This window comes from Xyrauchen texanus, chromosome 5 (assembly GCF_025860055.1).
Source record: "Xyrauchen texanus isolate HMW12.3.18 chromosome 5, RBS_HiC_50CHRs, whole genome shotgun sequence".
Taxonomy (NCBI): Eukaryota; Metazoa; Chordata; class Actinopteri; order Cypriniformes; family Catostomidae; genus Xyrauchen; species Xyrauchen texanus.
Window position 1 is genome coordinate 26,549,305 of NC_068280.1, and position 72,089 is coordinate 26,621,393.

General features: G+C 43.2%; 1 protein-coding gene across 1 annotated transcript; it reads left to right on the top strand.

Moving 5' to 3' along the window:
- Positions 1 to 3,906: 3,906 nt before the first annotated feature.
- On the top strand, positions 3,907 to 57,116 carry LOC127643518 (probable ribonuclease ZC3H12C). Its single transcript, XM_052126316.1, has 6 exons — positions 3,907 to 7,911; positions 52,688 to 53,487; positions 54,133 to 54,272; positions 54,799 to 55,033; positions 55,157 to 55,263; positions 55,618 to 57,116. Exons 2-6 carry the CDS (start codon positions 52,784 to 52,786, stop codon positions 56,979 to 56,981), a joined length of 2,550 nt encoding a protein of 849 aa, XP_051982276.1. The 5' UTR covers positions 3,907 to 7,911; positions 52,688 to 52,783; the 3' UTR covers positions 56,982 to 57,116.
- Positions 57,117 to 72,089: the final 14,973 nt, after the last annotated feature.

Here is a 72,089-nt window from a genome sequence, read left to right on the forward strand (position 1 = left end):
CCATGAAGGGCAGGGTAATCCTCGAACGAACAAGGGGGACAGAGAGAGAACATCGGCATGAACATGAAACATCAATGAACGACAAAGGAAAGGGAAAACAAGCGGGTTTAAATAGACAGACACAGTAATAACAAAATCACAAACAAGTGCAGACAATAACGCTGTGACAGTGGTGATGAGGGCCGGGAAACATGGGAAATGTAGTTTTATACACAGAAAGTGAAACATGGGGCGGACAACAAGGAAAACATGACATGGAACATGATAAGTGACATGTGAAACAGAAAACACGGGAACGTAACATAATCCCCCCTCAAAAGGACCGGATTCCAGATGGTCCTAGAAAACAAAAAAAGCAAAAACAAAGAAATGTTCAAGGAGAGAGGGGCTAGAAGAGGGGGAGAACAGACAGACCAAAGGGGGCACAAGGGACACAGAGACAGACCAAGGAGGCACAAGGGGCAATCAGGCAGTCCACGGAGGCACAAGGGACGGACAGGCAGACCAGGGAGACCGAGAGGGCCGACAGGCAGTCCATGGGGAGATGAGACGGGGACCGGGTCAGGTGGCCTGGGGGGCGTCCACCGGGTAGGGACAGCTTTAGGTGGTCTGGGAGGCGTCAACCGGGCAGGGACAGGTTTAGGTGGTCTGGGAGGCGGCCACAATATGGGGACAGGTTTGGGTGGCCCGGGGGCTGAGCCCTGGAAGGCTCGAGAGACTTGAGAGGCGGAGCCCTGGGAGGCTCGGGAGGCGGAGCCCTGGAAGGCTAGGGAGGCTCGAGAGGCGGAGCCCTGGGAGGCTCGAGAGGAGGAGCCCTGGAAGGCTCGGGAGGCTTGAGAGATGGAGCCCTGGGAGGCTTGAGAGATGGAGCCCTGGGAGGCTCGGGAGGAGGAGCCCTGGAAGGCTCGGGAGGCTCGAGAGGTGGAACCCTGGAAGGCTCGAGAGACTTGAGGGGCGGAGCCCTGGAAGGATCGAGAGGCGGAGCCCTGGGAGGCTCAGGAGGAGGAGCCCTGGAAGACTGGAGTGACTTGGGGGCAGAGCCCTGGGAGGCTCGGGAGACGGAGCCTTAGAAGGCTTGGGTGGCGCTGGCTCTTGGATGGTCCTGGCTACTGGCGCTGGCTCATGGACGGTCATGGCTACTGGCGCTGGCTCTTGGATGGTCGAGGCCACTGGCACTGGCTCAGGGACGGTCGAGGCTACAGGCGCTGGCTGTCTGACGTTAGAGGCTTCTGGCACTGGCTCACTGACATTTGAGGTTACAGGCACCGGCTCGCTGACGTCTGAGGCTTCAGGCTCTGGCTGGTTAGCCATGGTATGCGTGAGCTTGGGTCTGCTGGACACTGTGCGCAGAGCCACGGGGGGTTCTGGGGACTGCGCTGTGAGAGGCGGAGGCTGGAGAGCAGAGGACTTTCCTCCTCTCCTCTTCCTCCAGACAGATGAGACTGGTGACGCTGGAACGCTGTGCGTGGTTGGCGTGGCGTCAGGCTCGCTGACCATAGCTGACGTGGGCTCAGGCTCGCTGACCGTGGCTGACGTGGGCTCAGGCTCGCTGACCGTGGCTGACGAGGGCTCAGGCTCACTGACCGTGGCTGACGTGGGCTCAGGCTCGCTGACCGTGGCTGACGTGGGCTCAGGCTCACAGACCGGGGCAGGCGTGGGCTCTGGCTCGCAGACCGGGGCAGGCGTGGGCCGGGAGGCAGAAGCCCATCTTCTCTTCCTCCTCTGGGCAGACGAAGTGGACCGCGCTGGCTCGTGGAAAGCGACTGGCGTGGGGGTGAGTTCGCTGACAGATGGGGCTGGCGTGACAGGAAGCACCATGGGCGCCTGGAGAGTCACCACTGAGGGAGGAGAGGTAGGGTCCTCCTCAGGAACGCCCACGGTTAACGGCGAGCCGCAGACTAGCAAAGTCACCTCCATGAAGCCACAGAGAGTCCATTCACGCATTGCCGGTAGCAACCGCTCCCTCAGTGCGGCGTTAAGATTGCCCCAGAAGAAGGATACCAGGACTGAGTCCGGGAAGTCAGAGACCTTCGCCAGCTCGAGGAAGTCGCTGATATGATCCTCCACCGGTCGGTCCTCTTGTCGCAGGCAGAGCAGGTGATAGATGGCTTGTTGCACCGCTGGATCCATTTTGGTCGTTCGTTCTGTTATGGTTGTGGGAAGCAGGAGAAGGCAGACGGATGGTTTGGATCCAAATGTGGTTTATTAAGGAACAATAAAAGAACACAAACACTGGAACAAAGGAAAAGTCCACAATGGGAAAAGTAAACTAAAACACGAGATAAAACACCAGAGTGAACAGACAGCGAACATCCACGAAGGGCAGGGTAATCCTCGAACGAACAAGGGGAACAGAGAGAGAACATCGGCAAGAACATGAAACGTCAACGAACGACAAAGGAAAGGGAAAACAAGCGGGTTTAAATAGACAGACACGGTAATAACAAAATCACAAACAGGTGCGGACAATAACGCTGTGACAGTGGTGATGAGGGCTGGGAAACATGGGAAATGTAGTTTTATACACAGACAGTGAAACACGGGGCGGACAACAAGGAAAACGTGACATGGAACGTGATAAGTGACATGTGAAACAGAAAACACGGGGCAGACAAGACGGGAACGTAACAATTACGTTGTGACAACCGGAAAAGTAAAGTAAATTCCTGTATTCATTGAAACAATGTAAATTTGGAGCGGTGCTAGTCCGTCATAATGCCGTTGTGGCAACATTGAAGAAAAATAGTTGGTTACCAGTAAAAAAAAAGTTGGTTACCAGTTGGTAATCTTTGCTTTTTATGATTATTCTATAGGTTGACATGCAGAAGTCTATCCTAATTTATGTCCTTTTTTTCCCAACATAATTTAAAGGTATATCATTTAAAGATGGGAAAGGAGGAAGCTGGGACCGGCATGACAACAAATAGAAATTTAATAACACTTTTCAATATCCCAAGATACAAAAAAACATACTCCTTTTCAGCCAGCTGTGTCAAATCATAACGACATTCAGACACGCGGACAAGCTTCATACATCTCTCTCCCGTCTGCCACTGTCTCTTCTCCTTAAATACTCCCGCCTCCCCTCGCTGGAATGCAGGGTGGGTGTAGCACACAGGTGGAATTCATTAGCCACTTATCTTCCTGGCCTCGCTCTGCCCAGATGCTGCTCGGCTCCGCCCTGCTCATCACAAAAGGCTATTTAAACAGTTGCTTATGAATAATGAATGCAGGATAAAAGGTAATGTATATCATTTATTTTGAAAGAGAACAGAGAAAACTAGAGAAAAAAGTTAGTCAAGACAAACTTTGATGTTGGCTTGCGAAAGCTTAGCATGTGTAGTGTTATTACATATATAATTTAGAGATGTGGAATTAATCAGTTAAAATGAGTATTTTGCACGCATTTTACCATCATAACATGAAGGGTAATTTGCACGCATGCTAAATTTAGTAGGGAATTTAGGGTCTTGAAATATGTGAGCTATGAACTAAATTAAACTGTCTTTATTAGGTAAGGAAATGTATAACGGAATTTGTCGTGTTCGACAACCATTATAAATTAGATAAATGACAAATAACTTGATTATTTGTCTTAATAGATTCTCCACCATTGAAAACATAATACAACGTCTAATTCTATTAGCTCACAATTTCTACTGTAAGGAATTAGCTTTAATAAGTGAATTATGATTAATTCACTTATTGGAGTGATGTTATTCTCGTGGCTTATTGAAATTAATATCACATGTATTTAGGTACAGCTTTGAAGCTAAATATTTCAGAAACAGGGATGAGATTATTTATCAAATATTCCACAGTCAAGTCATCTTTAAACACAGACAAACTTTATTACTATTCTAAACATAAATCTAATCTAACACATATATACATGAAACAGGTTGGTGAGTAGTGACAGAATGTGAAATAACTGATCAGTACATTGAAGATGAACTCTATGGAGTCTATCGACAATGCCTTAAGAACCATTTCATCCTTCTTCGAGTCTACATCGATTTGCTATCAGATTAACCAAAATATTTAATCAATTCACCAGCAATTTGAGCACAATATTGGAGGTGTTAATTGCGTGTCCTGGCGTCATTTATGTTGCTCGGTTCTTGGTTGAAAGTTCGTTCCGTCAATGATTTGATCTCTTTGTATGATCTAATTTATTGTCTGTATGAGATGATGATTTTAGCTGTGAAGTGAGGCCTTCTCAATGCTTCTCGGGACGTCGAGTCATGAGTTCCCTTGGATATCACATGTGAGGAAGAGTGTTCAGAGAGCAAGTGAAGAGCAAGATGAAGAGAGGGCAAGAGAGACAAGAAGACGAAGAGTCAAGAGGAAGAGAGACAAGAGTTATTCCTGTTTGGTACTATTTGAACTGAGATTGGCCACATCCCCAAAGGTGTCCTGCGCCAGTCACATGGTCAACTGGTCTATTTTCCGACAGTTGAGTTATGGTCCATTGTTTCAGACTCTTAAAAATGTCCTGCTCAAAAATAGTACATATTTAACCATGAGCTTCTCTATCTTGAGAATGGACCATGATACATGATATTCATTGTCATCGGATCTTTCTTCATACACAAACAAATGTTTATATACTAAACATGACATGTTTTTATGGATGTTAGGTAATAAAACATGAAAATCTCTGGTTACAAAATTATATTGGTTTTACACATCATTGCATTTTATCGAGTTAAACCTTATAGTTACCATTCTTAGTAAAATTAAATAAATCATAATAAATTAAAGATTATATTTATCAAGTATAGGTGATTGCACATCGCTACCTTCATTTTAAAGAGTTCCATCGGTCTATAATCCTTAATTTGTTAGGTACAAACTTTACCACAGTTCAAAGTGATTTTCAGCATTATCTAGCAAGGCTAGATTAAGATGAAATGTCTTCGTATTCTTAATGGTCCTTGTAACCTTACAAAAGAGAAGTCTGCTTTAACTGTGTTTGGAAGATCAGGTTGCAGATGGGCCTTTCTGGCCAGTTAGGACGCTTGGGCCATTTGATTTATGATGGTGAAACATTCCAAAATGAAAAGCTGGATTGTTCCTAGATCCAGATATACGTTGTTTCAATTCTTCTGCATATATAATCTTACACCTGAAAGTTTGAAGTAGCTGTAAAAGCTTAAAGTTTGAAGGTTTTAAGTTTGAAGTAGTTACAAGTTTAATAGTAGTTTTGAAAGTTTAAAGATTATAAGACCATTCAGTCTATCAGAAGATAGATACATAGATAGCAGGGCTGGACTGGTAATCTGGCATACTGGACATTTTACATGGAATGGAGCTGGCTGAGGCATTGCTGTGACATGGCCTTGAGCTGACTCTGGTGTGGCTCTGTCATGGGCTGGAGCTGACTCTGGCTTGGCTGTGACATGGCCTAGAGCTGACTTTGGCGTGGCTGTGACATGGCCTGGAGCTGACTCTGGTGTGGCTGTGACATGGCCTGGAGCTGACTCTGGCTTGGTGGCCATGTCGTGGAACTCTGGCTTGGCGGCCATGGCGTGGGGCAAAGTCGGGGAAGGCTGAGCCGTGGATAACTTGGAAATGACCTCCGTGGTCGTAAACATGGACAGAGACTTGGGAACAACCTCTATGGTTGTGGGCATGGGCAGAGACGAAGTGTAGAACCCAGGTGCAGTTTATTTACAGGAGTGAAGACCGAAAACCATAAATCCAACTGTGAACAAAATTCTTGACTTGACTTGACATAAAACTAGACTTGACATGAAACTAGACTTGACTTGAACAAACAACAAAGTTACACTCACAATATCTGACACTAGACAATGGCAAACATGAGGGCTAAAATACACAGACATGAGTAAAAAGACAACCAATGAACAGGCAGAAATAAAAACAAGACCACAAGACTAATAAACTAAAACCAATGATAAACTAGAACTGATAACAAAGTAATAAACCAATGAAAACAAGACACATGAACAGGGAAAACACATGACAAGATCACATGAGGGAACAGGAAATCACATGACATGACAGGAACAGGAACTAAACTTGAAAATAAAAGACATAAAAACAAGAACAAAACAGAATAAACATGACAGTTCCCTTCAAGCTGAAAATCAGAATTATAATTATTAACTCATCAAAATTAAGTCATCCATTTTAGATTTTTTTGAATATGGCATTCTCTGAACTTTTGAATACTCCTCTAAGGGGATTCATGAGACTGTCACCACATTTAGACAAAATTATGCCAAGATATTGAAGATGCTAAATTGCAAACAGATTTTGAAATATTGAACTGTGTTACCATAGCGAAGCATTAAATTAATGGCAAAAAATGGGAAACAGCAGTGTCTCACATTTACATTTACATTTACATTTATTCATTTGGCAGACGCTTGTATCCAAAGCGACTTACAAAAGAGGTCTCACATCATGTGCAATGTGTGATTTAGTTCAAAACTGAGATGTATGTTGAGGGCTAATCACATGGATTTGATTATTTTGGGTTATGGACATAGCGCCACCACTGGGCAGTAGGAAGCGTGGCTCTTACAAGAGATTTGAAAATAGTTCTCTTATATTTACCCAAGTTGCTTCAAAATTATTTAGAATAATGTAAAATACCAAATGCATGTGTCCACCTTGCATTGTTTTCCGAAAGCCAATGGGTGGAAATGGACCCATGGTGCTTGGGATGTCATCGCAGCTTACAGCTATATTATCATCTTGAAATGCATGCCACACAGTTGAATCCCTCTATGTCTAGATTTTGTTCCTGTAGCGATGAGTGGGTAACAATTGTGGTTATAAATGTTTAATTCCTCAAGTTTCAGAGTCAAGCAAAGTTAAGTGGTGCTGCTTATTTACATAGATTGTATTGCATCACATGGTTTCCTGTGCTTCCTCTTTTTTTCAAGAATTTCACAACCTAACATTAAAGCAACCTTGAGCTTAAGATTTGACATATTGGTCTTCTGTCTTCTCTAGCCATTTTGTGGAAGTGTGGCACTACAATGAAGATGTCTTTTTTCTCTATGTATTGAGACCTTTGGATTTGACCCCCCCTTCGTACACTCAGTGACCCCTCTAGCCCCTTCCCCGCATTCACTCCCTCATTGTCCCTTTCATCCAGCTCCCTTTTTTAAGAAACACGCAATGCTTTTAACCTAATTCAGCCCATTGTTTGTCCCTGACCCGAACCCCCATCCCCCAGTCAAATAAACAAAGGGGGGAGAGCCGCTGTAGTCCCTGAGCAAGCCAGGTGTTTTCCACTGCCCGCCTGCTCCCTAATGGCAGAGGCCTCGTGCTGCAGCTGCTTGATAAGGCCTCTTTTATGTGGCTCCATTGTTGACCACACACTCCTTGTTTATTCATGGACTATGTGGGGGAAGACCTTTTGGAATGACAGCCACTACTTTATCTCCACCCTCCCTTAGTGTGTAAACTGTGGGTGTCAGTGAGTGTGCGTGTGTGTGTGTGTGTGTGTGTGTGTGTGTGTGAGAGAGAGAGAGAGAGAGAGAGAGAGAGTTTACACTCCATTGTAAGCTCCCTGCTCTCTCATTGGTTTGCAGACAGCTACTGACTAATGGGCAAATGGTAGACATTGTAGCCCCATCTGCTCAAGCTCTCATTGTTCAAACTGTCTTTTGAGGGAAAAAAGATCTACAGCACAGTGTTCCACTTCTTCAGACTTGCTAGGGTTTGAAGGCACTTTATCTGCTTGACTGGATTTGTGTGTCCCTCAGTGTGACATGGTTTCTGCTTCTTGGTTTTGAGTTGGAGAGCAACAAGGGGAAACTGTATTTTCTACAAGACAATCTGATGACTCAGTATAGCTGAGCAGAAATATATTAATTGACCAGGAGCAGCAGCATTTTTTCAAGGTTTGGGTCTGGACTCCCTTCACTTACGGTACGTCTGGTCATTTATCTGTCAAGTTTTGTCAACTATGAGCTGTCTGTTATGCATTTAGCATTTATGTACTGTAATATCCATACTTTTTATACAAAAAAAAAGTAATGTCTAATGTGTATAATTTTTTCTCATTGAATAAATATTTGATGTGTTTGTTGCACTAGTTGTTAACAGTAACTAAGTACTTCACTTGATTTCACTTGGTTTCGCTTGGCAAGGAGGCTCTAGGAAGTTCAGGTGTCAATGTCTTAAGGACTTCTATCATAGAGATGCTGCAGCATGATGTCTTCATGCTGATTATTACTTTTTTTTCACTCATTAAAAACGTTTTGCACTGCAAAGGTGCTGGAGAAAATCTCCCCTTCCTCTTTATTATCATAAATTAATACATTAATGAAAAGAGTGCCTCGCACACTCTCCTAGATCACATATTTTTTTACAATAAATATACTTCAATTTGGATCAGTTTGGATCAATAAACTCTATTCACCTTCCCTCCTTGAGCATGAACAATTTATTGTTGTACACTTGAGGGATCCAACAGTTTCAGTTAGGGTTCAAACTACTGAGGTGAAATAATCAAAAGATTTAGAACTTGGCTGGTTGATGTTTGATGTGCTTTAGGTTGTAAGCTTCAGCCTTTTCAGTAAGTGCATATAGGAGTTTGAGATTGAGGTGGTTATCTAGAATCCTAGGGCCTCAGAAGTAGGATGTTTGCACTTCAATATTAAGACAAGCTTTCTCAGTCAGTAGAGAAATTGTAACAACCTGCTCATTATTGTGCTGGAAGAGGATATCAGTTGCTGTTCCCTAGTGGCCTCAGTAGACATCTGTTGCCCTGCTGGCAACGTCCCCCTGTCCTCATTCTCCAATGGCCCTCCCTTTTGTCGTTGCATAGAGAGCTGGGTAGACGACACAGAAGGCCCTCTTCACAACCACAAAAACTTCCAAGGCCCTCCAACACACACACACATTCCCAGAGGGACTCTATTTTCTCTCTCTCACCACACACACACACACACACACACACACACACACACACACACACACACACACATTTTGGAATGTCCTTATGAGGACTCTCCATAGACATATTGATTTTTTATACTGTACATACTGTAGACTCTATCCCCTAACCCTACCCCTAAACCTAACCCTCACAAAGAACTTTCTGCATTTTTACATTTTACGTTTTTTTAATCTGTTTTAATTATGGGGACACTAAAAATGTCCTCATAAACCACATTTATAGCATAATATCCTTGTAATTACCATTTTGTAACCTACAAAAAAAGTCCTTGTAAACCACACACACGCACGCACACACACACAAACATGTCTAAACAAACAACATGTGTTACATATTCATTACAGCTCAGCTAGCATGCTGGCGGCATTTGAAAAATGCCAACAAATCAAACTGACGTGATGCTAGTCAGACTCCTGGCTGGACGGATAATTGCTCTATGCTAAAGCGCAAAGCATTTTTGGAATGAACCAAATCCTAGCATTGGTCAGTTTTGTTTAGGGATGCACCGAAATTTCGGCCACCGAAAATGATTTTTTTTTGTTTTGGCCGAAAGAGAAAAAAGGCCGAAAATATATGCCTCCCCGCCCGTCATTGCTCAGATTTCACTCTCGATCGATCTAGCAATTATCACGGCGCTACCAAGCAAAGGCCGATGTCAGCGGTGTGAAAATACTTCAAAGCAGTACCACCGCTCCCTATACGCATACCCCCCAGAAAGTCCACCGGCTGCCCTTACTCGCACGTTATATGTTATCCAAGAACCCGAAAGCAGTTGCTGAACACAGACGATCGCTTCACGCTCATATCACGCGAACGCGACAATCCTCTTGACTACTGATACATGAATAATGTTCGCGGACTGCACGCAGGTATTTATCTGCCCCGAGCACCAGCACAGAGAGAGACTATTCAGTGCAGCATCTCATGTTCTTGATGAGAAGTGGAACGGTCTCTCCTGCCAGAAAGCTGAGCAACTTTTCTTCTTGAAGAAGAAACCTGCCACTTTTACTTACATAGAAAGCAGTCCAATTTGCTATGTGTATAGCAATTACATTAAAATAGGTTTAGCCCTGCAAAACTTTGTTCTTCACTTGAGGCTACATCTGTCATTTACAGTTTTAGGTTGGTTTTAGTTCTATTTCTATTACTGCTGTTGTTTTGCACAATTATTTTATATTAAAGTGGAAATACGTTTATATAAACAGAATAGAGGCCCTCTGCCGTTCTGTATTTTGCCTGTTGTTTTCATTAAAATGACTGTGTAGCATATTTAAACTTTTTGAATTTGCAAGATACTATACTAAAGCTGCTAAGTTAATTACTTGACTGCTGTTTTGCATATCATTTTAGTTTTCTAGAACATTACATTATTGGATAATTGTTAAAAAAATATCTGTTAAATTTGAATGTTAAAGAACTGAATAAAGAATAATATATTTAATAGTGTTTTAATATATTTTCTGTCCAATTTGGTGTGTTACTTTCAATAAAAGTGTGATCATTTTATTGGTTTGTAGTTTTTCAATTCAGATTAATTCAATTCATGACATTAATTAAAAAGTATAATATTAATACAATTATTTAAAAAATAATAACTATTCTAAAATTTTCAGTTTTCGGCCAAGTGCATCCTGAATTTTCGGTTTCGGTCCAGAATTTTCATTTCGGTGCATCACTAGTTTTGTTTTTTTATGACACAGCTGCTGCTAGTTGTCATGGAATAATTCTCCATGTGTCTTTGTCACCAAAAAAATAGGACTCACTAAAATGGATGATTTGAAAACATCACTAATTGATTTTAATGGAAAGTTGTTGCATGTAGATGTACAAGTCATGTGCACTTTTAAAACATATGGCCTGCTAATGCTCTCATTTGGGCAACAATGTGTGTAACCAGTAGATCTGGAAGGTTTCATTTGCAGAAGTCTGTGGCTAACATTTACCTGCTTTTTACTATGCTGTGTGCCTTGGAGAGTACATCTGTAAATTTTTTTTAACAGGTTCACTTCTCTCTGTTGCATGTCTATCTGTTGTGTTACTGGAGGAACTTTATTCTCTCAATGTCAAACTTCCCCTAATGATGTTATAAAAGAAAATGGTTTAAACATCAGTGTACAAACACTTTTATTTTTGCTTCTGTCTCTGATTCTCTGATGCCCAGATTGGTCTAGCAAACTCTTTTGTTGTAGAATGGTGTGTCAGACACACTTGAGCCACCTCCGCCTTCCCCTATCCCCCGCCCTCTTTTGTTAAACCAGACTAAATTATTCCGACTCTGTTGTGGCATGTTGATGGGGCATTGTAAAGCAGCTGCACCCTAGCAACAGTTGGATTGTTGCCAGCAACCCCTTTTGTATGACCCCCCATGCCCACACCCATTAAAGACAAGCTTTCTGTGATTCCATCTGTTTCCATCTCTCCTAAGTTATCACAAACCTTGCAAGCATTTCGCCTTCCTAAAACCATCATGCTGAAATGTTTCAGTCTGGTTTACTTGGTATGATCAAATTCAACAGGACCAAGGGCTTTTAAATCTGCAAGATCTTTGATTTAATTATTTGGAAATGATGTTGCAACCCTTTAAAGTTAACAAATACCATCCATATTATACAAACTGCACAGATTGTAGTGCTTTGCTTTATTTAGCTTTTAACCCTGAAATGCTTATGTGCATTGAAATATGAAATTTGGCCATGATCCAATTCCATTATTTTAGAACAATTCATAATTATTTTCAAAAATATGCAGAAAAAAAGACTCAGAAAAAGTTTTTACTGAACGTTCTTAATTTAGACAGCACAGGCATGCACCAGACTTGAGCACTAGAGTCAGATGCATTTTGGACAGACGCTTTAAAGAGGTTTGGCATATGTATAGCTATAAACAGAAATACAATACTAAGAATGTCTGAATGTCTGCAAGAGTCTATCAACAATTTTAGATGGAATCACTTTAATCCCCACAAACTGCTAACAAGAACTGGTCAGATAACTTGTAATATTGATATTCTCTCTTAGGTAAAATTCCCATCTAAAGCATAAAACTGATCAAAACCCAAAGAGTTAAGTATTAAGGCAACGCAAAGGTAATGGCCTCAAGCACAAACGAGATCTTCATCACTATCCTGACTATGGAGCTTGAGAAACAACGCAAATATCTTCCAGGCTAACCATCATGTGAAAATGTGCTGTATAATGCAGGCAGGCTTCTTAGAATTAAAATACATCTGGTGCACTTCTCACAATATCCACCAGGTGGGGCATGAGTACAGTAAGAGCTTACTCTGCCAGTTGCTGCCTTGATTACACACAAATATCACGCACATATCTATTTGATGTGTTTGTTTACATCTGCAATATGTCTATAATACATTTCAATAAGAATGTCTCTGATGTCAGTAGGACATTCAACTGTTGTCTTTGAGATGTTTATGATTTAGAATGTTTGTAAATCTGATCTATAGCAGATGTTTAGCAGATGTAAATTAGATTGTTATGCTTTCCAGATGAAACTATCTAAAACAGACATATAGGAGATGTACATCTGGATGGGGAATAATTATCAAATTAATTACTGTAAAATATTTTAATTCGAATCACAATTTTCCATTATATGAATTAGGTTGGAAATTAGTATTGTGACCATATTATTTGTATAATATTTGTCTCATAACATGTGTTTGAGTTTTAGGCTACATGTTATTACCAGAAACACTACACAGTTCAAAACTGGTGGCAACAAGCCTTGTTATTTGTTATCCGTCGTAGAATTTTATTAGTAGTTAATATTTTCTATTAATCAATGTTGCTCCAATGCGATAACACTGATTATGTTTTCCTATTCTTTTTTATGCTTATAGAAATAATAATAATATATTTGCAATTTTGTTTTGTTTAATGTCAGTATAGTTTTGGCCATTAAGAAACATAGGGTATCACAAAAATTGTCTGAGAGAAAATATATTTTATTTGATCTCTGTAGAGGATGTCAGGACAGGAGAGTGATCCGTGTTCTAATAGTTTTTTCTCGATCTCAATCTGTCATTCCCTTTTCATGTTGAAGACATGAAGACATCGAAAACATAGCCTACATAAATACTTTATTTTAATTAAACGTTAACGAAGTATTTTATATGTGAAAATAAAACGTGTAAGCTATAACTGAAAGTAAACATTGTTCTCACAGTAATTGGAGGGGCTCAGTAAAGATCGGCTGGCAGAGTGGCAGCCGCTTTCTCTAGAGAGGCAGCGCGGCATCCTGGGCAGCATTTCACAAAAGCATTGCAAGCTTAAGTTGATCTACTTAGGCATACAATTCTTTTGGGAAATGCTTCCTAGGTCACTTGGTCACTTGTGCTTCCTGACCAACAAATCAGTTGGGGATCTCGTTCTGTTGACTATTGATGGAGATGTTCCCTTCATGGACCTGCAAGGATACCTTTGCATAAGCCACGCTTAGCTTATGAATATAATATTAATTAAGTGTATTTACAGTCAGGTCCATAAATATTGGGACATCGACACAATTCTAATCTTTTTGGTTCTATACACCACCACAATGGATTTGAAATGAAACGAACAAGATGTGCTTAAACTGCAGACTTTCAGCTTTAATTTGAGGGTATTTACATCCAAATCATGTGAACGGTGTAGGAATTACAACAGTTTGTATATGTGCCTCCCACAAAATACACACAAAGGGATTAATCCACACGGGGACCCATCCTGTGGAGCAGCTCCGAACTCCAGGCAGGTGTCGCTGACAGAGAACACTTGCAGGTCCCCAACCTTCTTGATAGATGCGAGCACGATCAGGAGGGCCGTCTTCAAGGAGAGGGCCTCAAGGTCAACTGAGTAAAGCGGGGTCTCTGAAGGCCCGAGAGGACCACTGAGAGATCCCAGGAGGGGAACAGGCTTGGCCAGGGAGGATTCAACCTCCGGGCGCCTTTAAGGAACCTGATAATCAAGTCGTGCTTATCCGTGTCTTTGTGGGCCGTGATAGCGGCTACATATACCTTCAAGGTGGAGGGGACAGCCTCCCCTCCAACCTCTCTTACAGGGATGAGAGCACCGACCGAACCGCGCATTTCTGCGGGTCTTCGAATGGGGAAGAACACCAATTCACGAACAAGTGCCACTTCATGGTGTAAAATTGCCCGGTAAAGGGAGCTCTGGCAGAAAACAGAGGTTTGTACAGGGTTTGAAAGTCTGGTGGCAGGCGGGGGTGATGAACACACGGTGCGTGCCGCAGCAACATGCCCATCTCGGGACTCGAGTCTGGAGCCAGAGCTGAAGCGGTCTCATATGCATCAACCCCAGCGGTGCGACCGCCGCAGAGGACGCCATATGCCCCAGGTGCCTCTGGAAATGTTTTAGAGGAACCGCCGTGCCTGTCTTGAATAAGGCTCATTGGTGAGGCACGCTATCATTGAGACGGAGTCAAACTTAATGCCGAGAAAAGAGATGCTCTGAACCGGGGCGAGCTTGCTCTATTCCCAGTTGACCTGAAGCCCTAGTCGGCTGAGGTGCCTGAGCATCTGGTCCCTGTGGGCGCATAGTAACTCTATGAGCCAGGATGAGCCAGTCGTTGAGGTAGTTGAGTATGCGGATGCCCACTTCCAATAGCGGGGCAAGGGCTGCCTCTGCGACCTTCGTGAAGACCGTTTCAAGATCGGTTGTAAGCTGCTGCCTTTCTTGGGAATGATGAATTAAAGGCTGTAGAAACCCTTCTTCATCTCGGCTGGAGGGACAGGCTCTATCGCGTCTTTGAGTAGAAGGGTCGCGATCTCAGCACGCAGGGTGTTGGTGTCTTCGCCTTGCACCAGGGTGGAGCGAATACCACCAAAACGAGGCAAACTGAATCGCGTAGCCGAGTCGGATGGTCCTGGCCAACCAGCGCGAATGGCTCTGGTGCTGAGAGAAGACTCGAAGCACTTACCTTGCTGAGGGAGAAAACAGACTGGCCGTGAGGCGAGCTGCTCTCACCTCGAGCCCGAACAGAAGCAAACGAGTGTGCTGGGGAGCGGGTGGTTCATGGGAATTTATCCAACGAAACCGAGCTCCCAATTCGCCTTCATCTCCTGCCGTGCCAGCCCGGGGGATGTCTGAAGTGGCTTTCTCTCGTGAGGAAAGAAAGCCACGACCGCAACATTGCCATGTCTATGTTCTTGCACTGAGAACATAAAACGCTGCCCGCGTGTGATCACAGCCCAGGCACTCGAGGCAGCTCTTATGACCGCGTGAAGTGGAGAGAAATTCGACCGCAACCAGGAACTACACAGGGGTGGAAAGACATCTTTAAAAAGAAGCGTCCTGAAAAGGATGTTCAACGGCAGCTGTGTATTGCTCTTTTAGAGGTCATAATCTGTTTTTAGGGAAAGACAGCTTTGTAGATCCAACAGCATATGGTCTGTAGAGATGAAGTTAACAGTCAGTGAATACAGCTGATCGCACAACCTCTCGGCTCCGAAGGTAAATTCTGAACAGATAGACTAATTTCCCTCTCTTTATACCCGTATGTCCGGGGGCGGGACATGCAAATTCTGTCTGCCAATTTCTCATTGGCCTTTTCTCAAGTTCAGAGATGCGCAAGGCTCTCAAGACAGACCCCTAGTGACGCTTTTTCGACACAACGTTGAAGTGAGTGACAGATGGGGAACGCATTTCTCTACAAGCTGCAGCAGCGCTGACGAGTGTGTTGTTGATTTGCTGAACGAGGAAGAAAATATTCGAGACACTTTGAGAGACAATTCACCTGTTGGAGAAGCTGACTGACAGAAATATCATATGCATAATGCACACACACATAATGACTGTTAAAACAAATGTCAATTGAAATAACTGATTGTATCTTATTTATGTGTATATCTACTTGTTGTACATTTGCTCAAAACCCTGCATTTTACGAATTAAACGCAACAACGTCTACACACTCCAAGAGCCTGTATAATGGAAGCAATAAAACACAAATCCCAACCAACAAAATACATCTTACTATACTGTTAAAAGTACAGCTGTTAACGGTAGAACAGCATTAAGAATTACTTAATTTTGAGGAGAAACCAAAATAAAAACCTTTTATTGGTATATAAAGGCAATAGAATTTATATTATTATATTTACATTTATTCAGTTGTAATAATTTAAATTCTAGGGGTAACCATTGATGATGAGCTAAATTTCACAGACCACATCTCAAAGACTGTAAGATCATGTAGATTTACACTCTACAATATCAGGAAGATAAGACCTTTCCTCTCTGTACATGCCACACAACTGCTCGTTCAGTCACTTGTCATAAATAGACTGGACTACTGTAACGCTCTCATTGCAGGCCTCCTGCATGTGCTATTAGACCTCTGCAAATGATCCATAATGCAGCAGCACATCTGGTCTTTAATGAACCAAAGAGAGCACATGTTACACCACTCTTTGTCTCTCTCCACTGGCTGCCGGTTCATGCACATACTGAATTCAAGGCCCTGATGCTGGCATACAAAACAGTCACTGGGTCTGCTCCAGCATACCTAAAAACATTTATGCAGAGCTACGTTCCCACCAGAAGCCTGCGGTCAGCTAAGGAACGTCGCCTTGTTGTACCAAAACAAAGACGCACCACAACACTTTCCCGGACTTTCAGTTTCATCATACCACGTTGGTGGAATGACCTTCCCAACACAATCCTTGAAGCTGACTCACTCTATCTTCAAAAAACATCTAAAAACACATCTATTCCAAGAGCACTTAACCAGTCACAAAAAAATATATATATATATATATTTACAATTCTTGTTGCACTTAAATCTGTTTTGTATACTATTCTGATGGTAGTGAAACTTTGTAGTATGGCACTTTTCGTACCACTGTCTCCTTAAGATGATTCGCTTGATGTTTTCCTCTTTTGTAAGTCGCTTTGGATAAAAGCGTCTGCCAAATGAATAAATGTAATGTAAATGTAAATTATTAATATTTGGCAAAGAAATGCAGTTTTAAAAAAGTGATACAAATGCAAAGATTATACAATATATATTATAGAAGAGATACAGAAAATGCAAAAGCAAAAATGCAGCCACATAATTTACATGTTAAGAGAACACATATGAGTTTCAGTTTTTCCAGCATTTGATGCAAATGAAATATACATCCTTACAGCTGGTTCAGGATTTCTTCCTTGAGTTACTTCAGCATTTATTGTCAGTGCTCAAACACCTTTCTGTGTTTTAACAGCACCAGTTCCACTAGTTTTGGTAACGGCAGTGGCTCCTGAAATGCATGCGTATAACACTCCCATAGCATGCGTGTGACAACCCCAGCAGATATGTTCATTATTTTAATATGTATAATTCATTAAAACAATTTTTTATTTGTTGTTATTTATTTTTAAACCTGAATAGAACACTTTATGACTATCTAATAAAATATCAGCAAGTGATGGAAGACCAGATGGATAAATTAAATGAATGGAAATAAAAGTCATTTGCTGTCATATTTTAATTGAATTAATTTAATATTACATATTGAAGCTCAATATGTAATATTATGAGCAAGACAAAATACAAGCAAAAACTGCATTATACAGATACAGTGTATGTAAGGTAGGAGTTGTTATCTGCAACTATGTCATATTTCCATGGTCTTGCTTGCATTCGTGTTTAGATACAGTGAGAAATATAAAAAATATTGTTTTAAATAAAAACTGAATGTTGAGTTGTAAAAAATCGATTGATGTAAAAGAAATCACTGTTCAGACATGCACATGTGAAAAAATCAGATACACATCCAATTTATTTCCAAATATGAAAGTGGCCCATATCGGATATGAAAATGTCAGATTCAAAGCGCTATTGGCTGTTCATATGGTCATCTAATTAACAGATCTGTGTCACATATGAGTGAAAAAAATCAGATTTGTGCCACATTCAGCTGCAGTGTGAACGTAGCCTCCTGATTTCCAAAAGCCTATAGGAGCAAATAATATTAATAATAAAACAGTAACAAATAACAATAAAAATAGAATAAAAAAGGTGCCAAGTGGTCTCATATGCATCAACCCAAGTGGCTGGACCGTCGCTGAGGATGCCATATTCCCCAGGAGCCTCGTTGGTGAGGCACGCTGTCATCGAGACCGTCTCTAACTCCATACCGAGAAAAGAGATGCTCTGAACCAGACCGAGCTTGCTCTTTTACCAGTTGACCCGAAGTCCCAAACGGCTGAGGTGCTTGAGCACCAAGTCCCTGTGTGCACACAACATGTCACGCGAACGAGCTAGGATTAGCCAGTCATCGAGATTGTTGAGGATGTAGACGCCCACTTCCCTTAGCGGGGCAAGGGCTGCCTCTGCGACTTTCGTGAAGGTGGGAGGAGACAAGGACAGGCCGAAAGGGAGGACTTTGTACTTGTATGCCCAACCCTCGAAGGCAAACCAGAGAAAGGGTCTGTACCAAGGAAGAATCGAGACATGGAAGTACGCGTCCTGATGCCGGACATTCGCTAAAATGCGTCTCTGTGTGAGCATCTTGAACAGGAGTCTATGCAGGGCCAGGTTAAGAACTCGCAGGCCCAAGATTGGCCACAACCCACCGCCTTTTTTGGGTATAATTAAGTAGGGGCTGTAAAACCCCTTCCTCATCTTGGCTGGAGGGACAGGGTCTATCGCGTCCTTACGTAGAAGGGAGGCAATCTCCGTGCACAAGGCAGCGGTGTTCTCACCTCTCACCGCAGTGAAGCGGACGCTGTTGAACCTGGGCGGGCGCCTGGTGAACTGAATCTCATAGCCGAGTCGGACGGTCCTGATCAACCAGTGTGACGGGTTGGGGAGCGTGAGCCCCAAGCTCCGTGCGAGAGAGACCAAAGGAACTACCGCGTCGGACGTACCAGCGGGGGGGGGGCCTCGCAACGGGGTGAAGCCCGAGGTGCTGAGACATCAAAGCACTAACCTGGCTTCTTGTGACCACTCCCGGAACAGCCTGGGATGGGGAGGAAGATGTTCGTCCTCGTAGCTCTTGGAGACCATCACATCGGGGGTGGGTTTGTGCCATGGCTAGGTACCCGGAAACGGAAAGCCCGGTTCCAGGGCGCCATACCTGCCAAAGGGAACCGGTGGCCGGCGGTCATGATAACGAGAAATAGGGCCAAGGGAATGAGGAAACTGCTCTTTTATTGAGAATGTGGGTACCGCAGCCTGTTGGGCGTGCGGCAAAGCAAAAGTCAAATGAAACCAAGGATTCTCCATCAGACCCTTCGGCAGGGGAGGGAGTGGTCTGCTTACCAGCTCACATAGTGCAGTTTCCTGAGTCCCAGGGCTGCTCGTCTCAGGGGCGCTTTGAAGCCTTCTTGGGGTTCTTGGTGGCCGGCCGTGAGGCGGTTGGCGTCAGGGCCTGCGGGTAGCTCCGAGGGGCGGGCTGTGGTGGAGCTGGTATTGCCACCTCAAGGGGATGCCCAGGGCGATGAGCAGATGGAGTGCGGAGTCTATGGCTCTGCCGGGGCAGGATATGTTGTATGGCATCTGTCTCCTTTCTTACTGTTGAAAACTGCCTGGCAAACTCTCCGTGTCGCCAAAGTGAGCCAAAGATGGCATTCCTGGACCACCAGGAATGCCAGCGCAGCTCCTGCACTAGTCCCGTGTCAGGACCACCCTTGTGCTGGTGCCTTGGCTTGGGGCACCTGCAGGAGTGCCATGGCGTGCAAGGCGGAAGCGGCATGTCCAGCAGTGCTGTAGGCTGATGACGTCTCCGCCAAGTGGCAGTACTTTGCAGGCACATGCGCAACTGATTGGTCAACTTAGGAAATCGCCCGAATAGCCCCTTACAACCCCGCCATCGAGGGTAATGAGAGCGGAGGAGCTCATGGATCATGTGCGGGCAGTAAAAGGTGCCTGCCACGAACACATGAGCTCATCGTGCACCTCGGGCGGAACATGGCCATGCCACTATTTTATATATGGAGTGGTGGTGGCGTAGTGGCTAAAGCACACGGCTGTTAATCATAAGGTCGCTGGTGGCCGTGGGGTTCGATATATATATATATATATATATATATATATATATATATATATATATATATACATATATATATATATATATATATATATATACAGTTTTGGGGGTAATGCGATAAAAGTAACTCACGTTACGTTATCAGATTACTTTCCCGAGAAGCAAGAGTAAAGTAGCACAATATTTTTTATTTTAGAACATAATATCAGAGTTGCTTTTTAAATAAAGTAATGCGTTGCTTTTGTACACCTCTAATGTCCCTGTATTGCGAGAAATCAGTAGTAAAATTTTGCAAACTTCGGGGAGAAGACGTAGTGCATGATGGGCACAGTAGTTCTATAGAGTGTGAGGCCAGAGACTATTTAGCAGAGACAGACGAGTCACTTCTATTTAAATGAATTGGAGAAATTGGAACGCCCAACCAAGAAGCTCTAGCACCCAAAAGTCAACGAATGTAGAAAGAAAGTTCCATCTTGCAGGTAAAAGAGCAATCAACTTTTAGATACAGACATTGCCTGTCAATCAACTTGCTAATGTGCATGCACATTTCGTGCTTTTATCATAATAATGAGGTCAACATTCGGTTTTGTGAAACGTGATTGATTCATTTGTTAAGACACACTGCATTAAAAAAAAAAAATCAATAAGCACGTTTAGGCAGAGGGATTATAAGACTAGTCTTCCAGTGGACATAACATGATAAACAGGGTGAAATACTCACTCAATTCACTAACTTATGCAGCCAATCTGCTCCATGTTACAGCTCCTTGTAACTAGGAGAATGGGATAAGAATAGACTCTGGATCAATGACTGCAAGCAACATTTTACATTGATTGTGTATGCAGAGAAAATGTCTTAGTTTTTAAAAATATTCTACATTTTTGTTTTATAATTAACAAGTAGTTTGATTAATGAAATGTTTTATTACATTTTGGGAGCATTACAAATTATTCCATTCAAGTTGTATCAACATGCCCCTTTGAAGTTGTGGAGTCTGTATGCATGGATCAACTCAAAATAAGCCTGCACTGAGATTACTTAAGTGAAAAATATTAATTTATTCATCAGACTTATTCCTTAAACATGTTAGGCTGGCATTTCCCTCTGAATTTTATCCTGACTTTTCAAAAACATCTCAAGTTGACTCTGGCATTGTCGATAGGCACAGCATATGATGACATACGTATATGAAGCAGGTTCAAGTGTTGGACTTTGCTGCTTTAGGTTAGACAGTGACTATTCTTCATTATTCATATTGGCTGCTATGTTTATGGAAAAACAAATCATGCATATTCATGTTATTGATACTTTATTATAAATATGATGTGAAGACCTATTTTCTAAATATATGTTTGTTTACTATGTTGTTTTAACATGAGTGTTGTACAGTAGCAAGCATGACCTGTAATGTCTCTTGTATGCAATGCATGGCTTCTTTGTATGGAATGCATAGCATAGCAGAAGAGAAAGTGTCTGTGAGAAAAAAGTGACCCAAAATTAACCCAAAAGTAATGTAATGCTTTACTTTCCATAAAAATAACTTTTTAATTAAGTAAGTTACTTTTTTAAGGAGTATAATATATATATTAAGGCTATGAATCGATATTTTTTTTTAATCACGATTAATTACATGGTGTCCCGATCTTAATCACACATACAAATATTTGCTGAGAAAGCCCCTCGTATAAACAATAATTCAATATATAAAGATGAAATAATTATACATGGTCATCTTTAAATATAAAAAATTATAGAATGTAATGAATCTTAACTTTTTTTATTTTATATATATATATATATATATATATATATATATATATATATATATATATATATATATATAAAAATAAAAAAATATTCAGATATTTAAAATGCATTACATTCTTGTGGCAGAAGAGTTCATCATTGATAAGACCATTCAAAAAGCGCCTTTAGAATGCAATGTATAGTTTACTACCATATTATTGATCATAAGTCAATTGATCATTAGTATTGGCATACAATTCACAGCAATCCATATCACAAATGTCTATCAGTTGGAGATTAATTATGAGGACTTGTTTAAGAACCCATCAATTTACACCTGTGTCAGACCTTTTTTTTTTTCTTTCTTTTAAACAAATCAGGGGTATACAAGTACACAATACTACAGATATATTTTACAATAATGCAATGGTTTTCAATGCTTTGGAGTTGTTGAAGGTACAAAGAGTATTTAAATAATATTTTAAGTCTTTACAAAAAAGTGCAAATAGGGGCTTTATAGACATAAATTTACACTTATGTATAAAAAAAATTAAAAATAAACAGATTAATCTGAAAATATTAACTTAAGTTATCAAAACTGTGAAAACCAAATAAAACGTCTTTATAAAAGCAAATAAAAACTAATTAAAATAGAGGTATGTACAGACAAACAAAATGTTCTCCAAAATACTACAGCATGGACACATTCCCAAAAAATGTGAGGGGCAGATTAATCTACATTACTGAAGGAACAAAGTGGATCAATTTCAGAGAGCATGTTTCTTAAATAAAGATTGACTGGGTAAAAATGGTGTAACAGTTTAAAGGACACCTCCTTAACCATGTTGGTAATTAAATATTTGTGAGGTAAAGACCGTATGGTCCGTATGACCTGCGTCAGACATGCTTGTGTCACGTCTCGGGTGTGTTGCATCATAAAAATACAATGTTTAGTTCACTGTGTCATGTTAAATATAGTTTAATACTCAATTTTTAAACACATCTTGAGATCCCTTGGTTCGCACGTTTATGTTGTGTGTCCGCTGAAGGGTTGTTAATGTTTTGTTCACTGTAATAAACTGCGCGTTGCTCACACAGCTGAAATTTCACTTACTGCCCTCTGGAGTAAACAGGTGTTACTACAAGCTTGAATCTCTCAGAAAAGCATTGCGATTAAATGCGTTAATTTTGTTAACGAGTTATTTTTTGTAAAATTAATTGCACGTTATTAACGTGTTAAATCGACAGCTCTAATATATATATATATATATATATATATATATATATATATATATATATATATATATATATATACAGTGAGGAAAATAAGTATTTGAACACCCTGCTATTTTGCAAGTTCTCCCACTTAGAAATCATGGAGGGTCTGAAATTGTCATCGTAGGTGCATGTCCACTGTGAGAGACATAATCTAAAAAAAAATCCAGAAATCACAATGTATGATTTTTTAACTATGTATTTGTATGATACAGCTGCAAATAAGTATTTGAACACCTGAGAAAATCAATGTTAATATTTGGTACAGTAGCCTTTGTTTGCAATTACAGAGGTCAAATGTTTCCTGTAGTTTTTCACCAGGTTTGCACACACTGCAGGAGGGATTTTGGCCCACTCCTCCACACAGATCTTCTCTAGATCAGTCAGGTTTCTGGGCTGTCGCTGAGAAACACGGAGTTTGAGCTCCCTCCAAAGATTCTCTATTGGGTTTAGGTCTGGAGACTGGCTAGGCCCCGCCAGAACCTTGATATGCTTCTTACAGAGCCACTCCTTGGTTATCCTGGCTGTGTGCTTCGGGTCATTGTCATGTTGGAAGACCAAGCCTCGACCCATCTTCAATGCTCTAACTGAGGGAAGGAGGTTGTTCCCCAAAATCTCGCAATACATGGCCCCGGTCATCCTCTCCTTAATACAGTGCAGTCGCCCTGTCCCATGTGCAGAAAAACACCCCCAAAGCATGATGCTACCACCCCTATGCTTCACAGTAGGGATGGTGTTCTTGGGATGTACTCATCATTCCTCTACCTCCAAACACGGTTAGTGGAATTATGACCAAAAAGTTCTATTTTGGTCTCATCTGACCACATGACTTTCTCCCATGACTCCTCTGGATCATCCAAATGGTCATTGGCAAACTTAAGACGGGCCTTGACATGTGCTGGTTTAAGCAGGGGAACCTTCCGTGCCATGCATGATTTCAAACCATGACGTCTTAGTGTATTACCAACAGTAACCTTGGAAACGGTGGTCCCAGCTCTTTTCAGGTCATAGACCAGCTCCTCCCGTGTAGTTCTGGGCTGATTTCTCACCTCTCTTAGGATCATTGAGACCCCACGAGGTGAGATCTTGCATGGAGCCCCAGTCCGAGGGAGATTGACAGTCATGTTTAGCTTCTTCCATTTTCTAATGATTGCTCCAACAGTGGACCTTTTTTCACCAAGCTGCTTGGCAATTTCCCCGTAGCCCTTTCCAGCCTTGTGGAGGTGTGCAATTTTGTCTCTAGTGTCTTTGGACAGCTCTTTGGTCTTGGCCATGTTAGTAGTTGGATTCTTACTGATTGTATGGGGTGGACAGGTGTCTTTATGCAGCTAACGACCTCAAACAGGTGCATCTAATTTAGGATAATAAATGGAGTGGAGGTGGACATTTTAAAGGTCTTTGAGGGTCAGAATTCTAGCTGATAGACAGGTGTTCAAATACTTATTTGCAGCTGTATCATACAAATAAATAGTTTGAAAATTAAACATTGTGATTTCTGGATTTTTTTTTTTAGATTATGTCTCTCACAGTGGACATGCACCTACGATGACAATTTCAGACCCCTCCATGATTTCTAAGTGGGAGAACTTGCAAAATAGCAGGGTGTTCAAATACTTATTTTCCTCACTGTATATATATATATACTGTATATTTAATAAATGTATAATGCATATTATATATATATATTCTGTCTCCAAGTTACCTGGCTTTCTGACATGTGTCAGGAGTCTAAGGATACCAGACGAACAGAATGCCAATGTTTAACCTGCCAGAAAGTTTTATTTTCGACCTCCTACAGATTGGCCAACATAATGCCAGCATTTTGCATGCTACAAGACTGCCAGAACGCTATGAGTATAATGAAGAAGTGAAAGTTAGCACACTAATAAACACAATGTGCAATGAAACGTAGAACATTTTCAAGTTGTTCATGATCAACGCAGACAAAGATGCCGACGAATACAATACAGATTTTAACAAAATGCAATTCATAATTAATGCCAAAACAGAACATGATACACAAGTGGGTGTGCTTCCATCAGAGAGCACAGAGACCAGGGGAAAAGGTGGAATCCTATGTCAAAGCCCTCTACGAACTTAGTGAAAATTTTGATTTTGGTGCAAATTGAAACAAACACATAAGAGACAGGTTCATGTTCAGAATTCGAGAAAAAGTGTTCTTCAGGAAAATGCAGCTAATGACTATATTCACTCTAGAGATGGAAGTGCGGACAGTGCGGTTAAACAGAACATAAGAACCCAAATAAATGCCCAGCAATGGACTCAGTAGAAAGTACAGAAAAAGAGGATACTTGTCGAGAATGTGTACAGACAAGTTATGGCAAAAAAGTGAGCAAATAGAGCTTCTACCTAGGTGCTGTGAGTCCTAAAAAGGGTCAGAGGAAGAAAAATGGACCGTGTCATTTAAGATCCCATTAGCTTTAAAATATTCACAGGAGCTGACATTACTCCTCACCATAGAAGAGACAGAAGAGAGCCAAACTAGCAGGGGAAATGGTTTTTCACAATTGATGCAACTTCAGGGTTTTGGTAGATCATGTTATGTCACGACAGCAGCCTACTGACAACATTTATCACTCCTGTGGGTCGGTATTATTTTAAAAGTCTCCCATTTGGAATTAGTATAGCCCCAGAGATTTTTCAAAGGAAAATTAATGGACTCTTAGCTGACTTAGGAGGCACTGTCTTCATACACTGTCTAGTATATGATAGAAACAGAGAAGCACACTGCATTCACCTACACAATGTGCTGAAGAAGAAGGAAAACGCTGGCCTTAAAATTAATAAAGACAAATGCATCTTCAGACAGTCAGACGCATCATACGCATCCTTGGCCACATAGTAGATGCCCACAGACCCAGTCAAGGTACACACAATCAGTGACCTGCAGGGACCCAACAATGTCAATGAGTTGAGGTGAGCGTTATGCCTAATAAACTATAAGGGTAAATACATACCCAACCTGGCGACAGAATAAAGTCTGTATATGAACTGCTTAAAAAGGAAAATGGGATGCCATTTGAGGTGTAAACAATAAGCTCTTTGCACTTTGCTAGTTTTTAATTATTTTTGTGTTATAATTCAGTGAGATTCGATACACCCTGCTACATATTTGTTCTTTGTTGTCAACATGGCAAAGAATTCAAAATCCTCAGGCTCTGGAGATATTAAAAGACTCTTAAGTGCTCAAGCTGAAACCTCTGACAGGTCCGCAGACCATGGACTCGGTTTGGAACGTTTGGATCAATTGGCCAAATTTCTAAGATCATCCAATAAAGATCTTTCTTGGAAGAATCACAACATTTTCTTGTTCCCGGACTTTGTGAATTGGATGAGAGAAACATGATAAATTCAAGGTATTCAAGAAACTCTTACATCAACGGAAGATCACTTTTGCACTGATGTTTCCGGCCAAACTGAGAATAGAGACTAAGGATGGCCACGAAGTATGTATATGTCCCAAGCAAGCACTGTCCTTCATTGAAACACTGGAGTGAGTAAGCCTTTTGGTGTTTCTCATGTGGCCCAAGAGTAGATTAACTTGCTGTACTTAGGCTGTCTGAGGAAGCTGGGCACTATTTTTGTTTCTTTTTGTGCTGGTTCTGCCTAGCGGCTTGAGTTTGTTTTGTGGAGTATTTTTGCAGGACATTGTGAGGATTAAGTCTTCTGCTGCACTCGTGAACAGCCAGCTCACTGAACAATCGTCTGAGGCCATCAGACGAAATTCAGCACTTCAGCTCTGCCTCTGCAGTTTTAATATTCCCTTCCAACTCCATGAGTTCTTGTGCTTTGGATTTTTGATGAATGAGGCATACTGTATGATCCGACGCCTAAGAACTGCCTTAAGTGCCACCCAAGCCATGCCCACAGAAGATACTGAGGACCATTTGGTCTCCATATAGACATTGATTTCATTCTTTAACATTTGTTGCAAATTATTTTGCAAAAGGGATACATTAAAGTTGTATGATTTCTTTTTCTCCATATGTGGCAACAGCTCTAAACTCACCAGGGTGTGACCTGAGACTAAGATGTTTCCAATTGAGCAATCCAAAAACAGATGAAATGAGGGACTTAGAAATAGATAAATCTTATGGACTGATGAAAAGAATGTATAGTCCCTACCAGATGGGTTCAAATGTCACCAAATATCTGCAAGACCAAGATTTGTAGACATCCTGTGTTTTGCTACACTATGATCAAGAACAGAGTCCATCAAAAGATTAAAGTCTCCTCCCAATATCATATCATGAGTGGTGCCAGCGGCCAGTGGTTTTGCCATGGAATTTTTGAGATCTTATGGTACGGAACTGGTTCCATGAGTTTATATGGAATCATTAAAAATGGAAAGCTTTTGCCAACCATGACACAAGCCCGGATCAGTCTGATTCTTAAAAAGGACAAAGATCCAAGAGAGTGTAAGAGTTCTGTCCAATTTCCCCGACCCAGCTAGATGTACAAATTGTATAAATAATTCTGGCTAACCGATTAAGTAAATTTATGACATCTCTTATACATATAGATCAGGTGGGGTTTATTTGGGGCCGCAGCTCTTCTGATAACATTAGACGTTTCATATATATCATGTGGTCAGTGGCGAATGATCAGACTCCAGTCGCTGCCATCTCGCTTGATGCCAAAAAGGTGTTTGATATGGTTGAATGGGATTATCTTTTTAAAATTTTGGAAATGTATGGGTTCGGGAGTATGTTTATTGGTTGGATTAAGTTACTTTGTAGACAATCTGTAGCAGCGGTACAAACAAATTTATAAATTTCAGATTATTTTACTCTGGATAGGGGCACCCGGCAGGGTTGTCCTCTTTCCCCAATTTTGTTCTGTCTTGCCCTGGAACTATTAGCAGCCGCGATAAGAAAGGAGGATGATTTTCCAGGAGAGGTGGTGGGAGTTGTGGCGCATAAGCTTCTGATTTACACAGATTATATTTTATTATTCGTCTCTGACCCTACTAGATCAGTGCCTTGCCTCAATATAATTATTACTTCCTTTTCCAAGGTCTCAGAATACAAAGTCAGTTGGTCTAAATCTGAAGCTTTGACTCTGACAGCATACTGTTCAGTAACGGCTTTCCAGCCGGGTGCCTTCCAGTGGCCCAAGCAGGGCATTAAGTATTTGGGTATTTTATTGGGTATTTGTCTGACATCCCTATAAATTTGAGAGCATAGCAAATTCCTTCATTTATAATGGTGAGCACCCAGATTAAATTTTTGTAAGCTGCATAGGCCAATTGATAATGGTGGGCTAGATTTTATTTTATTATTATGCGTTCGGTCTCAGACATTTGGCTCATTGGTCATTTCCACATGAAAGAGCCCCTCCCTGGTTCTGTATTGAACAGGAAGTTCATGCCCCTATTTTGCCACTGCAAAGCCTATCTATCTAACCAGAGAAGTTAAATCACACCCTGTTATTTTGCATTTGCACTCAGTATGGACAAAAGTGTACAGGGTGTTTAATTTGGATATTTATAAAAATTTGAGTTTATGGCTAAACCCCAAACTATGCATTAATAAGTCCCCTTTCTACTGGTCACAGTGGGTTGTGAGGGGGATTAATACACTTGGTGACCTATATGAGAGCAGTGTGTTGAGACCTTTTGAAAATTTGGTTAAACATTTTGGGATCCCCAGATCTTTTTTTAGGTATCTTCAGCAGCGCCACTTGCTCTGTACTATTTTTGTGAATAGCATACACCCCCCTAAAGCAGCAGATACAATGACAGTGGTCATTACTGCATTTGGAAAAGGTCATGAGGCATCAGTGTATTACTCCTTGTTAATTCAGAGTCTGGGGGACGTTGCCTCAACCACTCTCAAGAGATTATGGGAGAAAGATTTAAACTTTTGGATTGGAGGAGGGAGAGTGGGCTAGGATTCTATAAACATCAAAACTGCATCTAGAGATGCAAGGGTGCGCCTTATACAATTAAACATTTTACATAGGTTCTATTGGACCTCCTCTAAATTGTATAGGCTTGGTCTTAAAGACACACCCACCTGCTGGTGATGCCAATCAGAGGACGCAGACATAACCCATGTTTTTGGGGGTGTGTTGAGATACAGACGTTTTGGTTAAAGGTTGAGTCTGGTGTGTGATGTATTAGGCACTCTGGTATCATTTTGCCCCAGACTCTGTATCTTGGGTGATGGGATGATCATCAACATTGAAAGTAGACACATACAGAGTTGGGTCTTAACCAGTGTCATGATCACCAGGCAGATAATTTTAAGGGGGTGGAGGTCGGCTGGAGCAACCTCTTTTCAGGAGTGATGCTCGCAGATGGGAAGGGTGGTGGCCTTTGAGGAAGAGGCATTTAGAAGAATGGGGAGGTACAACATGTTTGTGGAGAAATGGGTTGGGTATATGCCATTTACAGATATGTGATTATTATTATTATAAATATATTTATTTTGTATCTATTTATTTTGTATTTTATTTATTCATTCATTTAAATGTTTTGTGCTTGTGTGTGTGTGTTTATGTCATTTGAGACCACTGTGATGTTGTTGGGGTCAGGGTGAGATTGGGGATTGGGAGGTGTAATAGTGGGGGTTAAGATTGATTCTGTGTATATATGTTTTTTTATGTGTTAATTTATTTATATCAATAAAATATTTTAATCTGTAAAAAAAAAAAAAAAAATGTGTGGACATTGGACCAGCCAAAGAAACACGTGTTCAGTAAACTCTTAAGACATACACACCAACGCTCCGGTCCTCGTACACTTCAATCCAGAGAAGGAAACCGTTGTATTAGTGGACAGCAGTATGCCATTGCTGGTGTCCTGTTATGACTTTATGGCAAAAGTTGTAAACCTGAATACTGCTCTAGGAGACTGACGAACAGGGAAAGCATGTATGCACAAATTGAGAAGGAATACTTAGCAAGCAGATGGGACTACAAAAGACTCCAAAAGTACTTAGTGGGCATGGACAAATTAAGACTGATCATGGATCATAAGCCCCTTGTTCCACTGATTAATAGCAAAGACCTGGATACAGTTTCTGTAAGCTGTCAGAGACTTTTGATGAGACTTATGCGGTTCAATGCAAAAGCCAAACACACACCTTATGAAAGTTTATCAGTTGCTGATGCACTGTTGTGGAACCCTCTAAATACCAAAGAGAACTTTTTGATGAGTTGTCACTGGCTAAAAAGTGCTCTTCACTGACGAGTTGCGGTTTTGTCTCACCAGGGGTGATGGTCGGACTCGCGTTTATCATTGAAGGAATGAGCATTACACTGAGGCCTGTACTCTGGAGCAGAATCGATTTGGAGATGGAGGGTCCGTCATGGTCTGGGGCGGTGTGTCACAGCATCATCGGACTGAGCTTGTTGTCATTGCAGGCAATCACAATGCTGTGCGCTACAGGAAATACATCCTCCTCCCTCATGTGGTACCCTTCATGCAGGCTCATCCTGACATGACAATGCCAACAGCTATACTGCTTGTACTGTGCATGATTTCCTGCAAGACAAGAATGTCAGTGTTCAGCCAAGGCCAGCAAAGAGCCTGGATCTCAGTCCCATTGAGCACATCTGGGACCTGTTGGATCAGAGGTTGAGGGCTAGGGCCATTCCCCCAGAAATGTCCGGGAACTTGCAAGTGCCTTACTGCAAGAACTGGCAAAATTAATTTTAAATCAAATTATATCAGTCAACTTCTCTGTGAATACAAACAAAAATGTATTGACTAATCTACAAAATTTTAATTAAACTAATACACATAGACAAACATAAACACAGGTTAATGTATGGGTTTTGACAGCAATTTAATGGAAATTATCTGCAACAGAAGAAATGAATATTTATTGAGTCTATAGACCTTGCCTCAAACAAACCAGAAATACTTCGTTTAACACACCTCAATTTGAGAAGGGGTTACTCAAATCATATATAAAAGCACCAGATTTCAGCGAAAGTCTGGAGGTAATTGTACTGGTGTTATGTTGTTTGTGTTGAAGTCCTTTGCATTGCCTCAGTGTCTTTGTGCAAGTTCGATAGACTTGAAGTTCCGAGGAAGCTGGAGCGTTGGCAGAAATTGATTAAGCACGCTGGATGGATAATGGAAAAACCAGCCGAAACTTGGAGGTGGCAAAAGAAAGCTTGTACTTCTACACTTTAAAGACTTTGTGGACTTAAAAGACAAGGTTAAAAGACCCTTCTGCGAGGGTAGGCCTTGGGTCTTTGAGAGTTTCTGGAACTTACAGGCTGGAAGGTGATGTGAACTCGAGAACTCTTGAACTCTACATTGTATTAAATATGGAGAACTTGTCTTGATGAAACAGGAGAACGTCTAGGTTACGTATGTAACCTCCATTCCCCGATGGAGGGAACGAGACGTTGTGTCGGAGAAGCGACACTAGGGGTCTCTCTTGAGCGCCGATATATGCCTCTGATCTATGAAAAAAGGTCAATGAGAAGTTGGCAGACGGTATTTGCATACCCCGTCCCCCGGACATACAGGTATTTAAGTGGGCAAATACAGGAGTCCATTCAGGATTTTTCTGAGGAGCCGGAAATGGTCCGGCCACAACAGTAGCTCGGCTCAGCGACATGGCGGGGAAGACATCGGGGAACGGAGGTTACATATGTAACCTAGACGTTCCCCTTCTGTCACTCTCTCCATGTTGTGCCGAAGAAGCAACACTAGGGGTCCCACTTAAATCATGCCATGCACTGAGCCGTGTACGTGAACTGCTGATACAGAAGCGGGCAGGTATTTTTACGTGCAAAACGCGACCAACTGTATCAGGCTGCACGTACCCTTCCCCAATGCCCCATTAAAGTCATCAGAATCCTTCTGGTTACCCTAGTGAGGGGAACAAGGTGATGCTTGCCAACCTGGGAACGGGCCAAGCCTGAATGGGCCTCTTTTCTCTCTATGTTTCTCGCATAGAGCAATTACGGCCGGGGCCCTTACATGCATTAAGTGAAGGGGGTCTTACCCAGTTTCCTATTCTTTCAGGGGGAGAAGACCCTGCGGAGACCACACCTACCCTGCAGGGGAGGAAAATGTGGAGAATACATCACATGGCCGTTTAGGACCTTTGTGGGAAAGTTGGCGCGGTGGTAGATCCAGCCTCGTAGAGGGGGAGATGTTACAGCACGGCGACCGAGGCAGCTGGAACTGCCTAATGGAGACACGGGAGTCCGCTCGTGAGGGGACAGTACCGCGGAGATTACACACAGGGGGATTCCGTGTAGGAGGCCTTAAACCTGTGGAGCACCTATTCCAGTACAGGGTAGATTAAGTACCTGTAGTGGCTTGAGTCGGCGAGTTTCTCCGCTACCCATGAGGGGACGATACTGACTCAACTCGGAGATTGTAAAATCTCGCGAAGGTATTAGGTGTTGCCCACTACAGATGTCTGCTAGGGAGGTGCCCCTGGCCAGTGCCCACGAGGACGCAACACTTCTGGTTGTGTGCCCTCGAACCTGCAAGGGGGGGCATGGCCTGGGTGTGATAAGCCAATGAAATGGCATCGACATACCAGTGGGCGAGCCTCTGTTTTGAGACAGTGTTCCCTTTCTGCTGTCCCCCGAAGCAGACAAAGAGCTGCTCAGAACGTCTAGAGCTCTACGTGCGGTCCAAATAGATACGCAAAGCACGTACCGGACACAGCAATGAAAGGGCTGGGTCTGCCTCCTCCAGGGGCAGTGCTTGCAGGTTCACTACCTGATCTCTGAAGGATGTGGTAGGAACCTTGGGCACGTAGCCCGGTCGCGGTCTTAGGATCACGTATGTGTCTGCCAGACCGAACTCCAGGCAAGTGTCGCTGACAGAGAACGCTTGCAGGTCCCCGACCCTCTTGATGGAGGCGAGCACGATCAGCAGGGCCGTTTTGAGAGAGAGGGCCCTGAGTCCAGCTGAATCTAGCAGCTTGAAGGGGGGTCTCTGGAGGGCCGTGAGGACCACTGAGAGATCCCAGGATGGGAACAGGCTTGGCCGGGAGGGATTTAGCCTCCGGGCGCCTCTTAGGATCCTGATAATTAAGTCGTGCTTACCCAGAGACTTGCTGTCTACTGTGTCGTGGTGAGCCGCGATGGCGGCGACATACACCTTGAGGGTGGAGGTCTGCCTCCTCCAGGGGCAGTGCTTTCAGGTTCACTACCTGATCTCTGAAGGACGTTGTAGGAACCTTGGGCACATAGCCTGGTCGCAGTCTTAGGATCACGTATGTGTCTGCCGGACCGAACTCCAGGCAAGTGTCGCTGACAGAGAACGCTTGCAGGTCCCCGACCCTCTTGATGGAGGTGAGCGCGATCAGCAGGGCCGTTTTGAGAGAGAGGGCCTTGAATCCGGGTGCCTCTTAGGATCCTGATAATTAAGTCGTGCTTACCCAGAGACTTGCTGTCTACTGTGTCGTGGTGTGCCACAATGGCGGCGACATACACCTTGAGGGTGGAGGGGGACAGCCTCCCCTCCAGCCTCTCCTGTAGGAACACAAGCACTGAACTAACTGCGCACCTCTGTGGGTCTTCGGCTCGGGAAGAACCCCAATTTGCGAACAGGCGCCACTTTAGGGCGTAAAGATACCTGGAAGAAGGGGCTCTGGCTTGATTGATTGTGTTTATGACGGTCGATGGTAGACCGGCTAGCTCTTCCGCAACCCGTCCAAGGGCCAGATGTGGAGGTTCCAGAGGTCTGGGTGTGGATGCCAGAGCGTGCCCCATCCCTGAGAAAGAAGGTCCTTCCTTCTTTCAGCACCTGTGCAAGAAGGCTCACTGGGGGAAATGCATACTTGTGCAGCCCAATGGGCCAGCTCTGTGCCAATGCGTCTGCACCGAGGGGCACCTCTGTTCGGGTGTACCAGAGCGGGCAGTGAGAGGTTTCTTGGGAGGCAAAAAGGTCTACCTGGGCCTTGCCTTGCCAGATCAGCTGAACCAACTCGGGGTGGAGCCTCCACTCCCCACTGGGCAAGCAGTGAGTCGACTTGAGTCGCTGCTGGCTCCAAAAGAGGAGACGACGGGAGAATTGTGACATGTGGTGGAGCGTACTCCGCCTTGGTGATTTATGTACACCACCACTGTGGTGCTGTCTGACCTGAGTAGGACATGTTTGTCTCGAACTAATGTGAGAAACTTCCTCAGGGCAAAGAAAACAGCCAGCAACTCTAGGCGGTTGATGTGCCAACGCAGCGGGGCCCCGTTCCAATGGCCCACGGCTGCGTGCCTGTTGCACACAGCGCCCCAACCCGATCTGGAGGCGTCGGCCGTGACCAGGACGCATCGGGACACCTGCTGCAAGGGTACTCCTGCCCGTAGAAAGCAGAGGTCTGTCCAGGGTCTGAAGGTTTGGCGGCAGGCAGTGGTGATCATCACACGGTTCATGCCTCGGCGCCATGCTCGTCTCGGGACTCAAGTCTGAAGCCAGTGCTGAAGTGGTCAAATATGCATCAACCCCAGCGGCGTGACCACTGCGGAGGATGCCATATAACCCAGGAGCCTTTGGAAATGTTCTAAAGGGACCATAGTACCTGGCTTGAAGGAAGCAAGGCATTTCAGCACCGACTGTGCACGCTCGTTGGAGAGACGTGCTGACATTGAGACTGGGTCTAACTCCATGCTGAGAAAAGAGATGCTCTGAACCGGGGCCAGCTTGCTCTTTTCCCAGTTGACCTGAAGTCCCAAACAGCTGAGGTGCCTGAGTCTCTGGTCTCTGTGCGCGCATAGTAACTCTCGCTAGGGGGCCAGGATGAGCCAGTCGTTGAGGTAGTTGAGTATGCGGATGCCGGCTTCTCAGAGCGGGGCAAGGGCTGCCTCTGCAACTTTCGTGAAGACGCGAGGGGACAGAGACAGGCTGAAGGGGAGGACTTTGTACTGATATGCCTGGCCGTCGAATGCGAACCGTAGGAAGGGTTAGTGTCGTGGCAGAATCGAGACGTGAAAGTACGCGTCCTTCAGGTCTACCGTTGCGAACCAATCTAGATGCCAGACACCAGTCAGAATCTGTTTCTGGGTGAGCATTTTGAATGGGAGTTTGAACAGAGCCAGGTTGAAAACTCGCAAGTCCAAGATCGGTCGTAAGCCGCCGCCTTTCTTAGGTACAAAGTAAGGGCTGTAGAAACCCTTCTTCATCTCGGTTGGAGGGACAGGCTCTATCGCATCTTTGAGTAAAAGAGAAGCGATTTCCGTGCACAGGGATTTGGCATGTTCGCCGTATACTGCGGGAAAACGGAGGGCGGAGGCCTGGCAAACTGAATTACGTAACCGAGTTGAATGGTCCGGTGCAGCCAGCGTGACGGGTTGGGCATTGAAAGCCACGCCTCTAAACTCCATGCTAGGGGCACCAAGGGGACGAGTATTTTGGACGTACCCGGCGGGGCTCTGCAGCGGGGCGGAACAGGTAGTATGGCGTCGGGAGGCAGTGGTGCGTCCCGAGGCTTTGGTGCTGAGAACAAACTCGAAGCACTTACCTTGCTCTGCGCACCCGGCAGGGGGTGGGTTTGTGACTGAGGAGGAGGTCTGATGTTGGCGTCCTCTAGACTAGTCTGAACCGGCCGGCCGGGGAACAGTGGTGGGGCTGAGGGCAGAGGTACCGCGTTCAGGGAGACTGTTGAGATCTGGAAGCAAAGTGCCGTAAGAACGGCAATTGCGGGCCAGGTGACCCAGAGACAAAGGAAATAGCTCTTTTATTGAGAATGTGGGTAAAAACACAAGAAAAACACAAGATTCTCCTCCCGGCCCTCCAGCGGGGGACAGAGCGTTCTTACCACCTCCGGAGCTAACATCTTGGACTCTGGATCGGCTGTCTCAGGAGTGTCTGGGAGCCTTCCGGGTCCTCGAGGCGGCGTGCGCCTCCTGCGGAGTGCTCGACGCTGAGGCTGAGAGCTGGGCCCGGGTTGAGGCGGAGCAGAGTGTTTCTTAGCCGCAGGAGGACGCACTCGGCGAGCAGACAGGCATGGCCCGGGGCGGCAGGGCATGATGTCAGAGATGGTCTCCGTCTGCTTCTTCACCGCAGAGAATTGCTGGGCGAAGTCCTCGACGGTGTCACTGAAGAGGCCGAACTGGGAGACAGGAGCGTTTAGGAAGCGAGTCTTGTCGGCTTCACGCATCTCGACCATGTTCAGCCACAGATGACGTTCCTGGACCACGAGTGTGACCATCGCCTGCCCGAGTGACTGCGCTGTGACCTTCGTCCCTCTCAGGGCGTTCCTGCAGGATGTCGGGATCAGGGCCACCCCGTGCATGTTTCTGAGTGCCTTGGCCTGGTGGACTTGCAGGAGGGCCATGGCATGCAGAGCGGAAGTGGCGTATCCAGCGGCGCTGTAGGCCTTCGCGGTCAGCGAAGATGTTTTCCTACAGGGCCTGGAGGGGAGTACAGGGCGGCCCCGCCAGGTGGTAGGGATTCCGGGGCATAGGTGGAGCGCAACCGCCCGAGAGCGAATGAGCAAGTGGCGCTGTGACGAGTGGAGAGGGGTGCTCTCCACGATGACGTCAGCTCATCGTGCACTTCCGGGAAAAACGGAACCGGGGGGGGGCGAGGCCCGGGAAAGCATGTCGATCATCTGAGGCCTCAGCCTGAGCGTGCTGGCATGAAAGCGGCAGCCCAGGGGAGTCCTCAGCGTCAGATACTGCGCTCTCCGATGCAGCGGCAAGCTCATCTGCTTCGAGCTCGAGAGGATAGGCAGACTGGCTGTGAGGCGAGGCGCTGTTTCCTCGAGCACGGACGGGAGTCAACGAGCATGCCGGGGGGGTCTGAGGGGGCGTACCCGGCAGAGCTGCACCCGCTGCCATCCCCAGATCGCTTCCATCGCCAACCGCACCATCCTCAATCCCGTGGGAAGGAGCAATGTGGGGGGCAGCTGGAGTGGCTTGCTTTCTGTTGAAAGCAAGCCGCGACCGCAACGTTGTCATGGTCATGTTCTCGCAGTGATAACATGAACCATCCACAAACGCAGCCTACACACGAGACAACGCCTGTGGCCGTCTGAAGCAGAGAGCACTCTACCACATCCAGAAACAACCAGGGGCGGAAAGGCATCTTGAGAAAGACACATCCTGAAAAGGACGTTCAACGCTGCTGTGTTTTTGCTCTTTTAGAGGAAATTACTCTTTTAATAAAATCACTCTTTGTATGGAACTCTTTCGAGTTTGTTGGCGCTGTCGAAGCGCCCAGGGGCAACAATGCACAGCCGTGCAAGAAGGAGAAAGCAGCTGTTGTGCACCGTCGAATCCAACAGCATGCAGAGCGTCAGAGGAATAGCAGGAACTGGTGTGTGACTCGCAGCAAACTGCATACACGACCATCTGCTCCGAAGAAATTTTCTGAATGAACTCCCGTATTTGCCCGCTTAAATACCCATATGTCCGGGGGCGGGGTATACCATCTGCCAACTTCTCATTGGCCTTTTTTCATAGATCAGAGGTATATATCAGTGCTCAAGAGAGACCCCTAGTGTTGTTTCTCCAACACAACGTGGAGAGAGCGACAGAAGGGGAACTTGAGTTTGGTGGTCAGGCATGGCCTTTTTCCCCTTTACATTTGGTCCAAACCTAACTGAATTCTACCCAGTCAGAAGTGTCTTTTGCTATGGAATGTGACTCCCACTTTTCCCTCATTCTCAAAGTGATTTATAAGTCTTTGTTTCAAGATCTCTCAGTTTTCCACAAAAAAAGGTATTTTCATCATGCATTCCTATAATAATAACCATAGGAGATGTCAGAGGTTACTTATCATAAAAATTATGGACATGAATTATTGATATCATAGACACCAAATATTATATATTTTGTAACTGACAAGTTACAAAATACAGGTAATAAATGATTACAGATCAAAATGTTCAACTTTGTCAGTTATAAAAGTGATAAGTCATTATAAGTGATTATAAGTCAGTACATTGTTCTAATCATTTGTGTAAGAAGAATTTGTCCATAATTAGCATCAAAATATAGACTGCATTGTGCAGTGTAAAATGATGGCAAAATCATGTGACTGCATCAAATGTTCATGAGTTGAGCTATTCATATCTGTGTAGAGGCATTATAAGAAAATAAAGAGAGTTAAGTCTGTGAGTTTTGGATGTATGAATAGAGCCGTTTTGGTTTGTTCCCTGATAAGAATTTGTTTGTTTAAATCAGTGGCGGTTCTACATTGAATTGCACCCTGGGCGAGACCACCTTTGAGCCCCAAAAAAACACACATACACAAAATTATCCACAAACAGTCATATTTTATTATAACAACATTTCTCTTAAAGAGAAATTTATATTTCTCAATTGCAAAAATCCTTCCTAACATCCGACATTGTGCAGAATTGTGTTCCTTGTCTTTTGGCAAACTATGACAGTTATCAGAACTTAAATTTACACTATATACATAAATGTGCCAAACATACACTCAAATAAAGGATTATTAGGAACACCTGTTCAATTTCTCATTAATGCAATTATCTAATCAACCAATCACATAGCAGTCGCTTCAATGCATTTAGGGGTGTGGTCCTGGTCAAGACAATCTCCTGAACTCCAAACTGAATGTCAGAATGGGAAAGAAATGTGATAAGCAATTTTGAGCGTGGCATGGTTGTTGGTGCCAGACGGGCCGGTCTGAGTATTTCACAATCTGCTCAGTTACTGGGATTTTCACGCACAACCATTTCTAGGGTTTACAAAGAATGGTGTGAAAAGGGAAAAACATCCAGTATGCGGCAGTCCTGTGGGCGAAAATGCCTTGTTGATGCTAGAGGTCAGAGGAGAATGGGCCGACTAATTCAAGCTGATAGAAGAGCAACTTTGCCTGAAATAACCACTCGTTACAACCGAGGTATGCAGCAAAGCATTTGTGAAGCCACAACACGCACAACCTTGAGGCAGATGGGCTATAACAGCAGAAGACCCCACCGGGTACCAGTCATCTCCACTACAAATAGGAAAAAGAGGCTACAATTTGCAAGAGCTCACCAAAATTGGACAGTTGAAGACTGGAAAAATGTTGCCTGGTCTGATGAGTCTCGATTTCTGTTGAGACATTCAGATGGTAGAGTCAGAATTTGGCGTAAACAGAATGAGAACATGGATCTATCATGCCTTGTTACCACTGTGCAGGCTGGTGGTGGTGGTGTAATGGTGTGGGGGATGTTTTCTTGGCACACTTTAGGCCCCTTAGTGCCAATTGGGCATCGTTTAAATGCCACAGCCTACCTCAGCATTGTTTCTGACCATGTCCATCCCTTTATGGCCACCATGTACCCATCCTCTGATGGCTACTTCCAGCAGGATAATGCACCATGTCACAAAGCTCGAATCATTTCAAATTGGTTTCTTGAACATGACAATGAGTTCACTGTACTAAAATGGCCCCCACAGTCACCAGACCTCAACCCAATAGAGCATCTTTGGGATGTGGTGGAACGGGAGCTTCGTGCCCTGGATGTGCATCCCACAAATCTCCATCAACTGCAAGATGCTATCCTATCAATATGGGCCAACATTTCTAAAGAATGCTTTCAGCACCTTGTTGAATCAATGCCACATAGAATTAAGGCAGTTCTGAAGGCGAAAGGGGGTCAAACACAGTATTAGTATGGTGTTCCTAATAATCCTTTAGGTGAGTGTATATACAATCAGATATATAAAAAATGTAACAAGTGCAGAGAGCAACAATAATATAACACATTAAGAATAATATACAAATAAAATATAGAATAGAATATATATATTATATATTAAACACAAATGTGAAAACACACTAAAGAGAATCTAATTATTACACTATTGCACTAAGAACAGAAAACACAAACTAAAACCTGACTTTTCTGGCTTTCTTTGATGCAAAATCATCAATGATGTCATCGTATGAAATCTGCTCCCCTATTGAGTGATTGATACTGATGACGGCAAGGCCAGTGAGCTGTTCCTGGGACATGGTTGATCTCAGGTATGACTTGATCAACTTTAGTTTTGAAAAGCTCCTCTCTGCTTGAGCCACAGTGACTGGCAGAGTAAGTGCAATCCTGATAGCAGTCCAAAAATTGGGGTAGATCTCCGATAGATCCTTATCATGCATAATAAGTGATAAGCTCAAGGAGGCTCATGGTCTTTGATGGCAGTTCAGGGAAGTTCTTAATTTCCTGCACAAGCTCTCTACTGTCCACATCAGAGTGCCCCTTAAAGTGCAGTGTGCTGCCTAGTGCCTCGCATTGCCAGCTCCTCACCTGCAACACTTGGGAAATTTGTCAAAACCCCGAATTTCTTTCCCACATTTTCCAATGTGGAAAATCTCTCCTTGATGGCTGACGTGGCTGCATCAACGACAACGTTGAAGAATCCAACCTCCAACTTCCTAAGTGCATCACTGAAAGGCTCATCATGTGATTCATACGAGAAGTGCCACTTTGTGGACCTCAGCCTTTTTTGTTTTAAAACAGCCTCCACATGTCTTTGGCCACCATCTGTGCAGTCACAAAGCCACTTGCCCTGTTGCTCTGGAGATCTCGCTCAGTCTTCTTCAAAAGACTCACAGCTAGGTCCACATCCATACTAGGAGACTGCATGAGTTTGCTGGCATGCTGTATTGCAGATAGCATGTCATACCAAACAACCGTGCAGATGCTGAAGCGGTATGACCCCACCTCCTCAGACAAAGACTGGACCTCAGCCTTTATAGCAGGGTCTTTGGTGTGGTCTCTCACCTCAATTAAAGCCTCTCTCTCATGGCAACTCCCTGGTACCTCATGGGCTCGACGCTCTTAACCTTGCTCTCCCACCTTGTTTCTGCCCACATCTTTAAGGTGATGCTCACATGGTTCTTCAGTATGGCCCATCTTTGGGTGGAGGCTGAAAATAATGTGTAGAGCTTTTGCAGGACACCAAAGTAACTTATAGCATCAACAGATCCCTTAGCAGCATCACACACAACTAAATTCAATGTATGCGCTCCACATGGCCCAAACAGAGCGCATACATTAGAAAAGAAAGAGGGATTCTTTTCTAAGAGCCTGGCTTGAACTCCCTTATTTTTGCCTTTCATGTTTGCACCGTTGTCATACGACTGTCCTCTGCAGTCTTCAAAAGGAATTCCCAACTCCTCAAGTCTCGTCAGGATCATGGATTCCAAGTGCTGGCCTGTGGACTCCTCTGCCTCCAAAAGTCCCATAAAATGTTCCCTGATATGGGGCTTCTCCATCAGTGACACCACTCTAATGACCACTGACAACTGTTCTGTGTGACTTATATCTGGGGTGCAGTCCAGAATTACAGAAAAAAACTTTGCCTGCTTGATGTCATCCACTATAGAAGATATGATTTTGCTGCTCAACAAATCAATCAGCTCATTCTGCACATGATGGCCTAGGTAGCTGTTTTGACTTGCTGTTCCTCTTTCGACACGGTTAAGGTGATCTTTCATAATGGGATCAAACCTAGCCATAAGTTCGACCTCTTTGAGAAAATTCCCAATTGATGGTGTGAACAGTGTTTCTGCGTGTCCCCTTAGAGCCAAATTTCGAAGTGCCAGTGACTGTACGATAGCAGTGAGACGTGTCAGCACTGCTCTCCATCTTACCCTCCAGAAGCGCCATCTCCAGCTTATCAATAGTTTCCCCACTTTTTAACCTCACTGACAGTTCTTTCCATGCTTTCATGCAATTGAGGTGTTCTGGACTGTTTTCGTGTGATGTGTGGTAATCGCTCGCATGTTTCCAATTTGCCATTCCTGCACTTGTTAAATTAATGTTCCTCTTGGAAAACAATTTGCAGCAGAAGCAAAAGAGGCTGTTGTTCTTCACTGAATAAATCAGCCAACTTCTTGCCATCTTTTCACCACTTACTAATGTCTTCCTAAAATATTGGTGGTGGCAACTTCTCCCATCACTCTCATTCCTACGGAAAACAAAGCCAGGTGGCACCTTACATGGTCCTCTGCGAACCAGCTCAGTCCAAATCCTGTCAGATGTGAGGGCCAGTTAGCAGGGTCGGTTGACAGAGGCTAATCCTCAGCAGTGGGGCTCAGTGGGGGTTCAGCTCCAGGCATTTCTATCAGACAGCATTTTGGCACCTTACTCAAAGCACATAGCAGTGGAACATAACACATAGGCCAACTCAGAAATTATCAGAAATATTAAAATTACATTAAATTGCAGTTTTTCAGTTGTCTTGTAGCCTAGGCATACCCCCTCCACACACACACACACACACACACACACACACACACACACACACACACACACACACACACACACACACACAAAATTCAGCTCATGCTGGGAGAAGTAGAGGCAAAGTTGACTTCATCCTCAATATCAGATATTTGTGGAGAAATTTGTGAAGACATGTGTAGCTGAGGACATAGATGGTAGCTCATCCTGAAAAGTCGAGACCATTCCAGAAGTGGCCTGTGTAGCGAGGGAGGTGGGTGGCTCATACTGACCAGTGGCAGAGGATGCTCCAAAATATTTTAGAAGTGCCCCTGAATTGCAATTGCAATTGAAATTGAAATTAAAAGACCATATGATGATGTTTTATAACAGCTAAAACAGCCAGTCAAATTGACCCCAAACATAATAAGAGAGACATAAACATGACAACTTGACATTACCAAGACAACATAAATTGTCATAAATATGTCATAAACATGCAGATGAATTATCAAACTTAAGAAACCACTTAGCTTTATGGGTTAACTTTACATTAAACTGTCATGTGGTTGGTTTTGACATTGGCTGTCATGAGGCCATTATAACGGTGTCATGAATATTTTTAAGAATATTGATCTGTCTGTGCTCTCAAATCATCTTGATAATCTATCAATTAATGGAAATGTTACAACTATTTAAAATTTAAAACTTATTTTTAAATAAATTATAAGGTTATGTTTATTTCTAATATATTATTAATGTAGAATACATGAATGATGGCCCCATCATGAGCCACTGTGAATAAAAAATGTGAGGTGTGTAACAAGACTTTTGTGTAACAAGAAATATAGACATTATTTTGAATTTTTTGAGCGGAAAACATTTACATTTACATTTACATTTATGCATTTGGCAGACGCTTTTATCCAAAGCGACTTACAGAGCCCTTATTACAGGGACAATCCCCCCGGAGCAACCTGGAGTTAAGTGCCTTGCTCAAGGACACACTGGTGCTGGCTGTGGGGCTCGAACCAGCATCCTTCTGATTACCAGATTACCAGTTATGGTGCTTAGACCACTACACCACCACCAAAGTGTTTAAAAGTAAAGTTACAAGTAATTTGATTACCTTTTCAATTAAGTAATTAGTAAAGTAATCTGATTACAAATTTTTGAGAAATAATTGGTAGTTTGTAGTGGATTACTATTTTTAAGTAACACTAAATAAAGGTTCATCTGAACAAAAAGACGAGTTCCCCATTCAACTTGAGGAAATTACTAAAGCAATCTCTTCAATGCAGAGTGGCAAAAGCCCAGGGCCTTATGAAATTCCAATTGAGTTTTATAAGAAATTCTCAAACATTTTTCTTATTAGTCAATATGTTTGAACCTTCTCTATCTCAAGGAACCAAAATCTCTTTGAAGCATTGAAGGGGTCATCTCATGAGGAATACAATTTTCATTCATATTTTGACAGATAAGAAGAAATTGTGCTATAAAAACATACTGTAAATTTTAAATACGTTTCAAATAATTTTATAATATTACAGCTAAAAATATCCTCTCTTGCCCAAAAAGAGCATTCCCCTTCTGTCACTCACTCGACGTTGTCTCGATTGTAGTCACACAAGGGGTCTCTTCTGAGAGCCTTGCGTACCTCTAAACTTGAGAAAGTGTGATCAGCGAGCTGTGTGTAGAGGGCACCTTTTACTGCCCGGAACCGACCTCCTCGCTCGTCCGCTCTTGCTACCCTGCACAGCGGGGCGGTCCACGGGTACACGGAGGTCCTTCAGGTGACACCTCTGCAAGAGAACTTTCTGTTGGATCTGACGGCACATTCCAGCGGCTTTCTCCTCTCTGCACACTGTGCAGACTCTGCCCCTGGGCAGTTCGACAGCGCTTCTCTCTTAAAAGAGTTTGATTTCTCTAAAAAGAGTTTATTCTCCTTTTTCAGGACGCGTCTTTTTAAAGATGCCCTTCTGCCGCTGTGTAGTTCCTGGACGTGGCCGGTATCTCTCCAGATCCGATGGTCATAGACGCTGCCTTGTGTGCCTGGTTAGCAATCACACTGAGGCAGCGTTTGTGGATGGTTCATGTTCTTACTGCGAGGACATGACCATGGCAACGTTGCGGTCGCAGCTTTAATTTCTCAAAACGAATGTAACTCCGGCCGCCCCCACGTTGCTCCTTCTTCCCACGGGATTGAGGTGGCCGACATGCTTTCCCGGGCCGCTGTGAGCATTGAGTTGGACTGGAACCCTCCGTCCTCCCCCAAACCCTCGTGGCTTGATGACTGGTACCTCAGCTCCGGGTGCTGCTCCCAGCCACACCCCCGCGGTACCTTTCTTTCCGGAAGTGCATGACAAACTGACGAGTTTGTAGAGGGCACCTTTTACTGCCCGGAACCGACCTCCTCGCTCGTCCGCTCTTGCTACCCTGCACAGCGGGGCGGTCCATGGGTACTTCAGGTGGACAGGGTGGTTGCGATACACCTGTGTCCCCAGGATGCCGCCACCTGGCAGGACCATCCGGTACTCCCCTCCAAGGCCTGTAGGACAACGTCGTCACTGACTGTGAAAGCCTACAGCGCCACTGGACAGGCTGCCTCCGCCTTGCAAGCCATGGCTCTCCTACTGGTACAAAAAGCCAGGGCACTCAAAGAAATACACAAGGGTAGTTCCGATCCTGACGTGCTGCAGGAACTGCGCTCTGCCACCGACCTCACTCTTAGGGCTACAAAGGTCACAGTGCAAGCACTCGAATGGGTGATGGCCACCCTCGTGGTCCAGGAACGGCACCTGTGGCTGAACTTGGTCGAGATGTGTGACGTTGACAAAGCCCGCTTTCTCAATGCCCCCGTCTCCCAGTTCGGTCTATTCGCCGATACTGTCGATGACTTCACCCAGTACTTTTCGGCGATGAGGAAGCAGACGGAGTCCATCTCTCACATCATGCCGCGCCGTCGCAGCGCAGGCCACCCCCTCTGCTCGCCGTGGGAGTCCCCCTGCAAAGAAACCACTGGCAGCTCCATCTCAACCTGGGCCCAGCTCTCAGCCCCAGCATCGAGCGCCCCGCAGGTGTCGTATGCCCCCTGTCTCCAGGACCTCTTCTAGGGCCTGTAAGACACCTAAACACTCCGGAGATGGAATGCACCCAGGAAGCCAGATGTTTTCTCCAGAGCTGGTAGCAAGACCACTCCGTCCCCCAGTGGAGGGCCGGGAGGAGAATCCTCAGTTCTCCCTTTTTCTTTCGCTGCACCCCTTTTGGGCTGCAGTACCCAAATTATCAATAACAGAGCAATTCCCTCACTTCCTAGGACATCAGACTGGTGCCCGCCATTCTCACGGCACCCCGACAAGAAAACTTTGCAGTCCCGGCTCCCCGGACGCGGCCATCTCGCCTACGGAATGCTCATGAAGAGGCAAATTCTAACTTGCGTTCGGCATCAAGATTGATTCGCGGCGGTAGACCTGAAGGATGGGTACTTCCACGTCTCCATTCTGCCTCGACACCGACCCTTCTTATGATTCGCATTCGACAGCCAGGCATATCAGTACAAGGTCCTACCCTTCGGCCTGTCCCTGTCCCCTCGTGTCTTCACCAAGGTCGCAGAGGCAGCCCTTGCCCCACTACGGGAAGTGGGCATCCGCATACTCAATTACCTCAACGACTGGCTCATCCTAGCACACCTCAAGAGTTACTATGCGCCCACGGGGACCAGATGCTCGCGCACCTCAGCCGTTTAGGGCTTCAGGTCAACTTGGAAAAAAGCAAGCTCTCTCCAGTTCAGAGCATCTCTTTTCCCGGCTTGGAGTTAGACTCAGTCTCAATATCAGCACGCCTCACAACTGAGCGCGCGCAGTCAGTGATCAGGTGCCTCGCTCGCTTCAAGCCAGGCACAGCGATTCCTCTCAAACAGTTCCAGAGGCTCCTGGGGCATATGGAATCCTCGTAGTAGATTAAAAGAGTAGCTCATTTAAAAGTACTCACGAGTAGTGAGTATGGAGTACCGAGTTGCAAAACCTATGCCCCATTATAATGAACGCTGTAGGCCAACTTTTAAAATGCATCACTTATTTATAGGATTATTGTTTATAAAAACTGAGATATCTTTGACAATATCAACCCACATAAGAAAACAATGGCAATCTAATGCAGAACTGTCTTTTTAAATAAAATAAATGTGCAACCAAAAAATAAAAAGTAGCTGTCCTAAAAACTACTCAAGTAGAGTAAAAGAGTAGCTCATTTAAAAGTACTCATGAGTAGTGAGTATTCAGTACCGAGTTGCAAAACCTATGCCCCATTATAATGAACGCTGTATGCCAACTTTTAAAATACATCACTTATCTATAGGATTATTGTTTATAAAAACTGAGATATCTTTGACAATATCAACCCACATAAGAAAACAATGGTAATCTAATGCAGAACTGTCTTTTTAAAAAAAAAAAAAATGTGCAACCAAAAAATAAAAAGTAGCTGTCATAAAAACTACTCAAGTAGAGTAAAAGAGTAGCTCATTTAAAAGTACTCATGAGTAGTGAGTATTCAGTACCGAGTTGCAAAACCTATGCCCCATTATAATGAACGCTGTATGCCAACTTTTAAAATACATCACTTATCTATAGGATTATTGTTTATAAAAACTGAGATATCTTTGACAATATCAACCCACATAAGAAAACAATGGTAATCTAAAGCAGAACTGTCTTTTAAAAAAAAAAAAAAATGTGCAACCAAAAAATAAAAAGTAGCTGTCATAAAAACTACTCAAGTAGAGTAAAAGAGTAGCTCATTTAAAAGTACTCATGAGTAGTGAGTATTGAGTACCGAGTTGCAAAACCTATGCCCCATTATAATGAACACTGTATGCCAACTTTGAAAATACATCACTTATCTATGATAAACACTACATGAATCTGAATCCAAAAAATAAAAGGGAGACATGATAACAGAAATTAAAAGATGAAAAAGTTACTTTCAATACACTGATCACCATTTTAAATCGTAATGTATGAAACAATTACATTAAAATCAGTTTATGTGTAGGGTCTAAATTTCCCTTAATGCAGACAGAGCATTATTGTTGTGCATAAAACATGTTCAAACAATGCAAGGAATGCAAAAAAAATGCTAAATAAGCAGGATCACTTGGCACGTCATGTCCTGCACAATAGAGGAGGTAGAGTAGGCATGAGAAATTTTGGTTTGGTACAGGGACTACATCACGCTTAAAAAGGAACAATTCACCCAAAAATGAAGTAATCGTTTACTCACACTCAATCCATCCAGAATGTGTATGACTTTCTTTCTTCTGCTGAACATAAATTAAGATTTATAGAAGAACACCTCAGCTCTTTTGGTCCATACAATGAAAGTGAATCGGTGCTAAAATATTGAAGCTCCACAAATCACATAAATCAGCATAAAAGAAGTCTAATCCATGTGCCTCCAGTGGTTTAATCCATGTCTTCATAAGTAAAATGACAGATGTGGTGAGAAACAGATCAATATTTAATTCCTTTTTTACTATTTATTCTCCTCCCTGCTCAGTCAATCTCCACTTTCTTCTTGTGTTTTTGGTGATTCACATTCTTCATGCATATCGCCACCTACTGTGGAGAGAGAAGAATTTCTAGCAAAAATTGACTTAAATATTGATCTGTTTCTCACCCACAATGGTCATATCAGTTCTGAAGTCATGGATTAAACCACTTGTATGCTTTTTGGAGCGTCACAATTTTGGCACCCCTTCACTTACATTGAATGGACCTACAGAGTTGAAATATTCTTCTAAAAATCTTAATTTGTTTTCTGTAAAGAAATGCATAGACAGATGACATGAGGGGGAGTAAATGATAAGAGAATTTTCATTTTGGTTTGATTTATTTCTTTAAGTAGCACATGGGGGCCACATTGTCCTCCTTTTGAGATACAATGTTCAACATTGATTTAGGTCTTGTATCTTTTAAGCCAAGAAATATTTGTGTTATCATTCTAATGCATGATGCAACATTTTCTGAAGTTTGTGACTGGTGGAATGTTCTGAAAATTATTGCTCTGCAAATGTTGATACTTTTCTATCTTTATAAAGGCTAAGCATAATTATAAATTATTTTATCATCTCTACTTTCCTGGTAATTTATTATACCAAATAACACACGCTCTACAATAGGGGTCAGTATTATTAAAAAAATATATATATTTAAAAAAATATATATATATTATCAAAAATATAGTGAGTGGTTTTCTCATTTCCTTGTTATTGTTTTTTGATTAATAGCCTTTATATGATATAGCCTACTAGACAGTGCTCAATTTGGTTATATGTACATTTCAAGTCCAATATTTTGATGCAAATACTCTTTTTGTCCCACTGTTTAAATTCACTTTAGACATAAATGAAGGGCATTGGCGGAATTATAAAGTGAATTGGATAATTTAGGCGCATTAGCGCACAAACAGTAGCCGACTGTCAATCAAATCAGTGATTGAGTTAAATTACAGGCTACACTATAGACACAAAGAATCTAGTTAGCAGAAATATGAAATTTACCTCTATATGTTTCTTCAAATTAGTGGCAGGATTAATGCTGATATCTGGCTTGAGCAAGTTAAACTCACATGACACTATCAAGCAATTGGCCTTTTTCACTGCGAAAATCCCTTTCAGGTGCAGGTGAGATGTTCAGGTGTTGAACTGAGCTTGAGGCATCCTCCACAATTGGTGGCAATCTACAGCTGCCATTCAAGTTTTTTATGTGTGATTTCATTTGACGAGAGTCACGAGACTCTTCCTAGCTAATCATGTTGATTTACATTTACATTTATTCATTTGGCAGATGCTTTTATCCAAAAGCGACTTACAAAAGAGGAAAAACATAAGCAAATCATCTTAAGGAGACAGTGGTACAAAAGTGCCATATTACAAAGTTTCACTAGAATCAGAATAGTATTCAAAACATACAAGTGCAATTTTTTCAGTCTAGCGATGAATACCACTATTCAACAAAGTAAAAACAATTAAATAAACACACTTACACACAACTGCAGACTCCTGTCGATAGAGATACAAATAAAATCAGGACAGGGAAGTAGCGAACATAGACGATGGGAAAACAGCACAATAAAAGTACAGTTACAGCACTTAAAATGTACTCAAATAAAACTATAACATTTTTAAACTAATTAAAAAAAGTAGAATTCTTGGGGGGAAAGTAGTTAATTAAGGTAACATGAGTCTTTGTAATTCATTACTTTACACCCCTGTATACAACTGAAAAAATAGCAATGTCTGTTCTTCCATTTTCTCTATTATCCTCCCATTCAGTGAGGGGAAAATTTGTCTTTCCTTGTCCTGTACATATGGTGAATTTGTGCAGGAGCCAGATACTTGTGCAGATAATCATAAGTAAACAAAGAACAAACTGATTTGTTGATGTTTGGAATTGAGAATGCTGACACACATCTGTATATAGAACCAAACACAATCAGGAAATATGCCTGTATGTTATCACTTTTTGATGAGCACAACAGACACTCAACAGATGAGACCCCCATTAAACACAATGGAAAATAGAAGCAAACTTTTCAGTTTTTTGCTTTGTTTTTGGTTTTCATCATAGATTTATCTTTTGTTGATAAAGTTTGTGCATATGAGCTGACATCACTTCTGTAAAATCCACTGTGTAATACGCAATAAAATGTGCTGACCTAAAAGTTGATGGTTCATGTTTTGGAGAGCTGTGTTACTAAACTATGCCCAGACAAGCTTAAATGCACTCTCCTGTCCAAAAATGGACCATGGATCGCTTCTGGTGACCACTGAGTGTTTTTAAACTCACCACAGAGAGCACTCAGATGTTTAGACTGTAATGTGATTTTCAGATAAAAAGTGATTGGCAGGCCACATAAAATCATTCACTGATTTACATTAAGTAAAAAAATTTTTATCATACTGCGAGACTCGAGAAGTGGTGGTACGCAAGAAAAGCTAAATAAAAAAAGTGCAGGTACTGCGTACTGATGAGTACCCTTCCACTTCAAGCACTATCCATGACACAGGGTTTGACAGAAGGGGAGATAAGAGTATTTCAGTGCATTGACAGGGTGTTGTCACCTCTTCTACCGACAAACTCAGAGGTCTTCATTCAGTTTTCTTCAAAAATGAAGGCTTGAAGAGGGGGATTGTAGCGTTAGAGCAGAAAGATAAATGAAAAAATAATGGAAAATGTAAATATACAAAAGGTGTTGTGCAAATATAGGAAGCTTGTTCAATTGTTGTGAAAAATGGAAAAGCTTGTACAAATTACACATACATACACACCAGAGGCTGTCTCTGACATAATTTTCTGAGGAGGAAAATATATAACTTAATATCGAGAAATAAAACCAATAAAAGATTGCTGTGTGACTAAATATCATGTATTATGATGATTTTATGGTAATTATACTCCCATACACAAATTATGTCCTTTCCCTGATATATTAAAATAGTCTTGATTACAACAGATATATTATTCTTATCACCAACTCAACACTTGTAAATACAACAAACGAATTGTATACATGACACAATGCCAGCTACAGTCTACGATCAATGCAAACTTTTATAAATGACTGGAGGGCCCCATTCCATGTACAGTAACATCTGCTCAACTAATAGGCCACTGTATATGTAGACGAACTCAATCCTCCACTGCTTCATTCTCCTCTGGTTATCGCACCTTGTACGTCCTATAATATATTCCATTCCTTGTCACGCACCAGCAATCAAAACAAAGACAGCACATCCATAAGAAGTTGGTAGTGTAAATGGGTTGAATGTAATGCATCAGAAGAACAGAAATATAGGCTTAAGTTCTTTTGCTCATTAAGCATCATTGTTGAATGCCATGCACATCTCATGCTCCTTATATATGCATGGAACATGTGGTGCTTGTCAGGACTAATTGGATGTAGGCTCTGTTAAATTATAGAGAATGTATGTATAATAATTAATTGATCTACTGACACAAAAATCCTGGCTAGTATTAACAGTGATTGTCAGGAACATAATGTGATGTTCCACTGTATTTTCAGAATTTTGACTTAATTACCACCTAATGGTGGAATCTCCAAACTGCAAATGCAGGAACTTTAGACTTTGCACTGATAATAGATGTGGTTCTCAGACATCTTAAACTATTTCTATTTGGAGTGGTGGTGGTGTAGTGGGCTAAACCACAGAACTGCTAAGCAGAAGGTTGCCGGTTTGATCCCCAAAGCCACCACCATTGTGCCCTGTGAACACTTAAATCCAGGTTTCTCCAGGGGGATTGTCCCTGTAATAAGTACACTGTAAGTCGCTTTGGATAAAAGCATCTGCCAGATGCATAAATGTAAAATGTAAATGTATATCTCAGGAAAATAGCAAACTGCTTTTTGGGCAATTACTTAACATACAATACACCCACAGTTTGTGTGCATACACCCACTAATAGCCCAAGCAATTACATGCACTCCCACCCACATTTGCTTTGTGCTGCCACAAAAATTGCCCTTAGAATTAGTAGTTGATTAGTTGTTTTGACATATTTCCTACTGAAAAAGGAAAAGGGGGCAGTACATGTCAAACATCTCATCCCATTTTTATAAACAGCTAATAGGCTTTGGTTGACAGCTACACACACATACCCATTTCCTCCATGATGCTCATGTCAGAGCCACTTACTGGGGAAACTTGAGAAGCAATCTCAATACCGGCCAGCTTTTCCAAAGACTCATTTTTTTTCAAAAATTAATCCATAACCAGCCCACAAACACAAATTGCGCAACGCGGTCTTTGCTTACAATAAGGCAGGAGCCACTGTGCATGTCCAATACAGATGAATGAGAAACAAGTGAGTAAAAGATAATGTATCCCAATATGCCATGCATGAAGATTAAACAAAATGTTCTCGAGCTGTCACAAGAAACCTCCTGCTGAACAAAAACTATAAATAAACTTCAGTAACTTTCCTCACATCCAGCTCCCACGTTGGCCCATCCCATTCAGGGTGATCATCCCTATGCCCTATCCCTTCGAAGGCAATTACCCTCTACTGTGAGAGTTTCAGATGGCTGAAAGGTGATAACGGTCAGTCAGAACTCACTTTTAAAGTGATTCCTATTGGAAATTCTGTTTGGAAGGACCTGACAGCATGGATTGTGCTCCTTTCTAAATGCCCTGTGAAGGCATGATCAGCACCAGTTAGAACACAGCCAGACTTGTTGAACTGTTGTAGAAGAAGGGTGTGTTCTCATTCTTGACATAATTTGATTCAACAAGGTTTCTCAACCTCTACCTGACATCATGGATGTTCCTGAGTCTTTTTAGCCAGAAGAGAGAAAAATGGTCAACATTTAAAATATTAACTGCAGCTCCTGACCCGTATTTGCTGATTTTATGCATTGCACTGCTGCCACATGATTGGCTGATTAGATAATCGCTTGAATGAAGCAGATGTACAGGTGTCCCAAATAAAGTACCCTGTGAGTGAACATCCTTCATTACCTTAACAAACAGTACAATTTAGAGAATAAATCCAATACACTCAAATTCTCCCTCTATTGTTCTCCAGGTTCACATGAGCAAGGCAAACTGAGGGCTCCATAACTGGTGACAAGGGTCAGCAGGGCTCACAGTCAGTACTGCGCTGGATGTCTGTGGAAGCTTCATGGGCCTGAAGGAGCATCTGGATGATGGAACAGGCCACATCCTTGAACTGGGACTGGATCTTAACTACCTCCATGTTAAAGCAAAAGACCAGCAGGCTGGCACTGATGCTGGACCTATCATGGAAAGTGGCTCGTCAGACACTGTTGATAATGCAGCCCCCTGCACCAGAAGCAGGAGTTCTTCCCAACAAGGGGATTCAGATGAAAGTGAAGGGTCAGATTGCGAGTCTGAGCAGAGTTGTAGTAGTCCTCGTGTGCTCAGTGACGAGTCTATCCATGCAGTCCACCCACCACTCTCTTGGTCTCCATGCCTGGATTTGTATTCAACGGTTCTGGACATGGTACCTGGAGAGCCAGGCCCTGCTGATATGCTCAGGAAATACAAGACAAAGATGGAGTTTGCCCTTAAGCTCGGTTATGCGGAAGAATTGGTTCAGCTGGTTCTGAACAAGCTAGGGTCAGACGCACTGATTAATGACATTCTCGGTGAGCTGGTGAAACTGGGAAGTAAGTCAGAGAATGAGGGTGGGAAGCAGTTTTCCTCCCAGTTAACTTCCACACCTTCATCCTTTGGTTCATCATCTTCCTGCAGATTCTCAGACTCTGTTTACTCCCACTTGTCAGAATCTCTCTCTCGGACACCAATGGATGATAAGGATAACCTCCGCCCCATTGTTATTGATGGAAGCAATGTGGCCATGAGGTGAGAATCCAGAAAAGAAGCAGTATCTGCATTAAAGTTTCTGTTCTGAGGAGGTCATGAATCAAATACGAAAATTTGTGCTGGCTTCATATTTACTGAACATTAAGGAATCCATCTAAACCATCTCAACAATGATTTACTCAGTGGTTTTGCTTGTGGTGTTTATCTAAACAGAGATTTTTTAAATTGTTGTAATATCTTTAAAATTACAATAGCAAAAGCAGATTCAGATTTTACATATGGAGCTGATAATAATTAACATAAACTGAGCCATTCCGTGCATTTTAGAGTCATTAAGACTAGACTCTAGAACTGCTAATTGTATGAGAAAATGTTATAAGTCAAGTTTACTTGCCAGATTGTCTGGACAATGGTACTTTCTGCCGCATAGTTAATCATAGTTTAGGAATCCTTATTATTATTACTATTATTATTATGATTATTAGTAGTAGTAATAGTAGTAGTAGTAATAGTTTTATTGCAGTTTGCATTCTCTGTAAGCAGTTATGACCTATGCATATTCCATGATTTTTCTATTTAATTTTCTGCATGTTAGATTTTGCAAGAGGGCTTTGAAGTAGAATAATGAAGGTATATCTGTAGACACTTTTTAAAATGGCATCCCATTCTTTCTTTCTTTTACAGCCATGGTGATAAGGAGGTGTTCTCCTGTCATGGCATTCAGCTCGCAGTTGATTGGTTTCTTGAACGCGGCCATCGAGACATTACAGTATTTGTGCCTGCTTGGAGAAAGGAACAGTCCCGCCCTGATGCTCTCATCACAGGTGAAAACACTTGCCAGGATTTCCACAGATCATCACTTGAGACCATGTAGGAATTTAAACTGTGAAGCTTTTTTGTTTATTCAGGCTATCACAGAATGTAAGACAGAATTAATTTGTTGACAACTCAATTAGATTTTTTTATTAGTTGAAGTTTTATTAATTGCCAGTGGATGAATTCTATAATACATTTTTGTTATTTGGACAAAGCATTATCAGACCTGTCTGGTTTGATAACAGAAATATTGCAGAGAGTCTATGAACTGGAGAGAACCCTAATACCATTGTGTGCTTAAACAAGAACTCAACCCCAAATTGCTTTAGGGGGTCTGTTCAGACGATTAATATTTTATGAACGACATGGGACTGCTAAAGTATCCTAACTTTTGGTGGACGTTGCAACATGATAAGAGCCTGGCGCTTGACAGAAGTTAAGAGTAGATAAAACATTGCCTATTTTATCAAAAGCCTGTAAGTTGTAACCAAATCTACAAATTAAGCTGACATTTAAAAAAACAATTCCCTACAGATCAGGAGATTTTAAGACGGCTGGAAAAGGAAAAAATTCTGGTTTTCACACCCTCACGTCGTGTCCAGGGCCGCAGAGTGGTTTGCTATGACGACAGGTTTATTGTTAAACTGTCTCACGAATCAGATGGCATCATTGTCTCCAATGACAACTACAGAGACTTGGCTGTTGAGAAACCAGAGTGGAAGAAATTTATTGATGAACGACTTCTAATGTACTCCTTTGTTAATGATAAGTGAGTATGTGGGATATAGATATTTATAGAATGAAAATCTTAATTTAAATGTTGTTTACTTCTATTAGCTAATTTTGCCCTTTATGACAATGAGAATACTAATGTAAGAAAAAAATCACTCAGGTTCATGCCTCCTGATGATCCTCTGGGTCGTCATGGGCCAAGTCTGGAGAATTTTCTCAGAAAAAGACCCATCATTCCAGAGCATAAGAAACAGCCCTGTCCATACGGTAAGCGCTGACCCTGTTTTTGACTGTTAAGGCTAGAGTATACCTTATTGTTCCATGTACAGTTACATGCACAGTCATGTTCTTTAGCCCTTGAAAAATGTGTGTGCACTACTCTTTAGTAGTACTGCGGGTGCAAGCACATTGTTTTTGTGTTTAGAAAAATTGGGGTGAACCCAGACTACTGTACGCTGATGACTAAATTTACCTCTGTGTAAGAAGTAGCACAAGGAAAACCGAAGAATAGTTTAGCCTTCAGCCAGTCACCTGAAATTTAATTTATTTATTAACAATGAGTTTATAGATACAAGTGTGTTTTGTATATGAAATAATTTGTTCATTCCTTTTTTCCATTAGGAAAGAAATGCACCTATGGGCACAAGTGTAAGTTCTATCATCCAGAGCGTGGCACACAGCCACAGTGTGCAGTCGCAGATGAGCTCCGCGCTAATGCCAAGAGCTCCACAATTAAAAATGTGGGTCAGTCAAGTCTTGTGAAAAGTCACAGTTTGCCTGGAGGCTCCCGCATTGACAAAGCCTGCGACAGTAAACGAGTTCACCCAAAGAGGCAACCTGACCCTAACATCCGTGCCCTCTCTTACAGTGATGTGGAGGACAAGCTACGTTCCAAAACCAAAGCAGACCTGTATAAGGGCAACTTTGTTCTGCCCCCTGCTCCGGGAGGCCCCCCTTCCTGTAATGGGCATACTCAGGATCAGAAGGATCATACTATTTGTTCGGTAAAGAATACAGAAGCTTCACCACTGTCTCAAGCAGAACTGTATCCAACCTGTGAGTCTTCAGATCTTTATTACTCCATGGATAGGGCATATTCTGGCCTAAGCCTGCCCTCTCAGAGGAGTCCAGAGCACCACTTCCTTTCTGATCTTGATCCTCGGACCAGCTCAATGGCATCAGACTGCAGCAGTGACAGCAGCGTGAGCTCAGATTCTTATGTCATGGCAACCCACAGCGAGCATTCTTGCATGAGCTCTCCTGATTTTTTCTTGGATGATGGTATCAAGTGTCATCACCAACATCACCGCAGACATTACCAATTACCCCCTGTCATTTCTCCAGCACGAATGCGCTCCCCTGCTACACATAACCAGCCAGGATTTCTCCACAGCATGCCGCGTGTTCATAGCTTATCTCTAGAAGACCAGCAGGAGAGCCACTTCAAGCACTCTGTCTCCTACAGGACTCCACAACTTCAGCATCAAGTGGTAGGAGCCTGTTCAAGCTGTCCTGGAGATGTCCCTCCTGTTTCTTGTAGCCTTGCCTCCACACGTGTGGACAGCATGTCAGACTCCACGCTTTATGAACACTCTCCGTTACCGCCCAGAAAGTCCAACCTATCTCAAGGTAGCAAGAGCAGCTGGGATTCATATTACAGACAGCACTCAAACCTTTGCTACAAGCCCTTCAGCTTCCAGGACTTTTCAAAGAACCATGAGCAGATGTGGCGGAGGCCCCAGGGCTGTCCCTTTCCTCCTCCACCTTCCCACCCTTTGTATCCATCCCGCATTTTAGCACACCAGCACCAAGAGCCACCAGCCTTAAATAATTACCAAGAAGTACGAGAGAAAGTATTTTCCAATCTTTGTAACATTTTTCCCTCTGAGCTTGTACAGTTGGTCATGGGTCAGTACCCTCATGTGACCGATGCCCAGCAATTGGCAGCAGCCATCTTGGCAGAAAAGATCCATGCAAGATATTGAGTACTGAGGTCAGGGACGGATTAACCACTGGGCCAATTGGGCCGTTGCCCAGGGGCCTCTAAACCCAAGGGGCCTCAAGCTCTTAACCAATGCATGCTGGTCTACAGCAGCGTGATCATAACCACTCTAGTGCATGGCTGCACAATCAGGGAATCTCCCTCTCACAGGTGCAGCCCACTTATTTTAAGGACTACAGAGAACAGTGTTTGATTCATTCAACGCTTTCAAACACAAAGATAAGGTTCAGTTTACCATGGCTTTGTGCAAAACGAATGGTTTAAATTCATATAAGCGACAGAATGCATGCAGCAGTATTGAGGACTTTAAAATGTTTAAGTTCTGCATGCATTTAATGTTTAATTATAAAGCGAAAGATCAGATGCCTTAATACACTAAATATGTGCATGTAAGCTTTTGTAATATTTGGTTAACAGCAAGAGTTCACAAACGGTTATTCTGTTATTATTGTTACTGTTATAATTCTGCCCGGGCACTTTCCATGAGGCAGCGAACTCTGCTGTTTATAAACCTTGTGGGGATGCTTTGATTTTAACATGATTTAGCATTTAATTTATGTAATTATTTTCTGCACACCAGAGCAAAAGGGGGGAAAAACACTGTCTTGCCGATTATCAAAAGCTTTGCCAGGTGAAAAACAATCAGGAATCGTGTGTAAGTGTAACAGTCACATTAAGTCCTCTTTGCAACCTGAACTTCGTCAGAATGTCGATTTGTGTCAACAGCGCAACAAATGGTGAAACAGAACGCAGGTGTCTTGAGATGCATTTATAAATATTGAAGTTCTTTTAAACTTAACACAGTGTCTAACAAATGTGATGGTCCCGTGCAGTACACTGAAAAATGTGAGTTGTGGCGCAATGATCAAAGACGTCCATCAAGAGCGTTTACATAGAAAACCTATTGAAAAACAGCACAGACACGCATGTGAACAGCCTGTAACTCGCCCTATAGCCTACTTGAAAAACTGACCCCAGCCTTGCCCAAAACCTGTAGGTTTGTTGGGTACTGTCGGATCGGGTTGAAGACCACTATACACCTGCAGAATAACTGAATTGTGATTTTGGAAGGCTATTTCAATGCAGGCGCTGTGCACATCCCTATTTATAATGCATGATTTTAGATTGGCTCATAATTAAAAAGTACAGATAATTAAGACATTGCTCTGTCAATTTGAAAAATCCAACCAAATCTGCCAAGCATCCTATGGTGCATAAAAGTGAATGTAGTCACGTTATGGGGGGGCTCCATGGTATACTGGCCCATGGGCCTCTCAGTTCTTAATATATCCTTGACTGATGTATCCACAGCAGCTGTAAAAGTCAAAGGTGTGAATGTTGTGATGCATGTAATATTTATTTTCTACTATTTATTTTCTCATATGTTGTACTTAATGTCAATGATTATGTTGAACAATTATGAGAACAAATTGAATCACAGGGCACTTTTTCAATTCAATAAAGTATGGTATTAAACAAGAGGAGTAGGAAAGCCAGAGAATTTGTAGGTGTTGATGGTCTATAATGAAAATGATTAGGACAACTTGACATTTTCCTTTTTGGATAACACAGATGTTTGCAGTACTGCATTTATTTGCATTAACATATGAAGGCATCAGATGAAAAGCAAATAAAGGGCAGGACCCTGTGTGCTTTTCTAGTCCAATTTGAACAAAACTAAAAAATAACTTTTTTGACTTTTGATATTTTTTATTTGATTTTTATATTATTTTATATTTGTTCACATTGCCCTACAATTAAGTAGAGGAGACTGGGGGAAATTGTAATAGTTAGCATTTCTATCCTAACTCATTGACCATGAAAAATTAAGTGTTTCCTTAATTGCATTCAGGAATGCAATTTGTATTACATAACAAGTAGTTCAATTGCCCATGACCTCACAGCCAAGAACAACTAATAGATAAAAGTAGGGATAAATCATATATGTTTAAATTCAAAGAATCTAAATATTGGACAGCAGAAGAATGTTGAAATTAAGGCATGCAATTTGTATTATATTACTAGCATATCAGTTAATGTTCACAAAGTGAAATTATTAAAATAAAGAGAGAAATATACTGACCATGTGCTGAATAAGTGTCATCACTCTGGCTTGTTTTGTTTTTTCAGAGAAATGTAGTGCTTTGCCTCCGGTCTCCCCTAGTACGTAAAATGTAATTGTGCTCAGCAAATAATTGCTAGTCCAGTGAAGTAACTTGTCTATTACTGATTGCTTATATTGCCATTATGATTTACGGTTTGATTTCTGTTCCTGTTTTGTATTGATTTTTTGGTTTATTCTTTTATAGAGAGAAATGCTTAATCTTGAATGTGTTTGTGTGCGCATACTTGTAGTTGTGTGTGTGTGTGTATTTGTAGTTTTGGAAGTTGGCTTGGGGTTTCTGTAGTTCTCTCAGTGTTATGATCACAAAAAGGGTCTGAATGTAGCCGCAGGTATAGTGTAGTACAGACAGGTTGCTATAGCTCTTTCTGGATAGCTTTTTAGTTTTAGTAAGGGACGTCTCTGGATTAGCCTATGGGTACATACTACTGCAATATATGATAATTATATCTTGCTCTTTTAAAAGATCAACTCTGATTGAATGCAAATTATTAAAAAACAATTTTTTTTTTATCAAAATTCCTTATCAGGTATGAATTATTTCAGAATTGTTTTAATTTTTTATGTTACCCATGGTAGCCAGAGAATACCTGTCCTTGTTGATACAAATTGTATCATTTTAACTTAAAATCAGAGATGTTTATATGATCTATGGAAAATTATAATCACACACAAAGCTATGTACAAAAAGGTAGTACATATGTAAATTAAGAAATCATTTGGCAACATTTTATCATAAAGAGAACTTGTCAAATCAGAAGTTTATGAGGGAGAGCAAAAAATCTAAAAAGTCTTGATTCGAAAAGTTTAAATAGGGTTATTGGGGGTAAAAAGAAACAGAATTTGAGGAACCTTTGCTTCAGCTCTGGTTGATGAAACCAAGTCTGAAACCTACATTTATAAAATGCAGTTGAATAGTCTCACACTTTTCATATTCCATAAACTACTGGATTTGACAGATGTCATTTTTGATGCAGGGCTTGGCTTGAGGTCATTCTTAAGAGGGCTGGACTTGAGGTCCAAGAAATGAGCTGCGATATACATTGCGATATAAAATGTTGCCTGAAATATATTTCATAGGAGAACCTTTATTTTGGATAAAGAAGAGCCTTCCCTCTTGCCTTGTGGCACTGTGTGCCATTTTTGGCAGTGTGTGGGCATAGAGTATTGCCTCTACATGGCATTGTGCTTAAGACACATCTCAATATGAACCATGTTCAGCCTACAAGTTTTCAGTTATATAAGATGTTAACAAGTTTCCATATATTCAATGTCATTTTAGATTAGTTAAATATCAATGTACTTAAATGGAAGAATTGCTAGTACTTAAAAGTGCATGTAATGTAACGTAGTATTAGCTAATAAGTTTAAGTGTGGGATACATTTCTATAATTGCATGCAGTTGAACAGATTGATCGTATGCTTATTTCTTGTGTTCATCATGTAAATACACATTTGTCAGGCATACTTTAAATATGTCGAACCAGTGACAATGACAAGTTTTTATTTAATTAATTTTTTTATAAAAAAATTTGTTACTTTACCGTTGCATTCAAATTGATTTTGGCTTTATGAGATATTGTATCTCAAGCATTAGTGAGCCTTCAACAATCTAAGAATGCCAAGGTGGAGCTGAACAAAAGCTGATTGCTGGAGTCTGTGATTGTGATAATTGTGACACGTACAGTAACTGATGGAAGCAAAGACATACTAAATAACAGGCTGCGCCATCTCTAACAGGTGCATTGAGGCTTAATATATGATATATCAGTAGGCTTTATGCTTAAGGACCAAAGGAATCAATGAGTAAGGTAAAGCTAACATTTTAATGGCCCCTGGCAATAATGTATTAGTTGTTCAAAGCAGAGTTTGAGTTTCAAAAAGAGTTATGTTAGGGGTACATGTTCAACTATTTGTTCATTGATGCAATGGATCTAGTTGTATATCGTTATGCTTCCAGATATATATCTTTTATCAAAATAAAAGCTGCAAAGAGAGCATTTTGTCGATTTTTATGAAATACCTCCCCAGTAGTAAATACTATATACCTTGTGACAAAAATGATTGATGGCCTATGATTTACGACTTAACAGGTGTTTATTTGACCTTTGCTTCCTGTCCCCCACACCCCTCCCTCCGGCAGTTGTACAGGATGTGATATGAGTTGTTTGGTCAGCGATTCTGTACAGGAAGTAGTATGAAGTGGCTGTTCTGATATTCCCATGCTGTAGCCAAGACCATCTGTGTATTTAAAAGAGTAGAAAAATGATTCATCTTTAATGATGTACAATGTTTTATGGAAAACTGATATAATAAAATAATGTATGGTATAAGACTAAAAATAGTGATTGATTAAATAATTCATTGAGGTAATCATTGAGATGTTTTTCAAAAACATAATAAAGTAATGTGCTTGGGGTCATTTTATTTTTTATTATAATTGTAAGACATAAAAAGTAGTATTACGTTAAAAATGTGTTTAAATGATGTGTCTTTAATGGTTTGCAATGCTTGGTAAAAAACTGAAGGCTTTACTTATACCAGAGGCTAAAATGTGTTCCCTTTACAAAAAGCTTGAATAATGTGTGTAACACGTCAATGAACATTGACTGGAATTTATAGCCTCGGCTGATGTAATCATTAGATGCACCTGAGGCCAGGCTATAAATGGATGCGTCACCAGGTGTCGTCAGAAACTCTTTTTTCAGAGCGATTCTGTGTCTGTGTGTTTTACAAACCCTGTCAAAACTTTCTTTCCTCTGTTAGGAGTTAGAATTTGTTAGGCAGTGTGCAGTGAATCTTTTTCTCTTTTCTCTTCTGTTTAGAAAATATTATATATATATATATATAAAAAGAAAAGAAAAAAAAGAGAGAATGACAAAGCCGCAAACGATCAGTTTTTGCTCTGTTTGTTTGGGACTCTCGCGTTGCAGCAGGGTGGGTGCAAGCACTGCGATTTGCTCTCAGGCAAAGTGTTTCGCGCTCGCCTCGCTTGCTTCCGGGAGTCAGCACTCACAAAAAAAAAAGAGATCGTTCGTGGGGCTCTTGCATGGATTTGGCTGAGGAACAAGAGATGGGTTGATCCCTTTCTCTCGCTCACTCCCCAAACCCAGCTGGTCCTTCACATGATCTCGAAGCGCGTTCCAAAACTTCTTCGGATCATGAGGAGGATCGCGATTCTCTTCCTGCCTCCGAGCTTTCCGTCCGCGATAAAAATTCTACGGAGTAATTGCTCGATGTTGTTACTCGTGCAGTTGCCAGATTGGACTGCCACACGAAAAGAGACCCCCAAACCCTCCAAATTAGGGGATAAATTTTATCTTCCAGTCTAAGAAAGGGAACGCCTCATGAGTCCCTTCCCTTCTTTGATAACCTCCATGAAGACCATTTTCGCTCATGGATGAACCCCTAAAAAAAAAATTCTAAAAACAAAAATTATTTCTTCCCGTGTTCACATACCCTCAACGTCATTATATTCGACTATCATGGGTGCTGAGGCACGGGGATATTCAGTGATGCCGCCGGTCGGACAGACGCTTGCTGGCTATCTCTCGCCGGGCTCGGCATCGTCATTTAAGAAGCCTATCTCCCCTCAAAGCCTTGTAGGACAACCTCCACTTTAGTAGGAAGGGCTTATCAAGCAGAAGGTCAGGCTGGTGCTGCTCTGCACACTATGGTTTTTTACATGCGTACCAGGCTGACCTCCTGGACGACCTGAGTGTGGGTTCTGCACTTGACGAGCAAGCCTCAGATCCGCCTCGGTCCTGTCTGAAGGGAGGCTCAAAAGCAAAGAGTGGCGAGTTGTGCTCCTCCTTCCAGGGATTGGGGACAGTCTCGCCGCCCTCGAAGCAAGACCTCAGGACTATAATTTCTAGTAAAAGAAAACTCTGATGGTCTTGCGCCTAGATTAGGGGGTAGCGCCCCTCGGGACGGGGTGCGTGCTTCACTTCACCCCTCCCGGTACCCCCTCAAAGCCCCTCCATTCCCGCCACCTCTTGGTGTTTCGGGTTGCAGAGGCTTCCGTCAAAATTGGGTGTTGTCGCTGTTGCTGCGTTTTATTCAGGATGCGAAACACTCGACAACCCCTCAACAGGAAGTGTTAAAATCTAATACCCATCTCAGAGATCCTGGCAGCGTGGAAACTTCTGCCAGATATATTCTTTTCTGTGGGTCTTATAAGGGCATTAGGATTTAATTCACTCGCCGCTTTTCCGTGTTTCAATGGTGTGTTCTCACTACCGTAAACCGGATTTCTTTTTTATGTAAAAAAAACCCCTCAAATCTCCTGTTTTTAAGGGTCCATGGTATGTGTTCCCTTTCCAGAGAGAGAGTTAGGTTATTACACTAAATACTTCCCGTTTCCCATGGAGGGTGAGTGGTAGTGTCTGGCGTAGATCTTAAAGCTTGAACTGCCCGTGGGTGTTCAAGTCCAAGATGATGCTCAAGACGGTCGTGTCTCAAGCCCTACAACTCGTTTGGCTGGTCACCATCGATCTTATGACGCACTTCTATACTTCATTTAGAAGTTCTGCCACAACATGGAAAGTTCCTGAGGTTCGCTTCCGGGGGCGAAGTCTTCCAGTGTCAGGTTCTTTCACTCGGCCTAGCCCTTTTTACCCACACATTCACAATGCATGATGTAGCGCTGGCTCCTTGCGACTCCGGGGCATCTGCATTCTGAATTATGTAGACGACTGGCTGATCCTAGCGCAGTTCTAGGAACTGGCAGTTCAGCACAAGGACATCGTCTTAGCTCATCTGTTTCTCTGGGTTTGAGGCTCAACGCCAAAAAACACTGTTTATCGGGGCATCGTATGGAGTTCAATCACAATGTGGGCACAACTGTCTCTCGCTAGGATTGAGTCCATTCAGATCACCCTGAGCAAAGTCAGGCTAGGTCAAGGTTGCACTGTCATCAGTATCAACGATTTCCAGGTCTCAGGGCGACCGCGTCCTCGGTGATCCCTCTGGGCCTTCTGCTCATGAGACTGTTTTTGTTGTGGCCCAAAGCCAGGGGATTTCTTCCAAGGGCCAAAAACCCCAGGCTAAAAACGATTACATGCCTCGGGCTTCGTTCCCTTTCTATGTGGTTCAGACCCCGGTTTTCTGCCTTGGGTCCCACTCTAGGTGCGTCTTGTTGTCTCAGGCTGCTAACAACAGACGCCTCCCTGACGGGTGGGGTAGCAGGCTTAAGTGGTCGTCCAGCTTAAGGGGATAGGAGAGTCGTCAGCTCGGTTGTCACAGTCACTGTCTCAGGTTGATGGCTGTATTTCTGGCCCTGAAATACCTCCTCCTGAGGCTGCCATGTCTTGGTGCGGGTGGACAATAAAGCGGTAGCCTCTTACATATAACATCAAGGAGACCCACGTTCTTGTCAGCTGTATTTCTGACACGTCAGGTTCTCCTTAGGGCCCAGGGCAAGCTCCTGTCACTCAGGTCAGTTATATCCTTGGATGCCTGTATGTGGGAGCAGATTTACTGTCTAGACAGAAAATACCAACGGGGGAGTTAAGAACTCCACCCTAAGGTAGTAGTTGCCCAGAGTTCACCAGCAAGGGTTTTTGCCTCTTACTGATAGCACCGCGCTGGCCGAACAGGGCTTGCTTCTCGGAGCTAATCTCTTCCCTCGACAGCTCGCCTTGGGCGATTCCGAACAGGAAGGATCTTCTACCTCAGGCACAGGGCAATATTTCATCCCTGCCCCGAATTGTGGAATCTTTCATGTTTGGCCCCTAAGGGTACCAACTGAGGAACACAGGGCTTTCTCCTGAGGTTATCGACTTTCCACTTGGAACAAGTTTAGGTGAGATCTTAGGGCAGAAGATGACCTTTTCGCCTCTATGAATAGCGCAATGTCTCCTCTACTTCTCCCTGAAATCACCCAGCCCCCTTGGGTCTTGACGTTAAGACACATACATGACCCAGAATGCGTCTGTATGCATTTCTTTCCCTGGTTTCTCTGCTCCCGGTAGTCTTGGCAATGTTCACCAGCAAGGGTCTTGCCTCCTTTTAATGGCGTTGCGCTGGCCGTTCAGGATATGTTTCTCGGAGTTAATACCTCTCCTCGACGGCTCGCCTTGGGCGATTCCGAACAGGGAGGACCTTCTCATCCTTGGCCCGAATTGTGAAACCTTTCATGTCTGGCCCCTAAGGGTACCAAATGAGGTTCACAGGGTTATATCTTGAGGTTATCAAGACCATTTCAAGTGCTAGGGCTCCCTCCACTTGGAACTGATCTGGGTAGATTTTTCAGAGAGTGTCAGGGTGGGTACCAGGCATTGTTGATAAAGCAAGTGGCGGATGGGAAGAAACTGTTCTTGTGGCCTGAGGTTTTTGTCCTGATGGACCTCAGCCTTCTGCCAGAGGGGAGTGATTCAAAGAGGACCTCTTCACCTCTGTTGAGAGCGCAATGTCTCCTCTACTTCTCCCCAAGTCGCCCAGTTGTCCGCCCCGAGGCTGATCGTGGTGACGCATACATAGCACAAATGCGCCTGCATGTGTTTCCTTCTACTAAAGTTCATATTACAGAACCAGTTAACTGCCAGTTTGCTTCAGTTCTGGATTTTCTGTAGAAAGAACTGTCAGTGGGCACTTGCCTCATCACTGCCAGGTTCTATGTGGCCACTGCGGTTTGCCACGGCTTGGTGGGCGGGGTGCCCTCTAAGAGGCATCCTCATTATTGCCCGGTCGCACGGTCAAGCTCTCTACCAGAGGGCTCTCCACCTCTAAAACTTTGGCTAGAGGTCTCCCTCTGCAGCAAGTTTGTGATGCGGCAGGTTGTCCTCTCCGCACACATTCATTCGATTTTTATAGTTTGATGTTCTGCACTCCGGGCTCTTATGCCCTTGAGTCGAAATCTCAGCTCATGCCTGAACAAGTTTGTGATGCGGCAGGCTGGTCCTCTCCACACATTCATCAAAATGTTATGGTTTACATGTTTATGCTACTCCGGGCTCTTATGCCCTTGAGTCGACATCTCAAGCTCATGTCTGAGACCTCTCGCGTATTTGTGAGTACACTGCACAACCGTAGGGGTCCGGAGAGCCCCCAGTCCAGACCCCCAGGACTGCTCTTCAAAAAGAAGTATCTGACGACACCTGGTGACACATCCATTTATAGCCTGGCCTCAGGTGCATCTAATGATTACATCAGCCGAGGTTATAAATTTCGGTCAATGTTCATTGACATGTTACACACATTATTCACAGCTCGGTCACAACTAGGATTATTCCCCATAGCGCTTAGCAGAAGCGTAGCTTTTTTCAGGGAACAAGGGTTACACATGTAACCCGAGACGTTTCTAAACAGTGGATATTGGTTGAAGCAAACTCAAAGACAGACATTCTCTTTAAAATTATGAAAAAATGGTTTAACAAACTTAATGTTTGGCATTAGTTTAACAAATAGGTTTATTATTATTAAACACAATATTCCATTTAATTGTACCTTTAACAAAGGTGAAATGTGTTTCTAAAATTAAATTTAATGAATAAATGGTTAACAAAGACAAAGTGTTATTTTACACTTAACTAAGGCTAATACGTAATTTAAACCAAATGTTCAGATTGTCAAACACAACAAAGTCACTTTAAAATGATGAAAAATGGTTTATCAAACTTAATCTTTGGCATTAGTTTAACAAACAGGATTATTTTTACGAAACACAATATTTCATTTTAGCTGTACCTCTAACAAAATGTCTTAAATTTTATACTAAATAGTATGCATTATAAAATATACCTTTAACACAAATAGTCTTACACAGTATCTGTTCAGTCCTTTCAAGAGCTCGTCCAAAATTATATTGGGCTTAGAATGATGACAAGACTCCCCTCCAGTGGTGAGATCTTGAGAGCTTGTCACGACACGATACAGACTTTAAGGTGTCAATCCGGAGGATGTCAGTTTTCCCATGGGAAAATTATTTCTGTCAAATACTTTGCAGAGGAAACATGTGTGTCACCTGTTCATAGCTTAAACCATTACAGGCAGATGTTTTATATATATATTCCCGGCTTTAAAAATTTAACCTCTCTTAGGATTTGTTTTTAAACGGATAAGGCAATTATTCAAGCATAGATTTAACTATCAAATCAACCAATGTCGTTTATTCAATTCAAAAAGAGTTTTTAACAAAATATACATCCAAGAATTTGTTAACTTAATGATTGTTTGTACTATTAATATTGTAAATTTAATGGGTGCATTTCTTCACACGCATTCATCTGCTAAGAATAAATAAAAACAACCAATAATAGTCTAATTAAAAACAACTGAGGTAAATCACAAGCCAGAAAGACTTGCAGTCGTTAAATTTATGGAATGCAAAATGAGACCAATTGTTATCTAGTCTAAGGTGGTGTAATCATTGAGATGTTTTTTCAAAAACATAATAAAGTAATGTGTGTGGGTCATTAAATTTTTTTATTATAATTGTAAGACATAAAAAGTAGTATTATGTTTAAAATGTTTTTCAATGATGTGTCTTTAATGGGGTGTAATGCTTGGTGAAAAAACTGGGGGGTGTTAAAATGTTTTACTTTATGATAAAGAGAAGAAAATGTGTTTTTAAACATTAGGTTGTCTAACACATCTCTAGCATTGTCACTTTAAAGATGCTGGGGTTTGGGCTAGACTTTAAGGCGATGATGACTTTGTGTCACGATAAGGTGTTTTGATCTGGGGTTCATGGGGTTTTGTCGCGATAAGCCACAACAAGATTTTGAAGTGTCATTTTAAATCTTTGATCTCTGAATATTTCACACAAAAAAACAAAAACGGGGGTGGTATATTTACAGTCCTTTTAAATGATTCAGGCATAGATTACTGAGTTTTTAACTAAATCCAAGAATTCGTTTTCTCAATGAATTACTGTATACACTTGTAGGCCTACTGCATATCTGGGTTTAATAAATATCCATATCTATGTTTCTTCACAAGCAATCGCCTACTAAAAATAAACTAATACATTCAATAATATAATAATAAAAAAACAGCTACAAACGATGTAACTATATCTTTTCTTTTCATTGTAAAAAAGAAAGCTGTTTGTCAAGCCTATATTTACCTAAAGTCATAACAATTGGCTCAAATATTGCACATCCAATGTAAACTCAAACAATAGAGCAATTGAATCATCGCAATGAGTGACATTATGAAATTGGCATGTACCAAAACTCTGCTGATTGCGCTCATACTTGCAAAATATTTGACAAATGCAATTGCACGTTTAACAATGCGTCGTAAACATGAGAGATAAAAGCGGGGATGCAAAAGCAATGGATACATGAGACCATTTGAATGACTCTGAAGCATTATAGAGACGATGAAGTTCACAGAAAGATTGCCAAACGAATTGCAAGTTCTCGATATGTGACTGATGAAAATTATAGAAGTAAACTCAAAAAGTACACTGATCAGAAATATGCAACCAACAAGCAACATCTTATCAACGAAAAAGAACAGAGCGGACAGAAGTATGCCAATATCAAATCTACCAATGTCATTTTATTATTAACGTCAACTGTGGCTGAACCTGGTCGAGATGCGTGAAGCCGACAAGACTCGCTTCCTCAACGCCCCTGTCTCCCAGTTCGGCCTCTTCGGCGACACCGTCGAGGACTCCGCCCAACAGTTCTCCACGGTGAAGAAGCAGACGGAGGCCATCTCTCACATCATGCCCCGCCGCAAACCTGCCGCCCAGGGCCATGCCCCGTCTGCTCGCCGAGGGCATCCCCCTGCGGCTAAGAAACACTCTGCTCCGCCTCAACCCGGGCCCAGCTCTCAGCCCCAGTGTCGAGCACTCTGCGGGAAGCGCATGCCCCGTCTCACAGACCCCCTTGAGGACCCGGAAGGCTCCCAGGCGCTCCTGAGACAGCCGATCCAGAGTCCAAGACGTTAGCTCCGCAGGTGGTAAGACCGCTCCGTCCCCTGGTGGAGGGCCGGGAGGAGAATCTTTTTTTTTTTTCATTTGCCGCACCCCCTAAAAAGGGCTGCGGTACACAAATTCTCATTAAAAGAGCTATTTCCTTTGTCTCTGGGTCACCTGGCCCACAAATGCCGTTCTCACGGCACTTTGCTGCCAGATCTCAACAGTCCCAGCTTCCTAAGCGGTACCCCCGCCCCAAGCCACACGACTGTTCCCCGGCCGGCCGGTTCAGACGAGTCCAGAGGACGCCAACATCAGACCTCCTCCTCAGTCACGAACCCCCCCCTGCCGGGTGCGCGGAGCAATGTAAGGGCTTCGAGTTTGTTCTCAGCACCAAAGCCTCGGGACGCACCACTGCCTCCCGACACCATATTACCTGTTCCGCCCTGCTGTGAAGCCCCGCCGGGTACGTCCAAAATACTGATCCCCTTGGTGCCCATAGCATGGAGTTTAGAGGCATGGCTTTCACTGCCCAACCCGTCACGCTGGCTGCACCGGACCATTCGACTCGGTTACGCAATTCAGTTTGCCAGGCCTCCCCCCCTTCACGGGCGTCCGTTTTTCCGCAGTATACGGCAAACATGCCAAATCCCTGCGCGAGGAAATCGCCTCTCTTTTACTCAAAGATGCGATAGAGCCTGTCCCTCCAACCGAAATGAAGAAGGGTTTCTACAGCTCTTACGTCATTGTACCCAAGAAAGGCGACGGCTTACGACCGATCTTGGACCTGCGAGTTTTCAACCGGGCTCTGTCCAAACTCCCGTTCAAAATGCTCACCCAGAAACAGATTCTGTCTGCCGTCCGGCATCTAGATTGGTTCGCAATGGTAGACCTGAAGGACGCATACTTTAACGTCTCGATCCTGCCACAACATCGACCCTTTCTACGGTTCGCGTTCGATGGCCGGGCATATCAGTACAAAGTCCTCCCCTTCGGCCTGTCTCTGTCCCCTCGCGTCTTAACGAAAGTCGCAGAGGCAGCCCTTGCCCCGCTCCGAGAAGCCAGCATATGCATACTCAATTACCTCGACGACTGGCTCATCCTGGCCCCCTCGCGAGAGTTACTATGTGTGCACAGAGACCAGGTGCTCCGTTTGGGGCTTCAGGTCAACTGGGAAAAGAGCAAGCTCGCCCCGGTTCAGAGCATCTCTTTTCTCGGCATGGAGTTAGACTCAGTCTCAATGTCAGCATGTCTCTCCAACGAGCGTGCACAGTCGGTGCTGAAATGCCTCGCTTCCTTCAAGCCAGGCACTATGGTCCCTTTAAAACGTTTCCAAAGGCTCCTGGGGCATATGGCATCCTCCGCGGTGGCCGCGCCGCTGGGGTTGATGCATATGAGACCACTTCAGCACTGGCTTCAGACTCGAGTCCCAAGACGAGCATGGCGCCGCGGCACGCACTGTGTGAGAATCACCACCGCCTGCCACCAAACCTTCAAACCCTGGACAGACCTCTGCTTTCTATGGGCAGGAGTACCCTTGCAGCATGACCGACGCCTCCAAATCGGGTTGGGGTGCCATGTGCAACGGGCATGCAGCCGTAGGCTGTTGGAACGGGGCCCCGCTGCGTTGGCACATCAACTGCCAAAAGTTGTTGGCTGTTTTCTTTGCCCTGAGGAAGTTTCTCCCGTTAATTCGAGACAAACATGTCCTAGTCAGGTCAGACAGCACCTCAGCGGTGGCCTACATAAATCGCCAAGGCGGAGTACGCTCCCACCACGTCACAACTCGCGTCGTCTCCTCCTTTGGACTCAAGTCGCTGCGTGCCACTCACATCCCCGGCAACCTCAATATGATAGTGGACGCGCTGTCATGACAACGCTTGCCCAGTGGGGAGTGGAGGCTGATCTGGGAGTGGTTCGGCAAGGCCCAGGTAGACCTATTTGCCTCCCAAGAAACCTCCCACTGCCCGCTCTGGTATGCCCGGACAGAGGCTCCCCTCGGGGCAGATGCTTTGGCACACAGCTGGCCCACAGGCTGCAAAAGTACGCATTACCCCCAGTGAGCCTTCTTGCACAGGTGCTGGGCAAGGTCAGGGAGGACAAGGAGCAAGTCACCTCGGTGACCCCCTATTGGCCCACTCGGACTTGGTTTTCGGACCTCACGCTTCTCGCGACAGCCCCTCCCTGGCGAATTCCCCTGAGGAAGGACCTCCTTTCTCAGGGATGGGGCACGCTCTGGCACCCGCACCCAGACCTCTGGAACCTTGTCTGGCCCTTGTACGGGATGCAGAAGATCTAGCCGGTCTACCATTGACCGTCGTAGATACTATCAACCAAGCCAGAGCGCCCTAAAGTGGCGCCTGTTCACAAATTGTTTTTTTGAAGAAACACAGAGGTGCACAGTTAGGTCAGTGCTCGTGCTCCTACAGGAGAGGCTGGAGGGGTGGCTGTCCCCCTCCACCCTCGAGGTGTATGTCGCCGCCATCGCGGCTCACCACGACATGATAGACTGCAAGTCTCTGGGTAAGCACGACTTAATGATCAGGCTCCTAAAAGGCGCCCAGATGCTAACTCCCTCCCGGCCAAGCCTGTTCCCCTCCTGGGATCTCGTGGTGGTCCTCACGGGCCTCCGGAGACCCCCCTTTGAGCCGCTAGATTCAGGTGGACTCAGGGCTCTTTCTCTCAAAACGGCCCTGCTGATCGCTCTCGCCTCCATCAAGAGGGTCGGGGACCTGCAAGCGTTCTCTGTCAGCGACACTTGCCTGGAGTCCGGCAGACACATACGTGATCCTAAGACCGCGACCGGGCTACATGCCCAAGGTTCCTACCACACCCTTTAGAGATCAGGTAGTGAACCTGCAAGTGCTGACCCGGGAGGAGCTAGACCCAGCCCTTTCGTTGTGGTGTCCCGTACGTGTTTTGCGTATCTATCTGGACCGCACGCAGAGCTCTAGACGTTCTGAGCAGCACTTTGTCTAATTCGGGGGACAGCAGAAAGGGAATGCTGTCTCCAAACAGAGGCTCGCCCACTGGGTTGTTGATGCCATTTCATTGGCTTATCACACCCAGGCCGTGTCCCCCCTCCTTGCGGGTTCGAGAAG

Coding starts and splice junctions, on each gene's coding strand:
- LOC127643518 (XM_052126316.1), top strand. CDS start 52,784: ATGGGCCTGAAGGAGCATCTGGATGATGGAACAGGCCACATCCTTGAA. Junction 54,273..54,798: donor CCCTGATGCTCTCATCACAG/GTGAAAACACTT, acceptor AATTCCCTACAG/ATCAGGAGATTTTAAGACGG. Junction 55,034..55,156: donor TACTCCTTTGTTAATGATAA/GTGAGTATGTGG, acceptor AAAATCACTCAG/GTTCATGCCTCCTGATGATC.